We start from the raw sequence: 72,089 nt of genomic DNA, 5'->3' as shown, positions 1-72,089 counted from the left end.
TGCCCATCCCTGGCGACATGGTAAAAAGATGAAAATGACTTGATTTTACTTTAAAGCAACACCACAGAGTTTTTCTTAAAATATTGTTTCCAAAATCGTTTCAGTGGTTCATCAACTCGTAATAGGGTGAACGGCACTTCTGCATTCTCTTCGTGACCCTCTATCGGCTATAACCGCACTATGCAAGTTTGCCAGATCGGGTAGCGGATCTGTAGTTCGATGGAATGAGACATAAGATACTACAAATTTGACTTGCTTCTGATGTCGCAATACATCATACTTTAGGTATTAGGTATTAACATTAAAATTTTTCATAACTCCATGTAGGATGTTTCTGTACATAAATGTAAGCACTGTGGCAGTCGTAATGCAATATTTAGAAAATGTAGGCTACTCTTGTACTCTTGATACTCAAGTACTTTTAAAAACAAGTACTTCAGTACTTTTACTTAAGTAGACATCTGACTGTTGTACTTTTACTTGTACTTGAGTAAAAGTTAGCAAAGGGTATCTGTACTTTTACTCAAGTAATGAAGCTGTGTACTCTGTCCGCCTCTGCTCATCAGGCAGAGCATTGGAATTCAGGGGTCAGTGGGAAGTGATTATTTTCAGCGACCTCTCTACTGAAATGAAACATTCAAATGAAACAAACTCAATTACGGATAATTGAGGATAATAGGTGTGTGTAGAACTGTATAGAGCCGCAGATTGGACAGTCTGCTATTGTAACAGACACATAACAAGCATGGGCAACAAAATCCCTGTAAGGCATCCTGCATATTAAACTAATAAACTTGATGCATTTAAATGTCAAAGCCTCAAAAACCATGACGTTTTCATCGGCGTATTTCAAAGCCTCAATCCCTTTACAGTTTAATGAGCTGCCTGAAGTGTGGTGCATCATAAAAACCACAAAAGTGCACGAGTCGCCTGCACACACAATGCATTAACTTCACATTTGAATGCGTCCCAAATTTCTGCCCGCAGAGCCTTGCCTTGCCTGCTATGTTAAGTGAATTAGGGAATGATGTCATTGTCCACAAGCTCTACAAAGACCATCCGGCGAGATTAGCCACATTGTATAACTCTGTTGGCTGGAGTGTATAAAAAGCCATTCACCAGGGCTCACAAAGAGCCCAAATGCAGCTTTAACAAGTGTCCTCCTCCTGGGTTTTGACGGGTTGTAGTAAAGCGTACGTCTGGTGAAACGGGGCCAGTGAAGGTATTCACACACACTCTGCATGGAGCCTCTCTCTCTCTCTCTTTCTCTCTCTCTCTCTTTCTCTCTCTCTTTGTCTATCTCTGTCTCTCTCTGGCTTTGAAGGAGCCAAAGCAGAATGATGTGTGGAATTCATCTAATCAAAGCAGAATGATAATGTGTGGAATATATATATATAATGTGTGGAATGTGTGAAATTCAGCTAGTCTGTCTGTTGGCAGTGCATTCTTTGAGGGAGAGAATATCACCTTTGACACCAAAACATCCAGTTAACGTGTGCAGTGCACACCCTCTCTCTCACACACACAATGTTTTTGCAAAATCCAAAACCGCTGAAGCAAATGTAGTCCTCTCCTATGTGCCTCCTAGTGATGACGCTGCACCACATCCCAAGACTGCTGTCCTGTGCTTTGCACTGAAACTTAGAAAAAGACCAGACACAAGTAGCTAATATTTTTTTTTATTATAAAAGTTGAACAAATATTCTGTACATTGACAGTCACACTGATGAAAGTGCTTTGCTTTCATGAACAAAATGTTTTCGTTACTGAAACAATGCCTTATGGAGCACATTGTACTTTTGGTAAGATAGCCGAACAATTAAGGGAACAAAATTAACAGTGTATCGAATGATCATCATGTTGCATATTCTGCCACAAAAGTAAGCATATTGATCTGGGTCATTTATTAGGGACTGTACGATATTTAGCAGGGTCAGAGACGATCGGGTTAAACATTTTCTGCCTGGCCCTCCCCCCTGGTCAAATTTTTTTTTCCAGGGGCCTCCCCCCTTCGTGAATCAAATAAAACTGGTCGTTTACAAGGTAAAAACGGCCAGCAAATGTCATAAGCACACATACACACACGGGTACACACGCAACGCTGATCTCTACAATACTACGCCTCTCGTAGGCTATATAGATGCTTCGGAATCATACAGAACAACAAGGGGAAAACATGCCGTTTTATGTGTGGTTAAGAATAATATCAGAGTGGGCCTTTTTCTACCAGTTTTTGCTACATAAAAATAATAAAGATTGCTTGAACTCACATACCGTATGCCTGGTCTGGTGACTTGTGTGATCTTCATCTTGCAAAAGTTCTGCCTAGGCTAAGTACAAATGAGCAGACAGTCTCATATTAAGATATAAATGCTAATTTTTCATCACCGAATATCCACAAAGATGCTGCCAATTTGTTTACTACGTTCCCAAACTTTATTGCAGCTCATGTGTCTTCATCAAGGGCTACGATTCGCCAGTAAAGTGAAACAAGCAACGAAACAAGCAATGACAAGACCTTTAAGGGGGGTTGTGGGAGATTCAGGTAGGGTTGCGACTTTTTGGACTCGCCCTCTCTGTCAAAGAGACGTGAATCATGTTTTGACCTACAAACCTTTTAAAATATCGAAAACGTTTCATTTATCAGGGAAAAAAAATATCATGGATCAGGAAAAGACAATTTTCCTCGGCCCTCCCCCCAGGACAAAAATTTTCTCCTGGGCCTTCCCCTAAGGCTTAAAAAATTCTCTTAGGCACTCTCCCCCTGACGACACCGGGTAAATATCGTACAGTCCCTTAGATAGACTTACTTATGTTGACAAAATATGTTTATTTGTTCATCAAAGTGAAGATCATTCAGATTCTCTAAGCAGGGCTCTGAAGAAATACACTCAATACGAAGCATGTGTCTTCAACCTCTGAGTAAAGCCATTCGTTTGAATGAGCAGATGTCAAACTTTTTTCTGAGGAAAATTAGTCTCAGAAGTAAAGTCTCAAATGCTGTGCCACTGAAATGCTGCCATGGCACTTGACAAAGGTGGACAGACCAACACTTCCTTCCTTCCTTATACACAGGCAGATGCTGATCTGCAAAGGTATGCTAGAGAAAGAGAGAGAGAGAGAGAGAGAGGGAGAGAGAGAGATGAGAGAGAAAGAGAGAAAGAGAGAGAGAGAGAGACAGCCCTAGAGAAAGAGAGAGAGAGAGAGAGAGACAGCCCTAGAGAGAGAGAGACCTAGTGCCTTCTTTGTGGACTCATGTGTCAGCAAAGTGTAAGCCAAAGTGGGCTGGAATTCAAGATTCTGAGAAATTAGGCGAGCATGCAGTGTGCAATAAGCACATTTTCGAAGTGACTTTAGAATACATGAGGGAAAGTTCTAGAAGCTTAAACAATACAATGAGACCAACATCTAATTCCATGGAAACGTTCTGAGTGTGAGTTTGTTTTTGCATGAGACAAATCTGTTGAGAGCCAGACTTCAAACACCTTCATACTGTAGATGTCTTTCCTCCATAGCCATGAGTGGAATGTGGACATTGTGAGACACTAATGAAAGCATCATGGTAACACAGGACACTATTGTAAAAGCAGGGATCCCACAGGTTTGGTAGAAACAAACTCGAGCTCTTTTTTTTTAAAGCATGACGTGCTTCCATCACAGTTAAGTTACCGAGACCCCAGAGAACCCTTTCCAGCAGGTCAATGGACGCGAGTGGCGTTTATTTGACCCTTTCGGAGGCCTGAGCTTTGATTCTGACAGGTGGTTGTAAATTGTTCACTTTCTCTGCGCTCCTGTTAACCTTCTGTTCAACCAGATCTCTCATCCGTCTGTACGGGCCGACGGTTACACTTGGGCAGCCTGGCGTGTCACTATGCAGAGCATTTCAAAAAAGGATTTTGATTTCTGTGACACGGATTTCTGGGACTCTGACATAACTGATTATAGTCCAGTTATACTCATAGTCATCATCAAGTCTACTACTGCACTAGCCATCACTACACCAGACACTGTACAGGTTTGGCTAGAGACACAATTTGAACTTTTGTGCAAAAAAAAAATGTATTCACATCATTTTATATTTAAGAAATTGCCAGTCCTGTGTTTCACTTCATTAGACAAAATCATTAGGGAAAGAGCAAAGGTTTTCCATCACATTTTGAAAATGCATGTAATGTGCTTGGAGTGGCAGAGTAAGTTCTATGAGTGTAAGATGACGAAAGTAACAATGCGGTCCACTCTGCTGGCAAGACAATGCACTGCAAGATAATATGTCAAATGACAAAGAACATCCTGGAAGGACAACACTGGGAGAGAGCAATGTGTGTACAACAGTGTAGTAATTTCACCACTTTGAATGACATGTGGTGAAAGTGGATGAAAGTGGATCATAAAATGGTATGACCCACTTGATATATAAAAAAATGTATGAAACTAGTGACATTTAAATATAATGTAATGGTTCATTTGGAGAGACAGTTGTGTCAAATCAAATTCAAAGACAAGCCTGAGCGGTTTTCACAAATTTGCAATGCTTTATTGTTTTCTAGAGAGTTGTCCAAACAAAATCCTGAATTATGCATCTGTCTCATCATAAACCCTCATAATAGTATGACACATTTACAGTAAATGTGGAATCATGGGAGATAATTAGCAAAAAATTAAAATCTTAATTTGTCTACTCATATTACTGCTATCCTAATGTACGTTAATGCTCAGGTTTTCTTTTAAGATGCTTATGCATTTCTCAGATTGAACCAGATATTATGGCCAGATAGGCCTAGGGCCCGGACACACCAACCCAATTATCGGCCGTCGGACATCGATGGACAGTCGGGCGAGGTCGGTGACTCGGTGTGTCCCGTGGCGTTGTCAGTCAGAGTCGGCATCGGCGTTTATTCAGGCAGTCGCAACCCTGAGAAGCGAGGGTCTGTTTTCCATTCATTTATTTTCATTAGGGGCGTGCCCTGCCGTGATTCTATCTATTAATTTGCGGCACAATTCACCTTATTCACCCGGCGGCCAGAACGAGGCTACAGGGTACACTTGCCATTACACCTCAGTCCAGCAGATGGTGGAGGTAATGCACTGCCAAACTGGTTTGCAAACTGCCAAAAAAAAAATCACCGAAAAAAGAAGGGTTCGCTGGCCTGTTATTCTTCTTCTTCAGTGAGTTTTTTTTGGCAGTTTGCAAACGGAATGCATTACTTCCACCATCTGCTGGACTTATGGTGTAATGGCAAGTGTACCCTGTAGCCTTCTGGCCGCCGGGTGAATAAGGCAAATTGAATGGTAGGCTATATCGGACCGACAGAAAAAGAAATTATAAGTTTCGCCGATCAAGATACAGCCTACTTCTTAACTTCTCATGTCGTAACATGGGATCACATTTATAATATGCCTGACAATCAGTTACCCTTACCTCATGTTTTCTCTTCGACCAGTCATACATGAAATCACATCCTCCTTATGCATTATAGTGACAGTGAGAAGACATGGACCTTTATACCGGGCTAGGATATGATACTTTCACATCTACGGTGTCTTTTTCTTAATAAACTAATATGATTTTTTAATGGGCATATCCCGTAGCATATTGTTCAAAACACCATCAGAGTAGGTGTGGTATCCTGATTTATGTTGCACTTACCTGCAGTTTGCACAATTTTATGGATATGTACTATAAGTGAACATGAGATGAGTCCTGACAATAGACGCTAATTTGCACAATGTGATGATAGGCGCCAATTTGCAAAATTTTGCACAGACTGTTGTTTTGACATCTAGCCTATGTATACATACTGCTTGGTGATTTGGGATATGTTATTTGTGTATACTTGCTTATTCTATGGATAGTTACTTTAAGTGAACATGAGATTAACGCTGACAAATGCTAATTTGCACATTCTGACAATAGACGCCAATCTGCACATTTTGCACAATTTTGCAGATTTCTTTGACATCTAGCCGTATAAAGTGGTGGTACGCTTTCTGAACGTTCGCCTTTCTGAACATACTTTTTTCTTATGCACAGGGCAGAGTGTCTTGCATCAGCAACCAAATGACCCGCATCTCTACTGGATTCAGCTTGTGCACCACCATGATTTCTTGATAAACACAGGGGCCTAAGCGCTGGTGGCCAGCGCTGAAACCAAATGTCAGAAAACCACTGTGAAATGTGGGGTTCAAGCCCATTTCCCTCAGGCACAAGCCCACAAATACGTCATCGAGGGGAAACAGCTTCACTTTCTGGGCCATCACATCCAGGCCCAACACAGTCTGCCGTGACATTATATACCCACCTCCACTTGGAAAGGGTGGATAGGGCTTCCTGTCTGGGTACATCTCGACAGGGACAAAATACTTTGTGCCCTCATCTCGCCAAGGGACGGAGCCACCATGGATGTGACCAGTAAGCATGTGGTTTGTGGGTTTGTGGGCTCTCAGGAACTCCACCAGATTCTCTGTGTTCACAAACACATCATCATCGCCCTTGAACACAAACTGTGCACTGCTGCATGCACGGGAGAACCAGCTGAGAAATCCTACCTCCTTCCGTGTCAGATTCAAGAAGCTGTCCACAAAGTCCCACTGCAAGATGTCACTATAGCAGCGGTTCTCCCACTCAAGTAATGGCTGGAGGTCGTGACCCTGCACCTTGTCATGTGAGCGGCCCATTAGAAAGACTAGCTTAATCCGTCGACCCTGGATTCGTCCTGCACGACCCCAGGTGTCCCGCAGTGCTGAACGGCGCTCTACTTGTGCAGCTGTGGACTTGATGGCCAACAGGAGATAGAGGTCATCCTCGCAAGGTGAAGGGGCCTGTAGGATTGGGAATGCCCGGCAATGCCTGTGGCGCAGGAATTCCTGGTATGACTGGGGAAGGTGTGATGGAATGACCTCCGTGCTATCATTGGCAGAGCACTTAACGTTCTCTTGGACAATGTAGGGGGCCATTGGATGTGAGGGAATGGCACTATGCGGTAAGTTAGACCACATCCACGGGTAACGCTGGTGGTAGTACATCCTGAGCAATATACAGCAGAGGAGGGTCACAGAGCAGACCATGAGCCTTTTCCAGAGACATTGAACTCTTGCCATCTTCATTCTGGGGAGCAAAGCAGATGGAAGAGTAGGTCAAATGTGGGGTAATGACAATAAAACTACTAGAGATGCACCAACTGATTGGTTGATTGATTGGCCACAATTCCCAAAACTGAACCACAAGCGCTGTTGAATGGAGTTAACCGATTGCGACATTAAAAAGAATAAAAGTTTAGCAATCATACATGATAATAAGATGTCAACAAGCAGCGACATACAGAGTAGGCCTAGTAACTCTACTCCACTTAACTCTTTAAATCTCAATTCAAATTTCAAGTTTTTGCCTGAAATTGCACTATGCCTATTTACAAGGGCATTGTTCCCACCTCTTTTGGGGCCTACCATCAAATGTTGGACCTCTATAGAAAGCTGAAAACCTCTAGTTTTCGTAGGAAACAGTCAAAATAAATGTGTGATGTACTCACAAAGAGTTATAGTATCAGTAAGTATAAGTATAAGTATATATACTCTTTTGATCCCGTGAGGGAAATTTGGTCTCTGCATTTATCCCAATCCGTGAATTAGTGAAACACACACAGCACACAGTGTACACACAGTGAGGTAAAGCACACACTAATCCCGGGGCAGTGAGCTGCCTGCATCAACAGCGGCGCTCGGGGAGCAGTGAGGGGTTAGGTGCCTTGCTCAAGGGCACTTCAGCCATGCCTACTGGTTGGGGTTCAGAACCGGCAACCCTCCGGTTACAGGTCCGAAGTGCTAACCAGTAGGCCACGGCTGCCCCCAAGGCTAGAATATATTTTTTTCTTTCTGCCGGATTACAAGCATCTCTGAACTGACCACATTTCAGCCCTCTCGGTCACTTGATATCACTTAGAAACACAACTGAGCCCTAGAACAAGGTCTTGTGAAGTTGTGTGCAAAAGTAGATCAATATAGAATGAAAATATGAGTGCTTTAGACTATTATTTGCCAAGGTATGCTTATGCGTTAAAATGCCTATGGAAACTCCCCATAGGACTTTTTGTTATCCAAAGTGCATACTGACAATCAAATGCTTACTGCAAATGAACCCCTTTGTGTAGAAGCATAATCCTGGTCTCAAATGAAAGGTAACACTTTGAGGTTTCTTGTGAACTATTTAGATTGTATGTCAGGTGTTCTGATAGACTGACTACACAAAATATGGAATAATTACAAAAAAGTCTCTATATTTTTGCATTTACGTTGTTGGTTCAATCAGTGTGTATAGAAGATAGACTATACATCTGTACTAACTAATATTGGATAACACAACATGAAGATTCAATTTCTATGGATTCTTGTAAATATTTCAGTACCCAATATGTTGCATCTACTTATTGTGCTGCAGCTACACTGCAGCCAGAAGTCAGGGTAGCACCAAAAGCGGAGGGGGGCATTTTGGATCAAATTTAATTGAGACATAATAAGAATAATCTGAGAATGTAAAGCATTATACAGATTGTACATGATTTTTTTTTTCAAAGCTTTGAAATTGTGTATAACATTACTATGCTACATAGATTTAGAATGTTGGGGGGAGGTGGGTAACCGTCCCGCCGGCGGGACCCTGAAAATTATGTGCTAAAAGAACCATATGTAAGATTGTGGTAAGAGTGTTGGATTGGACTGGACTTGACTGGATTCGAAGGTCACCGAATTTATTGTGTGTCCTCAAGATGTGCTCTTAAGTCCACATACCAAGTTTGGTTTGAATAGGTGAAAGTGTTAATAAAAATAGCGCTCATAGTGGTCAAAAAACTCCTAATTTATTGTGCGTCCTCAGGATGGGGTCTCAAGTCCATGTACCAAGTTTGGTTTTAATATGTGTAAGCATTGCTGAGATATGAGCCTACTTCCTGTGATTATAGGGCCACACAGTGGTCAAAATGCACCAGAGACTTGAGCCTCCTCCTAATTGTGTACATGTAGTAAGTTTAGTCTTGATACGAGAAAATCTTGCTGAGATATAACTAGGGCTGCAGCTATCGATTCTTTTTGTAATCGATTAATCTAGCACTTTATTGATCGATTAATCTGATTTTTTTTGCATTTTTAAACAACCAATACAAATAATGCATAACGAAAATTCAGTTCAGTTGGTCCCCCCAGTACTGCGCAGACTCACACTTAACTTCGTGACGTTAGCCATCGAACTGAATCTTCTAACTCATATGATAGATACACAGAAATTCTTCTCACACTTCCTTAGCCTTCAAAGTCATCAAAGTTAAACATTTATTTATGTAGGCTATTATTATTAATATCATCCCTCACAAGTGATACCAAGTCGTATTAATGTTGAAGCTACCACACATGATCATCTTCAACAGTCATGCTAAAACAAAACAAAAAAGTTATAGCCTTGAAGCTAATCTTCTTTCCACTTTTCCGACCTACGGTCAATCCATCGAAAAACCTCTGAAATGATTATCGTTAGTGCCGTTTTTCATTAGGTTTACTTGCCTCTATGCAATGCTTTACTTTAACATACAATGCTATACACCAATCCGCCGCAAACTTTATGGGCGCCGCAATGTTGCCTGCCGCCATAACTGCGTGCCTGTGTGTGATAGTGTGACACTTGCCGGTGCCTTCTAATGGCTTTTCAATGAAAGCATCAGAGAATATCAAATAGGAGATCCTGCTCATGAAAAAATGTCAGGTGAAAGGGAACATTGGGTAGATGATGTCAGGCAGTGGCCAAAACTTACCGATGAAGGTAATTTATTGACAACATAATGTATTAAGACGTGTATTAATTAATGACAACAATAAACCGAACACTGTCATTAGTAGCTGTGTTACTAATATGTTCACAAGCTTCAGAAGTTGCAAATAACTATTAGCCACGACCATTTGTAGCAGTAAAATACATGTTCTTACAGTTATTCAGGATTATTTTATTAATCGTATGTATTTCATCCAATTTTAACGCACATCTTGGTCCTCCACTCGACAAGGAACTCTGTGTAATCTCTAAGCCTGTAAACACACTCAATCACTGTGCAACAAAGGTTTGTGGATTTCACAAACGGTTTAATTCTAAGTCTGTATATTCCTACTGCTGTTAAAACAGCCGACCACACAACTCGCTTGTCCCGGCATCACTGAACAGCATACGTACAAATAAAAAATTAAGAAAAAGAAGATTTCGCATCTACAGCTAACGTCTGCTACAGCCGCCTACGGGACCAACATGTTACTTCGCTACTTCCTTAGCAGCAAGGCAACGCAGTTATGCCGGCGCTGCTTTACTTCCGTGTTTCGCCGGATTTGTGTATAGGCTACATAGCTTTGTTCATGAGTTTCCATGCTGGCTGGACTGAGCTTCTTATCCAAACAATAGGGTTACCCCCCTATGGTGCGTTAGCTTCACTACAAACGGACATGCTAAACATTCTTCTTACGGGAACCTAACGTTACGTACGAGGTAGTCGAGTCTTGTTTTGCCTTTTATTGTTTATGTAGATTACACAGAAGCTACAATATTGGCACAGGATATATGTTATATGAAGTTATGGTATTTCAAAAAAATCCTAAAATTAATGGGCTTCTATGGGGGTTAGCAGAGAAGTGGTCCCTCCAGCTTACATTGATTCTTCTACTTCCGGGAATTCGCCTGCCCCCTTGGTAATACTATGTCCCGATTGTCATGCTACTGTACATTGTACATTGTACATACACTGTACATTAGTGTTGCGCGGGTTAAGGTTTTTTTAACATCCGCACCCACCCGACCCGTCAGGAGAGTCGATCCGCACCTAACCGGCCCTCAAAAATATACGCTGATTAACGACCCAAATCCGACCCGTCAAAAAAGTATTCCGTTACAGAATAGCCTACATAATACATGCCCAAAAATGTATTTTGTTACGTATTCTGTTACGTTACTCAATCTGAGTAACGTATTCTGAATATTTGGATTACTTCCACATTGAATTGCATTTTATAAGTGTAGGAATATGTGGCCATCAAATCCAGCTTACTAAACATGCCTATTCTGGCATGTTCTGTTCCAAATGGCTGAAAGTGTTAGGCCCACATAGGAGAATGTAAAGTCAACTAAGCTACCTGATACAACTATAAAATACATGTAGCTAGGTGACCACTGACCAGTACAACTACAGCAGGTGACTAGGCTAGGAGGAGGAATGTCTGTTTCTGTCCAGTGAAAGATATTGAAACTGACAGGGACAGCTTGCCCCCTCCAAGCAAGCCAGACCAGGGAGGTCTATGCCATAGCCCCTGATGTTATGGACTTGTCATGCATGCATGTCAGGCATGTTCAACACCTATTGTCCAATGCCCAAGTCCTGAGGTTAGACAAACTATTATATATAAATATCTAATACTTGGCTCTACACCGAAGGCAGTAATGGCAGATAAAACTATATTTACTTACTTGCTGAGAGAAATTGAAGCAAATCAGAACTTACCGGCCAAACTCTGTTTGAAGTTTGATACCCTGTCCGTTGATGCTCTCTCCCTTTGCCATGTCAAAACCAGGTACATATCATTAACTGCTGGCCAAAAGTATTGGCACCCATGCTAAAGTTGAAAAGAGGAATATAAAATCATCTTTTGGAAATTGATCTTAATGCCTTAAGTGAAAAATGAGGAAATATCTAACCTTTAAGGACACCAATTTTCTTAGTGAATAAATAATGTATCATAAATAAATAAATGTTCTTCCTTAAAATACAGGGGTCATAAGTATTGGCACCCCTATGTTAAATTCCCATAGAGACAGGCAGATTTGTATTTTTAAAGGCCAGTTATTTCATGGATCCAGAATACTGTGCATCCTGATAAAGTTACCTTGGCCTTTGGAATTAAAATAGCCCCACATCATCACATACCCTTCACCATACCTAGAGATTGGCATGGGTGTTATTTCAGTTAGCCTATTAGCTGGTTTGATGCTCATTGAGCTCAATGCAAATCAAACCAGCTAATAGGCTAACCATACCATCAACCACAATCTGAGCTATAACAGCACTGACTGCACTGTTAAGTTAAATGGGACTGTATTCCAAGATTCATGTATGGCTAAGAAGATGCAGTTGGGCCGAACCAAAGCTGAAATGATCACAATGAATGTGTTAGGGCCGAGCACAATGGGGAAGATTTTGTCTAGCCTTTCTCCAGCTGAGGGTGAGGCTGTCAATAGTTCTCTGGCCACCGATGTCTCGAATAAAGGAAACAGAAAAATGTTTCCAGTATGCGTGAGGTATTTCTCTGTGCCCGAAGGTGTGCAATCGAAGTTGCTTGACTTTTATGAGGACAGTGACGAAACAGCAAATGGCATACACCAAGCCCTTATGAATTGCCTGGAAAGTAATGAGCTGGATATAAAAAACATCACTGCATATGCAGCTGACAATGCAAACGTAAATTACGGAAAACATCACTCCGTATACAACTTACTCAGCACTTCAAATGATGGCATTTTAAAAGCCAATTTCCCTGCCCACATTGCACATAATGCATGCAAACATGCCAGCGATCAGCTGTCAGTGGACATCGAAACCATTGTTATGAAAGTTTACAGCCACTTCTCTGTGTCGGCTTCTCGGAGAAAGGAATTACGTTCCTTTTTCGCTTTTGTGGATATTGAGTGGCGTGAGATATTGCGTCATGTGTGCACCCAATGGCTCTCTCTTCATCCAGCTGTGACCCGACTATTAAAAACCTGGCCTGCTCTCACCTCATATTTCAGGTCTCTTGGGGAAAACTGTCCAGTTATGCTGAGAAGAATTTTTGAGGATGAAGCAAAAACTGACACTACTGAGATTTATCTGTGCTTTTTTCACAATGTGGGATGTGTTTTCGATCAGCTTGTTAAAAAGCTAGAGGTGACAGACCTGTGCATTACAGATGTGTACGAGGAACTTTGACAGTTTAAACTGAACAAGCTGGACAAGAAGTTACCAGAACAGAAGTCCAAGCTTTAAGAGGAATTTGTGATGTTTTATGATTCAACAGTAGCATAGATCAGCAAGTGGTTTGTTTTTTTCCCGAGAGAGCATAATGGTGCAGCTAAAGCCAATAGGCCTCTATGAGGAGCTTTCCTTTGCTCACCTGGAGCAAATGGTGGCTGCACTAAAAATGACAGACTAAGTCAATATGGATCAGCTCTATGAAGAGTTCTGTGCAAGCAAAGAGGAAATGCAGAAAGCTGCCAAGGACACCACAAAATCTACCAGTGAGAAGTGGGTGGCAATTTTCCAAAATGTAGGGAAAGACAACATGATCAAAATGTTCAGGATTGTCTCATTTATCCTCAGTGTGCCAGGGTCAAATGCCTTTGTTGAGAGAATCTTCTCACTAATGAATAATAAATGGTCAGAATGTAGAAACAGATGCAGCACAGAGTTGATGAACTTCTAGTCACTGTCAACTGTAATGGAATGCTGGAATCAGTCAGGAGCAGCAAAAAATATCCATGGAAAAAGTAGCCAGATGGTAAGTTTTCTTTTGATTTGTTTGCTAGATTGTATTGCAATTTCTTAATTGAGTAACCCCACACATAGCCTCTTCTCAAAGTAATGAGCAGTTGTTTCTGTCATTTATTGCAGAGCAGGAGGAGGTCCATGAGACTGACTGGGGATAACAACAGAGACAGAATGGACATCAGACTGTGCATTGACCCAAGGGATCTAAATAAAGCCCTGAAACGTCTGCATCATCCCATGCGTACCGTAGAGAAATGAGCTGCATAAATGCCCAATTCCACAGTCTTCTCTGTCCTCAACGCGAAAAGTTCATTCTGGCAGATCTCACTTGATCACAAGTCATCCATGCTGACGACTTTCAGCTCTCCATTTGGCAGGTTCCGCTTTCTAAGAATGCCATATGGAATCAACTCAGCCAGTGAGGTGTTCCAGCGCACAATGGAGCAAATCTTTGCTGGGTACCCCTGCGCTGTCATAGTGGACGACATAATCATAGGCAGGAAAGACAAAAAAGAGCATGAACAAAACCTCAAAAAAGTGCAAAAGGGAAGAGAACCTTAGGTTCAACCCCACAAAGTGCAAATTTCGACTTAAAGAAGTCTGTTATTCCGGACATGTGTTCACAAGTAAAGGATTAAAGCCAGACCCTGCAAAGACAAAAGCAATTAGTGAGATGCCCTTCAGCGTTTCTTAGGCATGATCAACTATCTAGGAAAGTTCATTCCTAATTTTAGCGAGATCTCAGCCCCTCTGCACGAGCTAACATGCAAAGACATTCAGAAACAACATCAGGAGGCGTTTGACGCTTTGAAACGGTGCCTGTCCAGTCCACCCACTCTGTGCTACTATGATCTCCAGAAATCGGTTACACTTACCTGTGACGCCTCACAGTATGGACTCGGGGCAGCATGCCTTCAGGAAGGTGCTCCGATCGCATACTCCTCCCGAACATTGACACAGACTGAAATGCGCTATGCGCAAATTGAAAAGGAGCTGTTAGCAGTCGTTTTTGCTCGAAATGTAATGATTACACCTATGGAAAGAGGATTGAGATTGAGACGGATCATCAGCCTTTAGTGACAATACTCAACCAGCCCATACACTCAGCTCCAGCCAGATTGCAACGTATGATGCTGAGGCTGCAAAAGTATGACTTCAAGATTGTCTACAAGAAAGGCTCACAGATGTACATCGCTGATACTCTGTCGCGTGCCCCTAGAACAACAACGGAGCAGCACAGTGATGAACCAGGTGACTATGAGATCATGTCCGTCCAACATATCTCATCCTCCAGACTGAATGAATTGAAGGAACACAGTGCTTCAGATCCAGCCCTGCAGAAACTGAGCAGCATCATATCAAAGGGCTGGCCTCTCAAACAAACTCAGATATCCCCAGAGATCCACCAGCGCTTCCCCTACAGAGATGAACTGGCTGTTGAAGATGGTGTTATCATGAAGGGCCCAAAGACAGTCATTCCCAAGTCATTGCAAAAGGACTACATCACCATTCTTCACAGAGGGCACCCAGGCACAGAATCCATTAAACGCAGAGCACGTGGAATCGTGTTCTGGCCCACAATCAGTGAGGACATTGAGAGGGACACAATTGCATGTCCTGTGTGCAACAGTACAAAACCTCACCAACAAAAGGAACCACTTAAGCTACACCAGGTCCCTGACCTACCCTGGTCAACAGTCGCAACTGACATATTTGAGTGGAACGGCCAACACTATTAAGTTTTAGTTAATTCCTACTCAGGTTGGTTTGAGATTGACCTACTTCGTGACTTAACTGCCAACACTGTGATCACAAAACTAAAAAGGCACTTCTCTGTCTATGGCAGCCCGCACAAACTCATTTCGGACAATGGCACTCAATTCACCAGCCAACGGTTCACAGACTTTGCCCTGGCTTGGGACTTCTGTCATATAACAAGCAGCCCAGAATACCCACAAGCCAACGGGCTAGCTGAGCGTGCCGTTCGTAGTGCAAAGCAACTAATGGAAAGATCGAAGAGAGATGGAACAGATGTTTTCCTCAACCTGCTCAATCTTCGCAATGTGCCACGTGACCACACACTTGGCTCCCCAGCCGAAAGGCTGATGTCCAGGCAGACACGAACGACCCTACCTGTGAGTAAGAGATTGTTAGTCCCAAAATCCAAGAACAACACAGTTGTCAAGGCAGGGCTCATTCGTAAATGACTTTCACAAAAGGAATGCTATGACAAATCCAGCAGACCTCTTCGTCCCTTGCATCAAGGCGAGGTAGTACGGATGCAAACCCCTCATGGGCATGACCGCTTAGGAACCATCAAGGAAGTCTGCAAGGAACCCAGGTCATACATCGTCCAATCTGAAGGAGGCGAGTACAGACGGAACCGCAGGCATATTCTCCCAGTCTCTGAACCCCCACCACAACAAAGAGACCCCATGACTCCACTCCTGCAGTTCAGTCACATACATCCCACTCCGACCAGCATACATACACATCTGTACAAAACACAGAAGAACAAACACTCAACCACACACAAAACATGAGCCAAGACCCAGTCCAATCCTTCAATGGGACAGCAAACAATACTTACATTACACGCTCTGGGAGGGCTTGCAAGCCAAATCCCAAGTATGTGCAGTAAGCACTGTAAGCTTAAGGGACTGTTAGAAAAAAAAAAAAAAAAAAATTGTTACATCGACATGTGATATGATTTTGTAGTATGTGACATGCCTACAGTATTATTGACCTTACCTGTGATTCAGTTAGAGTTTGGAATTAACCAATTCCGTTTCAAGTGAAAACGGCATTGTAATCCTTTGCTAATGCACATGTATTAGAACAGGCTTGTTTATTGTTATCCCACAGCCATAAGCTAAGGAAAGGAGATGTAGAACATTTGTCTATGTCATGTTATTCACCAAATGTTCATAAGTAATGAGATCAGTTTGAATACTCTGAATGGGCACTGCGCATGCCCGTAGTCAGTTTAGTGAATGACGAGTCTGACCCAAGTTGCCTGTAATGCTTTTATGCCTTTACAAGTTCCTGAGTAAAAGCTATAATACGGAATCCTGAATGATGTGTCACTCGTCTTTCAACACCAGGCTTCCAACTCAGCGGTTAGAGCTGTTCTTAAGGTTAGGGGTGTGAGGATTTACACGCGCAACTAGCATCACCAGCTAGCATCAGGGGCGGACCTGCCATTAGGCATGGTCAGGCAATTGCCTGGGGCCTCGGCCACCAGGGGGCCTCGTCATCCCCATATCGTTTTTTTTTTCACCGCATCCAAACAATATATTCTAATCCATAATAAAGATTGGAAAAAATATTTTGCCTCATGATTGCTCATAAACTCATCATAAAATCAAATGACTGCAGTGCAGGTCCGCTTCCTGTCACCATAGCAGCAACTAGCTAGTCTGAACGAGGTCTTGCGAAGTCCGCACTGATGCTGTTGGTGCTGCTATAGACACAGTAGCAGAAGCTTTGGGTGCAACGAAACCAGTAACATGAGTAGCCCTAACACGATACCTAGCACTACAGTTATCAGTGACGACCCTGCATTATGGCAAGACACCGTAAGAGATGCAGAGCGAGTTGAAATCGTTAAAAAAGGCCCCGTGCAAATGAATAACTTTGAATTCCCCAAAAATGCAGATAAACCACCCAGAAGATTTACGGTTGAACATTATTACATGACCATGAAAAATGGAGAAAAAATAAACAGAAAATGGCTAGTTTATTCGGTCAGTGCAGACGCTTAATTGTTTTGGATGTCGGCTTTTTGGAAGATCGAATTCCTCATTTAGTTTGCACGCACACACTCACTCACTCTCTCTCTCCCTCTCTTCTACACATAGCCTACACGGACAGACTCTCATACATAGCTACATAGAGTATATTCACACACAGAGACGCCAAACCCCTAGCCTACACTTTCTCTCTCTCTCTCTCTCTCTCTCACACACACACAAACACACAGACAGACACACACACCATTCATAGTAATACTTTCAAAGGTTTTTACTACTGTTTCTTGATTGTCATCTATGGCAAAAAATAAGCATTTGATTGCCAGTATGCATTTTGGATAACCCAAAGTCCTATGGGGAGTTTTCATAGGGCATTTTACAAAATGCATGAGCATACCTTGGCAAATAATGGTCTAAAGTACTCATGTTGTCATTCTATATTGATCTACTTTTGCACACAGCATGACAAGACCTAATGCTAGGACTCAAGTCATATCAAGTCAAGACCTAGAGTGCTGAAATGTGGTCAGTTCAAAGATGCTTGTTATCCGGTAGAAAAAGAAAAGAATAATCTAGCCTTTGTAACTTTGTGTCAGTACATCACACAGTTATTCTAATTGTTTTCCAACAGTGCCTCAGCTTTGCAAAAGAGAGTAGGCATTTGATTATTCGCTAAAGTATGTAGGAGCAATGCCCTCCTAAGTCAAAATGGGGCAAGAGTATAATTTATAATTGCTCAGATTTGCAAAAGAAAAGATTTGACACATGACACTGACAATTCAATAATGGGCCTTTTCACCACCTCTGAGCATCCACTAACCTGGACCATTTAGGGGGCTTTCCTCTCAGGGTGAATGAGAGGATGCTTAATTGCTTTTTACCCGACATTTTTGAATACAGATGCAATGATTAATGCATCCATGGCCAGGATATAATTATATAATATGACATGATTTTAAAAGTGACCTATAACAATATAACCTGACCCTAGCCAGGTGAATTTCGCTCCGCCTAGCTCCACTCATCCATCTGGAACCGATCCATTGAAGTGTTGCTTCAGAAGGCTGGGCCTAATCACAAAATGCTTATGCATATGATTGAATAAGCCACTTGTCCGTCAGCTATTGACGTGCTACTTCAACCACTCACATCGAAACCAACCCGTGACGCTAATAACAGTCCCACAGTCGCTTCTACGCTATGTCACATCTATGAAACTGCCGCCCTGCGTCCTGATTGGCTGAACCATAAAGTCGGTTGCCCAGATGGATGTGAGTGAAGCTAGGCGGAGCTAAGCGGAACTAAATTCATCTGGCTAGGGTCAGGTTAATAACAATAGGCTATGCAATAAACTTGAATTTGTTTAGTGTTTAATGACTTACTCTGTGCTGAAACCATGAACTGAAAGGTGAACGAAACTTGTCTGAAGTAAGTAACAGGTTCACGTTCAATAATTCACGTTCAACAATTCCAGGATACACGTTTTTCATTGGTTGTTGCGTTAAATCTTACCCAGATACAATAGAGCTATTTTATGACTGGCTATTGTGTAGCCCCTCTCGTTATTTTCGATTGGTTGATAAGTGGCAGGCTCAACTCCAGGAGAGACGCGCTTGATTCCTGCCGGTTCCATAGTGAGAGCGGCGCGGCCAGAGACATTTTGGCAGCATATTAAATATATAAATAGTTTTTCTGCGTGAGAAATACAATGTGTGGCGGGAGAGCGTGACAAAAGACTGAAATGAGTGACTGTCACGCTCAGTGCGCGACACTTGATTGCCCTGTTTAAACACACAGTATAGGCTACTTTACTTGTAATTACCTAGTTAGATGAAATAGTAATTCTCAGTAAGTAAGTAAGCATTTGTTTGCACAACTTGCAATTCCTATTCCAGATTAGTCTGTAATTTCAAGGCAATCGGTTTGCATGTTTTTTAAAACTAAGGTTAACTAACAGGTTAAGTAAGGATAACTAACTTTCCTTACAGTGTAGCAGAAACTTCAGCAATTCAAGTATAGTTTACTTGATTTAAATGTTTACTTTTCCATCTCAAAATTAAATGACACTCATTTTCGGCAAGTAATCTCAACAAAAGACAAAAATGGGAGTTACAGCCTACTTACTAAACATTTTAAGTAAGGATAACTCTTAGATTTTACAATGTTAAAAAGACATGCCTTAGCCTCACCATCCAGACCTCCAGACTGATTATAGTGTCCCTTCTCACTCCACAGACCCTCAAGGGAGAACTAAAGAGACCTGTCCTCATGAAGGACTAGGTTTGGCCGCTCTTTTCGGACAATTGTGGATGTTTGCACAAATTGTGACAAATTCTTACGGCAGCAGGATGGCCATCTGTTTACTTTCTCCTGACACTCCCTGATCCTGGGAGATACGATGCTTCTTCAGCAAACATGCACATGTACTCACATCAAGGACAATACATTCAGAATTTTTTTAAGTATAATTATAGATACTGTTTTGATCCCGGATGGTCCCGGATGTGGGTGAATGAAGCACAAGTATGCTTTGTGTTAAGCATGCACACTGTTTAAAGTTAGGCTACACGGTAAACTACAAGTAAACCAAAGGTAAATTTAGCTTTTTTTAGGGCTGGATAAAGTTGACCAAATAGGCCAGTCAACCTAGCCCAAAAAGACAAAAAAATTGCAACAGAAATGCCTTATAGTTTTTTGGTCCTTAATACTCTCCTGAATCATATACTAAAAGTCTTCCGCCGAAGATGGAGTGTAACATTTTTTTTGTTATTAGATTAAAGGCCAAGTGCTGTGCTCAACACTCTAAGTAATAGGGGAAAAAAAATAATTAATAGCTATCACTATGAAACTTCTCCAGTTGATTAATGACATCATACCAAAGAAAAAAGTTTTTGAGATTTTATGTTTATATATGCAAATTAGGCATTTATTCATAAAATGTACCATAAAACACACACAATCTGAAAATTGGATGAAAAATGAAATTGTTTCATTCTTGACACATTATATAAAAGACACAATTAAAGGAAGGATGTGGAAGGATCCACCTGTCAAGATTACAGCAAAAGACCTGGAAAAAGTTGGACGCATCAACATTGTGCCATATGTACTACTAAAGAGGAAATTGCTGCTGCAGGGGAAAAAGCAATGATACAGATCTACAAAGGCAAAGAAGCAGATTCTCTCAATGACCTCATACTGAAACGTTTTTTTATAGTAAGGTGACTGACAGCAAAACGGCTATCCACCCTCGCAACTTGCCAACAACAGCTTCATCTGCTATGTTTCATAGCTTCAGAGTGCACCATCAAGTTCAAGAAAGGATGGGAAGGTTTTCCGGAGGTCATGTGACCAAGGTGGCAGCTTAGAGGAGAAGCTCTGAAACTGTGAACTATATTTCTTTAAAAAATACCCTTACAAGCTTTCAACAACCCTTCATAAAGACGCAGTGAGGTATGTCAAAGTCGACGGCAGTTAAGCAGTGTGATATTTTCGGCCGTGGATGCAGACAAAGTAAAATTTCTTAACCGAGTTCATCCAGTGGGCCAGAAAAAGATGCTAGTATGGATGTGCTAAGTAAGCTAAAATCATTACGGTCGGACTTTGGGACAAAGTTGGATAATGTTGACACAAAACTGGCCGGAATGTCAAATGCTTTGACTGCTCTGGAGGGGAAAGTGACAGAGATGAAACAAGACGTTTTGACTAATACAGCACGTGTCGAAGAAGCCGAAACTCGCATTGACCGGACCGAGAGGGCGCTAGAAAAAGTCGAGACAGCTTTGAAAGCAGCTACCAAGCAAATCACTTTCCTTGAGGCAAAAACTGATGACCTAGAGAACCGGGAAGGAGAAAGAATCTGCGCATATTTGGTTTAAAAGAAGGAGCAGAGGGAGACCAAACACTCCTCAACTTTATGACGGACATGCTGCCAAAATGGTTGGAATTGCTACCTGAAAAGACATTCGTACTGGAGCGGGTTCATCGCACATTGGCCTCAAGGAAGCCAAACCAAAACAGAGCGGTGCTGGTTCGCTTCCAAAGTTTCCAAGACAAGGAACTTGTATACCGGATGACAAGAAAACAAGAAGTCAAGCACGATAGGGCCAAGATTACATTTGCTCAAGACCTCTCCGCGGAGACAATACACATCCGACGGGGGTTTCACCCGATTATACAGTTGTTTGTCGACATCAACGTCTTCCGTGGATTTTTGCACAATCCCTGCAGACTTAAGATCTTCTACAACGGGAAGGTGCGTGTGTTTTCGACACCACAGGAAGCCGAAGAATTCTACAAAACCATCCCAACACAAGCAGCAGCAGCAACAGGAGAGGATCCAATGAGTGAGTGACATTTCAGGTGAGTCTGGTGGAAACAGGTGGACATTTAGATGTAGCCAAATCAAAGCAGGTGATGCAGGTTTTTTTTTTTTTCCTTTTCTCTTATTAGCCTATATTGTAGGCTATTGTGTTGTTCAAAGGCTACAATTAATTTAATTTAATTTCAACTTTTTAGTATAAGACTACATGTTGAAAGCAAGTCTTTAAAATAAGTGACATTTTTGATAAGGGTTCATTATGCAAACGTAACACGGTTTTTGGATATATGGTTGGAGAGCTGTGTGTTCACGCTGATAGTTGATCTTCAAACTGTAAATCAGCGTTCTCCAAATCCACTTTGAATCTGTGGGAGGGGTAGATAGATAGATAGATAGATACTTTATTGATCCCCAAGAGGAAATTCAAGGGTCTCAGTAGCATATAGACATCACACACAACATGCACAGCAGAAATGGTAAACATAAGTATAAGTATAAACATATAATTAAACTCCACTGTACAATAAAGACAGTAGAAGATAAGAAAGATAAGAAAACTAACAAAACTAAATACTAAATACACTATATAAATTAAATTAAGAAAGTCCAATGTGCTTGAGGGTGATCAAGCATAAGACGCTTGTAGTGACAGGGCCGGGACTGGTAAGGTACTAAAGGGAGTGAGTGTCATGGTGAAGGTGCAAAAAGTAGTCCAACCATAGTCCTTTAGTTATGTGTGCATGGCAAGGTGCTCAAGAGAGTGAGTGTCATGGTGAAGGTGCAAAAAGTAGTCCAACATTAGTCCAACAGTGCAAGAGTGCAAGAGTAAGGTCTAGAGACCAGAATAAATAATATGGACAAATAGGAGAGTAAAGTATAATGTAGACAAGGTCAAATAAAAAAACTATTTCAGTGCAAGAACAGGTTGAGGTAATAGGGTTATAGCCATTCATTCATTCAGTATTGTAGCAGAAGCCTGACCGCAGTGTGGGATACATTTTATATGTCTCTCATTGAATGTTTAGTATACCTTACATACATGTAGTGAAATCTAATTGTCATCTCCTTACTCTGACCCTTGTGTTTTCTGAAACTCCTATGTTAGAATGTTTAGTTAAATTAACCCTTGTGTCAGCGAATTGTGGGTAACCCTCAGGATGGGGGGTCATAAACATTTCTTATCTTTGTCAAAACACCAGATGGTTAAGTGGGGTCGTAAACATTTCTTATCTCTGTTAAAATACCAGATGGTTAAGTGATTAATGGAGGGTGAAAACTTGTAATTTTCCATGGGTGTGGGGTAAGGTATAAGAGTTGGCTTCACCCACAGATGTGTGGGCTTGTTACTTTGACATTTCATGTGGGTAACATGCTCCCGGCGTCGTGAATAAAGCTGCAGTCTCACACCAGTTGTCTTGGATTAATTTTGACCACAGCAGCCATTGATCATGTGTGCTAATATAGCATGAAAAACAGTGTAGCAGTAAACAGTAGTAAAACATTAGGCTGTGGACATTAGGAAAACAGTAGTAAAACAGTAGTAAAGCAGTAGTGGGCAGTCAGTACTCAAACATGGAGAGGGTGGAGAGGGTGGAGAGGCAGACAGACTAAGCAGAGAAGTCTCTCTCTCCTCTTCCCTTTAGTTAGGCATTGAACAGTTCAATGGCCCTAGGAACAAATGACTTCCTCAGCCTTTCAGTTGTGCATGGCAGTGAGCGAAGTCTCCAGCTGATCAAGCTATTTTGCTTTTTGATAGTGCTGTAGAGTGGATGACATTCATTGTCCAAGATGTTGATCAGTTTGTTTAGGGTCCTTTTGTCAGATATTGAAGTGATGCACTCCAGTTCAGCTCCCACTACAGAGCCAGCCTTCCTTACCAGCCTGTCAAGTCGCCCAGCATCCTTCTTCTTTGTGCTTCCTCCCCAGCATACCACTGCATAGAAGAGGGCGCTGGCCACAACAGACTGGTAGAACAGGAAGTACAGCCTGCTCTGTCCTTTCTTGTAGAGTGCATCAGTGTTGGCTGACCAGTCCAGTTTATTGTCCAGGTGGAGACCCAGATACTTGTAGGTGCTTACCACCTCCACATTGACCCCATCAATGGAGACTGGTAGCAGAGCGGGCTTAGACCTGCGGAAATCCACCACCATCTCCTTGGTCTTTGAAGTGTTGAGTTGAAGGTGATTGAGTTTGCACCACTGCACAGTCCTCCCAACCCAGTCTCACTCCCTACTCGTCAAAGGTCTGACGCATGGTCAAGGGTCTTTGGCGTCAAATTCCAACGAGAAAGGTGTACCTTCTGTGTTGTTTTCCGACGTGGGGGTCCGTCAGATAGACATTCATGTTAATCCCTCATCATCAAATATAGACGAAAGGAAATAAATGTCCATCAAAGGTGATGCCGTCACGTTAGACTAATGATTTGTTTGAAATGATCTAAAAACAAAAATCGCAGACCATCAGTAGGACTGAGGAGTGTACTGTACTGTACTGTGTACTGAGGACTGTACAGTCCTACCTGATAGGCCTACTCGAAGCAGATAGCGTTGTCTGACAGTTGAGTGGGTTAATGCACGTATTTCCAGAACAGGTCTGCAACTTTCAGGCATTTCTGAGTTCGAATCTAGGCAGGAGCAGAGCCTATTATAATGAGCGCATACGGGGAGTAAAACGACTGTTACGCGCTGTTACAACTGTAGGCTACAATGGTCGCAATACAGAAATATGCGCATGTTAGTTTAGTTAGAGATTATTGTTATTATTATTATTATTAGCCTACTTTACCTTACGTTACCTACACCAAAGCTGAATAAAATTATGCAAGATCAAAGTAACCTAAGGTAGCCTATGGCTCTGATGGTCTGTGATTTTTGTTTTTAGATCATTTCAAACAAATCATTAGTCTAACGTGACGGCATCACCTTTGATGGACATTTATTTCCTTTCGTCTATATTTGACGATGAGGGATTAACATGAATGTCTATCTGACGGACCCCCATGTCGGAAAACAACGCAGAAGGTACACCTTTCTCATTGGAATTTGACGCCAAGGACCCTTGACCATGCGTCAGACCTTTGATGAGTAGGGAGTGAGACTGTGTACAGTCCTCCACCAGGCTTCTGTACTCCTCCTCTTGCTCGTCCCTGATACACCCCACAATTGCAGTATCATCAGAAAACTTCTGCATGTGGCATGACTCGTGTTGTAGCAGAAGTCAGATGTGTACAGGGTGAACATGACTGGAGAGAGCACAGTTCCCTGTGGCGCGCCAGTGCTGCTAATCACAGTGACAGAGAGGCAGTTCTTCAGTCTGACGAACTGTGGTCGCTCGGTCAGGTAATCTGTAATCCAGGTTACCAGGTGAGCGTCCACACCCATCTGCAAGAGCTTGTCTCCCAGTCTGAGGGGTTGGATGGTGTTAAAAGCACTTGAGAAATCAAAGAACATAATTCTCACAGCACTTTTCCCCTTGTCTAGGTGAGAATGTGTCCTGTGTAAAAGATAAGTGATGGCATCGTCCACGCCCACTTTCTCCTGGTATGCAAACTGTAACGGGTCTAGTGCATGGCGTACCTGGGGTCTGAGCATACCTAAGACCAGTCACTCCATTGTTTTCATCACATGTGATGTTAGAGCGACAGGCCTGAAGTCATTAAGCTCACTGGGGTGTGGTTTCATGGGGACGGGGGTGAGACATGAAGTCTTCCACAGTGTTTTTCCGAGACGTAGACTCCAGTTGAAGATGTGCTTCAGTGGCTCCCCCAGTTCAGCAGCACAGGCCTTGAGCAGCCTTGGACACAGTCTGTCAGGCCCTGCTGCCTTACGAGGATGAAGATTTTTTAAAAGATAACTTACTTGATCAGCTGTGATGATGGGGGGATGAGGGGAGTGGAGGGTGAGGAGGAGGAGAGGTGCTTCTGAGAGGGTTGTCGTGTGGCTAGAGACTGATGGCCGTTGGCTGAAGCCATTGTTGCCGCACTACTCGTGGTCACCATGTGGGGGAGAGGTGCGATAGCATGATCAGCAGTGATGGAGGGGGGGAGGGGAGGGGGGCAGCATCTGGGGTCTGTGTGTCTGATGGCTGTTGACTGAGGTCGTTGTCACCTCGTTGTTCGTGGTCGCCATGCGGGGGAGGGGTGCAATATCCAGTGATGGTGGGGGTGAGTGTTGCACTGGTAATGAGGTGGGGTGGGGGCTGGGGGATGGGCAATCGAACCTGTTGTAAAAGTGGTTCAGCTGGTTCGCCCTGTCCAGGTCTCCCTCCACAGAGCTGCTGCTCTTCTTAAGGCCAGTGATAGATTTCATACAGTCCCACACATCCTTCATGTTGTTCTCCTGCAACTTGTGTTCCATCTTCCTTCTGTAGTCCTCCTTAGCCTCTTTCAGCTTATTCTTGAGTTCCCCCTGTACTTGCCTCAGCTCTGCCATGTCCCCCTCCTTAAACGCCATCTTTTTCCTATTGAGAAGGGTCTTGACATTACTGGTTATCCAAGGCTTGTTATTTGGATATCAGCGTACAGTTCTTGTGGGAACAACAATGTCCATACAGAAGTTCAGATAGTCAGTAGTGCAATGTGTGACCTCCTCTAAGTCCTCTCCATTCAGTAGCACACTCCAGTCAGTGGACTCAAAGCAGTCTCATCCGCTTCCGGTGTCCACTTCCTGAAGGTGCGCGTGGCAACTGGTAGCCTCTGAACTTTTGGCTTGTACATTGGCTGAAGATGAATGAGGTTATGGTCCGACTTCCCCAGTGGGGGAAGGGGGGTGGCACTGTTCAGTGAGGGGTTGTTTATTTTGGGTTCAGTGTTTGGTGTGTGTGAGTGTTTGAGTGTGTGTAAACTTGCAAGGGGTTTCCCTTTTTTCTTATTTTATTTTATTTCTTTTTATTTCCATTACTAGTGCCCCAGTCGGAGACATATTTAAATGGAAAAGACTAAACAGGAAAATGGTTAAATAGCTAACATAACAAGTTGGAATGTTAGGGGATTGAGGAAAATAAATAAATTAAAACAGGATACAAGACCTAAAATCTAAGATTCTTGTATGAAAACAATCACATCTGACCGCAACAGATATGCAAAGGTTAACCAAAAGATGGCATGGTCAGGTATTTCATGCTTCACTCAGTAGTCAGGCTAGAGGGGTTATTACTCTTATACACAAATCGATACCATTCCAGACAACAAAACTCATCAGAGATCCAAATGGGAGATACATTATAGTACAAGTCAGTATCATGTCACAAAAACTAAACCTTATTAATATATATGGTCCCAATGATGATGACCCATCCTTTTTTGAAAATCTATTCTTAACTGTGTCTACTCTGGAGGGCCTATACATCATAGGAGGAGACTTTAACTGTATCCTAGACCCAGTTTTAGATAGATCTACTCAAACTGACAGCACCCATTCAAGAACCAGAAATATATTACATAATTATATACAAGACCTTAGATTATATGACATCTGGAGGGTTAGTAATCCTAACAACCGTGAATATTCATGTTACTCTAGCTCATATAAAACTCACTCACAAATTGATTATTTTTTAATATCTATAGAGTTACAACCTCAGGTTAAAAAATGCTGGTATAATAGCATTGTAATTAGTGATCATGCAGCAGTGTCTATGGAAGTCCTTTTGGGAAAGATTGGGTATTGTCCAAAAAGATGGAGACTACAATCATTTTTGTTGAAGGATCCAGACTTATGGAAAATTATTTATTATATGTATTTTGAATTAAATAGGGATGAAACTACAGCTAGTATTAGATGGGAAGCTTTCAAGGTCTACATAATGGGAGAAATTATAAGCAACTCCAGTAACAAAAATAAACAATACAGACAAGAAATACAGTCATTAGAAAAACTAATTAAAAAAATAGAGAGTGAATTCTATCATGACAAAGATCCTAAAAAATTACAATGGAAATGAGGAAGCTCAGAACACTTTTCCTGACCAATTACAATTGCAGACATTATCAGAGGAGGATAAAACAATGCTGGATAGTCCACTAACAATAGAGGAACTTTTAGAGGCTATAGGTGACATGAATAGTGGTAAAGCACCTGGGCCAGATGGGTTTCCAATAGAATTATATAAAGTATTTAAAAATATAAAATATTATAAAGGATTTAAAAGTAAATTGGTCCAGCCTCTTCTAGACATGTATAATGAATCATATGAATTGGGAATGTTGCCAGACTCATTGAGCATAGCTACTGTAACTCTTATATTAAAACCTAACAAACCCCCAACTGAATGTTCCTCCTACTGGGGAATAAGTCTCATGGAATGTGACACTAAGATATTATGTAAGGCTCTTGCCAGGAGACTAGACAAATATTTACCTAAACTAATAACTAATGATCAACAAGGTTTTGTTAGAAATGGACAGGGATATCACAATATCAGGCGGGTCCTGAATATATTATATGAAAAACATAACACTAAAGACACTGCAATGTTATCTCTAGATGCACGCCAAGCATTTGATAGAATAGAATGGAACTATCTCCTAGAATTACTTCCAAGATATGGGTTGGGTGAGTCATTCCTTCAATGGATTCGACTACTATATACAAATCCTACAGCACAAATTCTAACTAATGACAATGTTTCCAAACAATTTAACCTACAGCGATCAACCAGGCAGGAATGCCCTTTATCACCACTACTTTTTACATTAGCAATAGAACCTCTGGCTGTAGCGGCGAGAACACATGAAGGTATATCAGGCATAAGAATTGGAGGAAGAGAACACCTTATTTCTTTATTTGCAGATAAGACAGATTTAAACAAGAGCACCCAAAACCTGACAAGATTATTAGAAGGCTTTGGAAAATGTTCTGGTAATGAAATGAATAATTCTAAATCTGTATTAATGTTTCTTAATGAGGAATAGAGGAAGAACCCCACAGTAACAACACCTTTTACAACAACTAGTGAAGGTTTCAAATATCTGGGTGTTAAAATTACTCCAGATCTCAATAAAATAATCTCATCAAACTACGACCCCTTGATAGATCAGGTCACCCAATTATTAAACCGATGGTCTGGTTTGCCTATATCTATGATCGGGCGAATTAATGTTATAAAAATGTCAATTTTACCTAAATTTCTGTACCTTTTCCAAACACTTCCTCTACCATTACCAACATTGTTTTATGATAATTTAGCTAAGTTGTTTAATCAGTTTATCTGGAACAACAGGAAAGCGAGACTTCGCCTAAAACTGCTATATCAGCCATATGAGAGAGGGGGACTACAGTTTCCAAATCTCAGGTGGTACTATATGGCTGCCCAGTTAACATCAGCTACACATTATTTTTGTGCATCACCTCCATCTTGGGTAAGCATTGAAAGAGAATCCGTTCCATTGTCCTTACATAGCTATATATATTCCTCAGATGAAAAAAGACTGAAAAAACAAACAAAAAATCCCTTCCTGAAAAACACAATTTTAGTGTGGCCTGCTGCACACAAACACATGGGGGACTCTCCAGTAATCTCTCAATTCACCCCAATCTGGGGTAATAAACAGTTCACTCCTGGTAAAAAAGATGAGGGGTTTAAATTATGGCATGCAAAAGGTATACAGAGAGTGATAGATTTATATATGGATGGAGTGTTGCTAACCTTCAGACAATTGTGTGAAAAATATCAAATCCTTTCAAAACATTTCTATAAATATCTGCAGTTAAAACATTTCATCTCATCCAGATACAAACCGATTACACACGTTCCACCATTATCAAAAATAGAAGAAGTCTCCCTTGGGCGTATGGGAAGGAAACACCTACTTTCTATCTATTATAACTTGCTTATATCTACTTCTAAAGAATCTGCAGTGGACATGTTAAATGCCTGGAAAGATGACATGCAAGAAGACATAACTGAAGTGGATTGAAAGGCAGCCTGTTTAAAGGCACAAGTACAGACAATAAATACAAGGTCTAAACTCCTCTAATATAAATGGTTAATGAGAACATATATGACCCCTGTCAAACTTCATCATATGTCTGGCAACATTCCAGACACTTGTTGTAAATGTAAAGATAACAAGGGAACCCTTTTTCATTGTTTGTGGGAATGTCCATTGATTCAGTTTTGGAAGTTTTGGAAAGATGTTATAAATTCTCTGTCAGAGACCTTTCATCTCAACATATCACTGAATGCCTAGCTATGTGTACTTGGGATCTATCCATTGAACTTTATACAAATGCAAAGAAAGACTAGACTGGTGGACTTTGGACTTCTACAAGCCAGGAGGGTGACTGCACTTAAAGCAACACCAAAGAACTTTTCCTCTGTCGCACGCACTATTTGTTTATCCAGCACTGGCTTTGGAAATAACAATGTCCACAGACAAGGTAGAATATGTTGCATGATTTTATGAAAGTACGATGTATTGCGACATCAGATGCAAGTCACATTTGTAGTTTCTTATGTGTCATTTCATCAAACTACAGATCCGCTACCCGATCTGGCAAACTTACATAGTGCGGTTATAGCTGATAGAGGGCCGCGAAGTGAATGCAGAAGTGCCGTTCACCCTGTTACGAGTTGATGAACCACTGAAACGATTTTGGAAACATTATCTAAAGGTAGAAAAAACTCTTTGGTGTTGCTTTAATTGGAAAAGTGTAGAGGCTCCTTCAATGAAACATTGGGTAAAGCAGCTTTCCGAGTGCCTTGGTCTGGAAAGACGAATATATATTGCTAAGGGAAAACAGAAAGAGTTTCATCATCTCTAGGAACCGTATATGAGCATTATAGAGTCTGAGATGTAATGTTTATTTATCCTAAGTTGTTCTGGATCTTTTTTATGTTTTATTTAAACTATGTTTTTTAAAAAAAAAAAAAAACGGCAACGAAATTGTGAATTTCCAGAGCGTGTTACTCCACACTCGGCAATCGACTCCTACGGACTTTCCCCTAAAGACGCCAGCTGCAGCAGCAACATTTCCGGAAAGGTACTGGCATGATGAAATTCATTCTGGACTCTCTATCCGACTGCATAAAGACCTCGGGATACTTCGGTTTGGCTTTAGGAACCCTCTGCTCACTACCACGTAAGTGTAATGTTGTTTGGAACTGTAGAAGAGGTATAAAAATAGCGTTTTGTAGCGGCGAAGAGGACTTGCCCTGGTCACTTCCAGGCTAACGAGTTTTGACTAAAAACGGTAAAATCGAACTTTCTCAAAACACATCCGAATGACATGATTTTGATGTCAACTCAACGTATGTACTCCCAATCATCCGTAAATTGATCTAAAGTGCATTTTACTCCGGATAATTCCTTTAATCTAAAATAAAAATATGTTCCACTCCAAATTTTTTGTCTTTTTGGGCTAGATTGACTGGCCTAAAATGAATATAGGCTGTTAGGCATGAATAAAGTAGGCTACTTTGTTGCTCCAACCCTTCCAACGTTAATGGGGACGAATGTTGACATTTTCCGTATTTTGCGTGAGAAACCCTAGCCCGGTTAAAACCAGACCCTTCTCAGTTGTAACTGAGAGTGGGTCTGGGGAAGGTTCGTTCACAGCCCATTTCCAAAGGGCGTTCCCAAACGGACGCCAATCAAAATGCCTCGGACGCAATAGGAGAGGCCAAAAAACTAACCTTTGATTAGGGGTTTGTAAAAAGACCATCTAGCGTTTTCTCATATTTTTTTGCCTCTCCTGTGTTGCTGAGAACCCCGTATGCCTTGCAACAGGGCCTCTGCTCCAAAGACTTGACTTCGCTCCGGGTAAGTAGGCATCCGTTTGAGGGCTACTTTCTAAGACACTGTATATGGGCAAAAAACATACTGCGCACGCACTGACATACACAGGAGTAGTGAACTCAGCCAGGCATTTGGGAAGGAAAGTCCTATGCTCCAGGGCAGACAAAAAACCAAATAGGCTTTGTTGGCAAATGTATTTGTCGCGACAAATTGTTTGTGAAGCTAAAGTCTAGGACCCGTTGTGGTCTAAATGCACGTCACACACCCAAGCGAAGATAAGGAAATCTGTCTGATAAATACAAGTGTATTTAGGGATAGAATCTAAATTGTTATAGATCCGTTGTGGTCAATTAAAGTTCTTATATGTTCTTATATAATTTAAAGTTAAGTTTAAAGTTAATTAAAGTTCTTATATAATTTCAATTTGACAAAACTCCCAAAATAATAGGGTAGTTGATTTTCCCTCAGATCTAGACAGTGGTGAGTTTTTACCCTCCCTCAGATTTTGATGACAAACAACTCTGGCAAATACAACTCTGAATTTCTTCCTCTTTTAGTGAAGTTAACCACATTTTGAAGTACGAGTCAAAGGGAACAGGGAATAGCGACTAAGAGATAGAGAGAGACTCTAAAGTGGTCTATTTTCCAGCCCCTAAACCCCAAATTAGGGATTTTGATTCAGATAGGGAGAGCCTCTCAATCAAGTCAATCCTCTCGTACATCCTAAACCCGTCGAAAAGGGGCCCTCGCATCAGACACACACACTGAAAGATACTTCCTCTTTTACCCTGTGAAATCGTCACAGTCCGAAGACGAGCGACACCCACACCTACAGGAGTAGCGATCTCTACTGTGTTACGGGAGCCCCGTAGACACCAGAGTGGACACAAAACGCAACAATGGATTGTTTGTTTGGTTGTTCGCTTGCTTGATTTGGATTGTATTGTGAAATATTATTAAGTAGGCTAATGTTATTAAGACTGACTTCCCTACAAATTGCTCAAAGGCTGTCTGTAGGATAAACTCATAGGCCTACTTGGCTACTACTTATAAACGTTATATACCGGATAAACGTTAATTTTGTACGTTAAGATACCTTGTTGACATGTGTCTAATTGTGAGACACTTAAGTCTATTAAGTAAGTTCTTACTTAAGTATATTTTCTTAATTAATTAACACATTACATCACTTTACACACATTACACATCACTTTGACCATGATTTGGGGGAAAATATCCAAAGGTATTAATGCTTTTTATATAGGCACGCTACATCAGCTTCAGATTCTAATGCCTATGTTTGTGCAGATTGCTTTGAGTTTATCTCAGAGGAAGAACTGCATGGAGGCACTGAGAACTGCAGGTACTGCAGGCAAACTGTCTTGTGCACAGCAGAACATGTGCGACTTCAACACTTAAAATATGCCACACATTTTGAAAACAACAGTGTTCGTCAGTATATTTCAGAACCTATTCTTTAACAATGTAATATTCTTTTATTACTTTTTATTTTATTTAACTAGACTTACTAGTCATAGCTTGACTATGGAATCCATGTCAGTGAATGAGAAGGAACTCTCTCTCCTTACAGTTAAATTCACCATTCCCTGTTTTTGAGCCAATGGATGGCGGGAGAAGAACGCTGGCACTGTCCTTAACCCTTAAAGGAGTACGGAATGTTGGGAAATGAACGTTCTAAAGAATATCTGGGTTCATTGAATTCAACATAGAATTTTAGAACCTTCAATTGTTGCGGAACTTAGAATGTTCAAAAACCTACACCTTTAAGGGTTAAGTGTCAGGAGGTTTTTCCCCGTACTGATGTCTTGAAGAGACACCTTTCCCATCACGGTTTGTACAAATTGTCATCTCTTCTTCTGCCCTTAACGGTAAACTATGCAGTATTGGCAATTTCCTTACTGTTTTTTTTTTTTTTTTTTTTTTTTTGCTTATTTTTCGCTTGCTCTGTCATGACGAATGTCTGAGAAACTCCATCGCTACCTTTTTCTAGCCGGTGCCTGGCGTGTATGTGTATTTGAATGCAGTAAAGCAATTTGTTACACTCGTTATACCTGATACTGAGGCCATCGGCCCGCCGGCCCACAGTTGCAAGGGTGGTTTTTCCGCTCACAGGCGCTAGGGGGAAGCGAGACGGCCACCATTCAACCCGAAAAAAGTCATATAACCATTCCAATGACTCTGAAGCTGCTAAATTAAGGTAAATTAAGCTAAAAAAAACTTGCATATTAAGCTAAAAAACCTGCAGTGTTCCTTTAAAGTGTTCTCCTGTTTTGCTTTTATTTTCTCCTGTTCATGTTGCAGGTGTTAATGTCACTCAACAGACTCAACAACTAAACACCAACATGCCAAGTCAGGAATCTGCCCAGTCAGAGAAAGCAACGAAGACATCAGGGGATCCTGACCAGCCAAAATGCCCTGAGTGCTTCATCAAATTTCACAACCGATCAAATTTGAGGCGTCACCAGGCTATGCAGCACGGCCAATAACATCCAACGGTCATTTGTGTAGATTCCAAAAATTGAATTTTTGTTATACCAAAAGACGCAAGTGGCCCCAGGATTCCCATTCATGCACTCTAAAAAATACTGGGTTATTTTCTCAACCGAAACGTTGGGTTGAGGCTGTCAGGGGATTTTGTGGGGTTGTTTTGACTCATGTTGGGTTATTTTCTGAAACCCAGCTTGTTGGGTTGATAGTTTAGAACAGCGCCCCTCCTCTCTCCCACCCGACGTGGAGGACACTACCCAGCACCTGGGTGACTTTAACACAGCTGCATAGTTATTTGAGAATTCGAAAAAACATTGTTATTCTTCCAACCGTCCAGTCCACCAGCTGTCAGTATGCAATGGAAATCAGGCGATTTCGTATGGTATGTATCTTTAACTTTTTTGTTTTATCCAGGCGGATGTTTTATCCAGACGGATTTTAAAAGTCCACCCAGAGATGTAGAAGCTAGCTTCTACCCTTCATGATATGAATGGATATTCTGCCTGTCAATTTCGTTCAGCCCAAAGAGTATAGAAGTACTAACTTACAATTACTGTTCGTGTTAAATATACACAAAGACAGACTCATAAAAACATAGTTCTTTGTTCACTGGGTATGAACTGCTGACAGAAACAAAACGAACTTTTACAACAAACTAAAATTCAGGGTAGCTTCATATTATAGCCATGTAACTTAACTTTACTGGGTGTTTTTGGTTGTAGCAAAGAAGACGGGCTCTGGTTGTAGCATCAGACAGTCATTTAGCTAACGTTACCCGGTAACGTTAGCATCTAGAACTAGAAGCTATAATTATAACAACTCCATAGGTGGTCATGGTTTCCGAGTGTGTTGCGCTAATATTTTGTCGCATGGTGGATTTTTAATGTTTGTCAACATCATTCAATGATAATGGTTCATGGAAATCTTCAAATAAAGTTCTGTAAATAACAGTGATTAATGCACTCTTTTTTTTTCTTTGATTCACAGGTGTGATCCCCAAAACGGACGGTGGAATCTGCCTGCCTTCATGGAAGTATCACTAACTTTTCTAGCTATCTGTTCAAAAAATAAACTGCAAAATAAATAAATGTCGAACTGTTTTATTTCATTGCATGGCTATTGTTGCCCATTGGATGGGTTTTAAAACATTATATTGTAACATTAATGATTTGCAAACATTTATTTGAATTATTATCAATTAATATGATTGGATTAAGGAGAAAAATAAGATACTTAGAATAACCCATAAATTAGGTCAGCATAACCCAGAAATGACAGTGAAAATAATATAAATCCTGGGTTATATAAGATAGCCTACCCAACAATTATGTAGGTTTAACCTAACAGTGTTGTTACGATAACCCAATGTTTGGGTTAGACTATCAACCCAACTCATTGGGTTGACCGAACAACCCAATTTTCGGGGCTAATATAACTCAGTGCTGGGCTTGACCACTATTTACCCAGTGATTGGGTTGAAATTGGGTTGTTTTTAACCCAATGTTTTTTAGAGTGTGTTGTGAAATCAATTGTCGGCCAGCGAATTTCAGGCGAGTCATCCGTGTGCCGCGATTTCATGCAAATTCTTCTATCTTTCGACACCCGCAAGGGCCAGTGGCACTGCCAGTGCCAATGAGAAATCGGAAAAATGCACACACCGGTGTATGTGTATATGGTGGGTGTTTCAGGAGAGACCCCACCTGTTGAAACACACACACCACCAGTCATCTGGTGAGGAGGGGGAAGAGTGTCAGAAAGACTCCATCAAAGAGACTGCATCAGCAGTACTGCAGTCAAATGACTGAATATTTATGGCAACACAAAAAAGTACCAGCAGTTACCTCATGAATTGAAAAGGAAGTACCTGCCAGCTTTGAAGCAACAGAGGAAGTATGCCCTTATTGCCCTGGTCCATGTCCTCCAGCTTTGGGTGAGAGAAAGTTGGAGAACCGCCATGGGACTGTTTACGGCATGTCAGCAGTTACCAGAGGTACATTTCCATTTTTAATGTCAGGTGCTGTTTAGTTTCAGGTTAAATCTGGCATATTTCTGTACATGTGTTCTACATGTGTTTCCAATGTTTGTGCAATGTCAATAATCTGCAATAATCCGTTTGTGCAAGTCCAAACGGATCCATCTCAACACGACTCAACACGTTACTTCATATCCCAGGCCTAGAGGTGGCACTGTTTCTGTTACAGAAATTGACCAAAGCTTGCATGCTGTAGGCTATACAAACAGACAGAATAGGCTACGACGAAAATGGCTAGTGCAAGGAAACCCGGTTTGTGAAGGGTGCAGTCCCGTCCTTTATTTGGCTAACGCAGGTACAAATAATCTGCTTTACTTTCTTTGGTTGTAGGATAGTCTGCGATTCACATTAGTTTTGGCTATCACCGCAAGTGCATAGGCTACTGAACGCTAGGCCTACCCAAGTTCTAGGCTATTCCTTCTGAAGCTGAAGGCGTTTTAGTGGGTTGGCGCGATAAGCATGTTGCTTAATGGATCTACTATCCCCAACGTCAATATCATGAGCGATGGCTAGGGTACGACCTGGAACATCAGAGAACAGATTCAAGTTAGAAGAAAAGAGAACAATTAAATCTTCACGCTCTGAATTAGACAAATGTGAAAAAAAAGAATTTAAATCCAAGAGAATTTCAGAATTTCTCAATCTGCCCTCAACCACCTCTGTGGCAGGGCCACGAACACCCTCCTCATGAAGCAGCAACGCAGAAGGTCCATGCTGTGTTGGTGCTGAAGTAGAGTCAGCAGATTGACAGGTCACGGGCAGAGCGGTGACAATTACAGCACCAGATGCACTGGTGCATCACTCTATTAACAGACACGGACGAGCGTTTAGTACAGAGAGATTTAACGTCGGCAGCGTCATCTCGTTCACAATAGCCCTTAAGCATGTTAACATGACACAATCGAGATCTTTTCCTCCTGTCAGGTGTAGCTATAACATAGTTAACATCACCGACTCGTTTTTCAACAAGATAGGGACCTGTGTAGAGTGGTTGAAGAGCAGAGCCCAGAATAGGAAGAAACACTATCACATTATCACCAGGTTTAAACTCACGCAGTACAGCTTTCTGATCATAACGCTGTTTCATTCGTTTCTGACTACTGCCAAGATTTTCCTTAGCCAGTTCGCAAGCACGATTAAGCCTTACACGAATTTTGGAAACATAGTCAGACAAACTGCGAAGAGAAGATGTATCCTCGGTCAACATCGATTCCCTGAGTACTTTCGACGGGCCACGAATAGTATGCCCGAACACAAGCTCAGATGGGCTAAAACCCAATGACTCCTGAACCACTTCCCGCACGGCAAACAAGGCAAAAGGAATGCCTTCATCCCAATCGCATTTAAATTCGAGACAAAACACACAGAGCATGGATTTTAACGTCAAATGAAAACGTTCAAGTGCACCTTGTGTCTGCGGGTGATAACAGCTAAAAGTGATATGTTGAATGCCTAGTTGATGCATGGCTTGTTTAAACATGTTAGACATGAAATTAGTGCCCTGGTCAGTCTGCACTATTTTCGGGAGGCCAAAGATAGAAAAAAACACCACGAGTACCTTAATGATGGCATCGATCGTTCTTAGTGGGATAGCCTCGGGAAAACGAGTGCACATAATTGTGAGCAGATATTCTTTTCCAGACTTAATCCGCGGCAACTGACCAGTCAAGAATTACATGTTCAAACGGTTCAGTCATAACAGGTATCGGCTGTAATGGAGCTGGAGGGATAAGATGGTTGGGCTTTCCCGTTACTTGGCATATATGACACGACTTGCAATATTTCGCAACATCACTTTTTAGACCTGGCCAAAAGAACTGACGTAAAATGCGATCCGATGTCTTATTAATGCCTAAGTGTCCGGCAAAATGATGGTCATGAGCAAGGCGTAGGATTTCATTACGATAGGGCCTCGGAACGACAACCTGATTCAACACACGCCATTCATCAGCAGCAGAAGCCTCAAGCGGCCTCCATTTGCGCAACAAAATCCCCTCACGAAGAAAGTAGCCATGAGGCATAGACTTAACGTCTTCCTCAGACACGGCCTCCGCAATTAGAGGAGAGAGAGAGGGATCATTATTTTTGATCGAAGCGACTGAGAGACAATTTAGGAACGCAAGGGACATTAGCTACTGGAGCAGACTTGGCAGCAATTTCACTACTAATAGAAGTCAGAGGATGAGCAATAAAAGTATCAAAAAGATCAAAAGGCTCACCACTGCGCTTAGTGACAGAAGTCTCTTTGGCTTTTTGCGCCATGGCTCGCGTAACAACATTAGTGTGAAACACTTCTGGAAACTTCAGTCATATCGTCAGGACATAAAGTTTGAGTAGTCGAAATCACAACAGGATTATCAGTTACCAAGGGTTTAGGAAATACTTTCCCACCGGCCAAATTATTTCCAAGCAAAAGTGATATATTGGCGACGGGAAGAGAGGGGCGCACACCCACTTTAACAGTGCCACTGACTAAATCAGAAGAGAGTGAAATCTCATGTAAAGGCACATTAACAAATCCCATATCGAAACCCTGTACTAAGACACTCGCACCAGTATGAGACTTTTCACTAAAAGGCAAGACATTCTCCAAAATGAAGCTCTGCGAAGCAGCTGTGTCACAAATAATTTTAATAGGAATGTGCACATTAGGATCTTCGAGCAAACTGCAAAAACCGTCCATAATGAATGGTACAAAAGCCTGACTAAAATTATCATCTTTCCGAGACGTCAAAGGAAGTGTCGAAACACATAGACCCACATTAGATTTAGCCTTAGGAAAAGCAGTTGAATTAAGGGACTTGTTTTTACGTTTCAACGAATAATGTAACGGGGCTGAGACTACATTTACACGAAGCAGGGTATTTTCCTAAACGAATATCTGGCCATCTACGTTTGCAAATAAAACTGCATTTACACGAGACCGTTTATTTTTAAATTGTGTTTACACGAACCCGTGTACATACAGTCATGAGCACGCCAAACCACAGTGGCAGTCTAACGATAAGCTCAAGCTCACATTAACCAATCAGAACCCTGAAAAGTCGCACGTGAGAACATGTAAATGTAAACATTGGTCGCACATTTGGTGTACTTCTGTCGCATACTGTGACGTCGGCTGCCCGAAACTCCATTTACCACAGTTTACAACCAAATGCATAAACAAAGTTTTCCAAAAAAATCACTTTGGCCGGAGTTTTTTTGGATAACCGTTTTACGGGGCGAATTCTCCGTTTGCGTCTAAATGAAAGGCTCAAACGTAGGGAAATGTCTTCGTTTATAAAAATACACATGCTCGTGTAAACGGGGTCCAAGAGAAGCACAAAACTTCAACCACGTACTGTAACACACCTTCACAACCAAAAAATAAACCAGGCATGCACAACAGACCGTACAGAAACAGACCCCAATGCCATTGTACATCGGTTGCAATGGGAAGTTAAGGTTTGGCCAACAAGGTAATGTTTCTTGTGTTTACAATTTATTTATAGTAAAATATTCATTGTGTACATTATGTTCACAGTTGTATGTAATTGCTATTTGAAATTGCAAAATTTTGTAGCCTCTCGTGATGTCCCTGTTAAAAGCCAGTGCATCGGTCACAGAGACACAGATCACAGTGTGTCTGTGGAGGAGCATACATGTGGACCTGCATGTGCAGAGCTGACCTCCATTGGCAATCTCATGCCCTGCAGGGTTTCATGGACCCCCAAGGGTCATCATCCGCTTCAGGGTTTAGTGGTATGTCTTTACAAGTGTATATGGGTGTGTATACATATAGATGGATAGATGTACTGCATAAGCTTTTGAATGGCATTACATTGTTTTCCCTCGCATTACAGATAGATCACATATTGGATGAGCATGGCCAACTTGCAGAGTTAAACGTGAAGGCAGGCACCATCTGCCTCACCAGGAACAAAATGCTAAACACTTAAACACTTCTTGAAAATCTAAAAACTATCACAAGAACATAGAACAGAACCCATTCCAGCCCTTGTCATTCCCCTTGGGTGACATCTACTCTGTATATGACAGTCTAGACACAACTGTTGAGACAACTGCAAGTTATCTGAACAAAGTCAAACTACATCAACTAAAACTCCTACTTTTGTTAATGAGTTTTCATCTTCAGAAATCCGATTATTAATTAGTTAATCAATGATATGCAGATTCATACTCTGAAATAAATTATTTAAATCAAAAAAATACTTATCTTAATGTTTTTCACACATTAAAAATAAATTATTTAAATCAAAGAAATACTTATCTTAATGTTTTTACACATTAAAAAGAAAGAAAACCACCACAGCTTCCTTCGGACACACACACACACACATACTGTACACACACACAAACTCATGGGTGTTCTCTGGTAAAATATTAAAAGATCATAACTCAGCCATGTGATCGTGTCTTTATTCAATGATCCCTCCCTCTAAAGGTCTGTAGTTTAAATCTTCTTAATTGTAAGCTAAATGTGTTATTACTTATTTTAATATTTTTAATTTGTCTATACCAGTTTGTTTTGTATGATGGCAAGAAGTATTTATTTGGAAAGTAGCCAAACACGCACAATGACAAGAACACAGAATCATATGACAATTAGTTAGTTACCACATCTGCGGTGTACACCGCTCTACAGTATTTTGAAAGTGATTGTAGTACCAGTTTTGGCCAAAATCCTACATACGGTTCCTTTAACGATGCATGCCTTCCCTTTGCAATTTCAAAAGGTTTCTATGGTTACATTAGAGCAGTGGTCTCCAACACGGTGCCCGCGGGACGGCTATGAGGCGCCCCCAGCGCACCTTCTAAAAATAGCCAACAGGTCGCCTGCAGATCACGCTCTAAAAACATGCTCCATTGTGAAGTTTTCAATAGATATTTAAGTCTAGACCAGAAACATTTTAAGAATGTATGTAGCCATACATCTGAAACATTAAAATTATATTGGTGATACTCTACAAATTGTAGCTGCGTTAAATTTTAGCCTTTGGCTCCAAATCCGTTTCCCATTCAATCTTTAAACAACAACGGAAGCGGAGTGTATACACGCTGCTCGCACGCATAGACAGTAAAGGGGGAAAAAACTTGTTCGTCTGGTGTAGCCAATGGAAGCATATCTTTGCAAAAGTTCTGTGGCCATTCCATGTTCTTCAAATACGGTTCTTGCATGATAGCCTGGCGCGTCTAGATTTCTAGGCTACTTGCATGATTGTTCAAGGACTGAAAAACGATTGCTTTAGCTCACAGGCCTTTTCTCCTCCGTAGGCTACTGCCGTATAATAGCGCTGAAAATTTTGTGGCATGCATGACTGAGCAGGACTGTGCATTACCCTTTTTGTGAGATCATGGAGAAATTTCAGGTATGCAATACCTTTAAAAGGCGTCTTCATATGTTAGGGTGGTGTGGGCGATTACTATTGAAATGTTAAAACCAAATTGTCCACTGAAATCAGAACTTAAACAACCCCTGAATCCATAATGGTGTGTATAAATTGGGTAAAAATTGTAACCCAAATTATTAATTGCACAAAAAGATTGTTTTTTTGTTCAAAAAAATTTGATTACATTCCCCATGCAAACTTTAAAAGGAACAAACTGAACAAAAATGTTGGTAGTGCTGCATATTGATATTAAAGTATTGAAGAATCAGATGAAAATACAATTGCTTAATATATAAAGACTTATAGGACTACACAATATTGATCATTTAAAAGTAAAAGTAAAAACTATCACATAGGCCTATTATTTAGGAGGACTACCTTCGCAAAAAAGGGGTGAGAGTCTGTTCGTTTCAAATGAGTAGCCCTCCATATGATTTTGGGTCTTCAGGTAGCCCTCATTCCCAAAAAGGTTGGAGACCCCTGCATTAGAGTATAGCCACTTTCACCGGTCAATTCAGTTTGAAATGATGCTTGTTGAAAAGCTTTTGCTGGCAAACATATACTTCAAAATGACACTACAAAACGAGATAAATGTTACAGTTTATTTTTCAACATCAGCTAAATGGTTTTGGAAACAGACTGTCTGTATTGCCCTGCTTTTCACCATCTCTTTAAACAACAACAATACCTGCAGCACAAAAATGCAAAACATTTTTTATCCTTGAATTATTGATTAAGTAATAGGGTTTGTTGTTATATCTCTCCAGAATGACATGCCTGCCCTGAGGCGATGGTGGTGCGCTGTCCTTATTGAAAATGTCGGCATAGAAGGGTACACTTAACGTTATTTGTTACCATGTTAGACTAGAATTTAATTATTTAATTAATTAATTAATAACCAAAGATTAGACAATCCCACAATTCAAATGTGTTTTCTCAAGTGTTTTCTCACTACACAATTACAAATATGGCAAAAAACTTGCCCATTTCACCAAGGAGGGCAGAGCAACCACAGAGGGTGCTCCACCAGTCTTCAGAGTTCCACTCAAAAGAAAGCAGGAGGACATCTGCCCTGTGAGTCCAGACATATGCCTCCACCAGGAGACATACTGAACTGTGTGTAAGCACCTGTAAAAGCTGACAATTTAATAACCTGTACTGTATTTACTCCATGTACCAGAATGCTTTGTAACTTACTTACTACTGTGATTTACTACATTCTGTGTGTGAACCAATCAAATGTCTTTGTTTGTTTTGCTTTTATTTGAATTGTTTAAGCAGCCAATGATTATTTGTTATTTGTTTATGCCCGCGAAATCGCGGGAATGTGAAGGTTCCATCTCCTCAGAGAGGAGAAGGCTCATGAGTCACGGTCCGGGTTTGCACTGGAGAGAGAGAGGATACTTTGCTGCCTGTAGTTTGTGGAGACCATTGGACAAGTTCATAGGCCCACTTACTCCGTAACATCAGCGCATCGTACTTGCTTACCCCTTCTCTTTTAAGTTACCGGTCTGCTATTATTTGTCTAGCTAGCTATTTGTTCAGTGCTATTCATATATCTAGGAGTGCTATTTGTAGCTGAAGCTATCCTGACCTGGGTAGCTGACCTGCTAGCTAGCTCCTGTTGCATTCTCCTTCGGAGACGGACTCGATTTGTACTTCGGTGCTGGGCCCACCGGAGCCAGACCTCCTAAGGACGACTGCGTTTTGCCTCTGGTGCTGAGCCCACCAGAGTGCCAACCGCCAACTACCCGCTGCTGCTGTTGAGGTGTGCACTGCAGGCTGACTGCAGCAATATCCTCCACCGGAGTCGCATTCTCGGCTAGCTGGGACATGGCTGCCTCCGATTCCTCTGTGTCAGGACTGAGCGGAATCTCCCGGTTCTGAGTGATCGGTCGTGAGTAACGTCAACTGCACTTACACTGACACACGTTCTCGTCTCTGCTTGGATCACCGGCGAGTTGGAGAGCCGTTCAGCGGTTGCTGTCCTGCCTGCAGCTCAGAGAGCTGCCGTCCTGTGCACCACCGAGCTCCAACGGCCAGCGCTTGGGGGGGTTGGGGTTTTATTTGATTATATATGATTAATAATACTGTTGTGATTGGTATATTCCTGTGATTTAACTTGACTTGTGTATATTGTATTGTCTTCCACACTGGTCTCTGTTTAGCTTAACCTTTAACATTACCATTCGTTAACGTTCGGTTCCCCTTGAGTGAATTGTTCGCTCGCTGACATTTCTCAGCTATTGGGTTGTCACGTCCACGACGTGGCTATTATCAAATAAATATTTAATTATTATATTTCTTTATATCCAGGGTGTATTGGCAATTCATTTAACTACCTTCACCACTAGTCTTATTATTTTCACATTGATTATTTAAATTCTGTAGGAATACACTATACACGAGCTATACGGTAAGTGTAGTATTTTTACAGTGGAGGCACCGCGCTATTCAATTGAATTTATTGTCTGTAATTGTTAGCCTACTGGTATTCAGGAATCTCAGCCAGCTCACCATTCCACCGCTGAGACCTTCAGGATCCTGTTTGCGTCATTTAATTAATTGTTTATGTATTGTAATAGTGCCTGTGCACACACCCGTTAAGAAGGGGTTACATGTGTATCCACGCCCATCCCCAGTCAATGTTGAACTCAGTCCGGGCCATATTGTGCATATAGCAATCAATGATTTGCATAAAGCACATTCTCATTTTGTTCTGTTTGCAACCACTGAATGGATAAATGGCTGTTTTGTCATGTAATTCTGTGGATCTCTGTGGATTGTTGTTCTTTGACAGATTTCGGAGAAGAGGTTTGCAGAGGACCACACCAAAGACCTCACTTCAGACCACACATATTGTAGGCTGAAATAGAAGGGGAGTGATTCTTAATAAAAAAAAAAATAATCCTGCAAGCATTAAAATATTTTGTCCTGTGGGTTCTTGGATCGAGTTGCACTCAACAACTCCACACTTAGTGAACTGCAGTTCTGAAGGAATTATTTGCAGTTCATATGCTGGAAATACAATATTTAGCCTACACAACAATGCAAAGTTTGGACAAGATAGTAGGCTAGTCTACTTTCAGAAGCCTACAAGGCTTCTATATTCATGCATAAAGCTCTGTACAACTCTGAATTAGGTCACTATTAGAAATGGATATTACTAATTATTTACACAATTATTTAATAGGCTACAATTGGACATGGAGAATTCGTCAACTTCCTAACGCAAATACAATAGGCTATTGGCTAAAGGACGACGAATGTCTAAAGACGTTTCGGTTTTTATTTATTGTGGTTTTTATTTATGCATTGAATCAAGTTATACAATACCAATACAATCCAAGACAACATGAAAATATTTATACAATCTAAGACACAAACTATTTAGTTTACCCAAGCCGCCGCAGTAGCCAGTATGCTGTCGCGCATAGCTGTCGGGTATGTTCTGGTTCTTACCATGCGTGTCCCTTTGTTATGACGCAACTTCCTGCGACGGTCACTCGTCGGAAAATGACTTAACCAGATGGTGCATTCATGGCACTTCGGAATGACAAGGACCGCCCCTGTGGCTACTTTGTTTCTCCCACAGCAAGTGTACATGTGCTTTGCCGTCGGAATGTGTGACAAACACGGATGCCATAACAAAGGTGAAAACATACACTCACTAATCCTAAATAAACAAGGATTATTATATTATATGCTTAAAATATAGTGTAAGACACTTGTGAAAGAAAGATATACAGCTTTCAAGTGACTAAAAACGGCAAATTCCCAAGTTCACATTAAAACTGTTGGACATGAAAGGCCACAAGGACTACAAACGAACTACAACGTGACGACAAAAGTGATGACGAGCCCCTGTTAGCAAAATCTAGCCCCAGTTTCCGACCTCTGACTCACACATTACGTGACGTGAATGATGCGTAATGATGATGTTTTCACTGGGAAAAAGTTTTTTTCTGAAGCCCATGAACGCTAGGTTTGTATAGACCTTTCTATCTTCCCAGAGAGTTTACATCAACTGTAGTAACAGCAGCCTATAGACCATATAAGGGGGTTGTATAGTTTTTATAGGCACTATATGTATGTAATAGCTGCCATGTTGAATGTGCAGTGTATGGAGTGTGCTAAAGTTCTTTCCTTGCCTCTGTAAGATTAACTAATTAGTTAAATACATGTTTAATTCATCCCTAGTGGTGTCTCCACATAGTCCTTTACCATAAAACAACAGTTTGTTGACCTATTGGTACATTCGATGCAGATGATGAGCAAGACTGCTGTATAACAGCCATTATACCCTTAAATTGGTCTAGTGACGCAAACTATAATTTGTTCCATTTATTAGGTGCAAAACAATAATAATAATAATAATAAGCTTTATTTGTATAGCACCTTTCATACACAGAATGCAGCTCAAAGTGTTTTACATTTGAAGCATGTAACACAATAATAGTCAGTCAGTCATTATCAATCACTTTTCTTCATTGCTGGGGCCGTTTATGATCCACTCAGCAACATATCAAAAATATAGAAAATGACGTCATAAGACTGGCAGCCTTAACCCTCTTACCCCCCACAAGCACGCCATATGGCAACTGTGGCAAGGAACAACTCCCATATTCCAGGAAGAAACCTTGAGCAGAACCGGACTTAATAGGGGGAGCCCATCTGCTTCTGGCTGGCTGCGCCCTCCAATAGCAGCAGATGTAGAATAATCTGAAAAAGTAGTCTACAGGATAAGATGAGTTAACTAAAAGCTTTCCTGTACAGGTATGTTTTCAGATCTTTTTTAAAAATATTTACTGAACTCGCCTGCTTGATGTACAGAGGCAGGGTGTTCCATAGTTTGGGGGCATAATGGATAAAAGCAGCTTCTCCACTTTGTTTGTGGAGCACTTTGGGTACGATTAAAAGATTAGAATTGATGATCTAAGTTTCCTTTTGTGGTTGATAAGATATTAAAAGCTCAGAGATATATGAAGGTGCTATGCCATTCAGAGCTTTGTAAGTAATTAACATAACCTTAAAACCAATTCTATAGGAAATAGGGAGCCAGTGCAGTTCAGCCAACACAGGGGTGATGTGTTCTCTCTTCTTAGTCTTAGTTAAAAGTCTAGCCGCAGAGTTCTGTATGAGTGCCAATTTCTTTAGATGTTTTTTGGGAAGACCAGTGAAAAGTGCATTGCAGTAGTCTAACCTGCTAGTGATAAAGGCGTGAATTAGTTTTTCTGCATCTTGTTGAGTTAAAAAGGGCCTCACTTTGGCAATGTTTCTCAAGTGGAAATAGGCTGTCTGAGTAACTTTACTGATATGGGGCTTAAAACTTAACTCTAAAAACTTAAAACTAACTGGTCTCTGCATTGATCCCAATCCGTGAATTAGTGAAACACACTCAGCACACAGTGAGGTGAAGCACACAATCCCGGCGCAGTGAGCTGCCTGCTACAACAGCGGCGCTCGGGGAGCAGTGAGGGGTTAGGTGCCTTGCTCAAGGGCACTTCAGCCGTGCCTACTGGTCGGGGTTCAAACCGGCAACCCTCCGGTTACAAGTCCGAAGCGCTAACCAGTAGGCCACGGCTGCCCCCATACAGCCCCCAATTTTGAATCACAGTCAGATGTAGGAGGTTGAATGGCAGTCAGATGTAGGAGGTTGATGCATGTTTTTTGTCTAATATAATTTGAACAAATGGCATGGATGCATTTGGACAGGTAGTAAAAGAACAGGTGCTGAGTAAGGGAAATATCGCTGACAGCATATCTCAAATCAAGGGCGCATTATCGGACTCACAAAGAGAGAACGTAGAAGAAATTCCCTTGGACAAGCACCTGCATCTTGCTGATGTAAGGGATGTATGATTGTTTTAGCCCCTGAGTAAACGTTGTTGGGTGAGATTGGGCGATAAGTGGTGATGGTCTGAGCGTATATAAGGCCACGGCTGCCCACTGATCATTGTACAGAGGCACCATGGGCAAGTTTCTCATTTGCGTTGGTAAGTCACTCCTTGAACTCCAGACTTCACTATAACAAAGAAAAACTGTACAAATTGTAAAATTTTAGAATTTTTACAAATCCACATTGACACATACCTTTATTCTGGATTAGCAATACTACAACTATATCATCTTTAAAGTAGACATTTGTGTAGGTGGGCAGAAAAACTCAAAGACAAAACAGAATGCCTTAATGAATAGATTGCAACAAAGCAAAAGATTTCTGTACCTCACAGGAAATGTTGTAAGCAACATGTCTTTACCCTCTAAGATGCAGAAATGAACATTTGAATTTATGAACTTATCCATGTATCCATTGGCACTTATTATAACAAGTTATAACTCATTATAACAGTTTGTCTACCAATCTCTTATCTATACCTGAAATAATTATGTGCCTGGACATAACTTCCTTTTTTAACGGTAACAGTCAATGTAATGCAAGTCACAGATGAATGGCCAGATGGACTACTTGTTTGTAATTAGTCCAAAAGCAGTGAATGTCATACATGTGTCATGATGAGGAATAAAAATGGCTGGTTGTCTTTCCTCTCTGTCTGCAACAGGACTGGCTCTCCTGCTGCATGCGCAGCTAGGTAAGACCACTCTCCCACACACACACACACACACACACACACACCATGTGAGTGTCTATCATTGTGTCAGGCCTTGTAGTGATGTTTCTCTTCCTCTCTGTGTGTATCCCAGGATCCTCCTATCTCCTGTCATGTTACTTCACCAACTGGGGTCAGTACAGGCCCGGAGCTGGGAAGTACTTCCCCACCAACATCGACCCGTGCCTTTGTGACCACCTGATCTATGCCTTCGCCACCATGGACAACAACCAGATCAAGAGCTTTGAGTGGGACGACGAGAAACTCTACGCTGAGTTCCAGGCCCTCAAGAACCAGTGAGTATCTGTAGCAATAAGCTACACATGAACCAAAACGTACGCAACCAACCCCGGTTGACCAGCTGTGTAAAGGTGGACCAAATCAGCACGGCTGTCTGTAGTGTAACTGGGTTCTGATAGGAAACCGGAGGTAGAAGAACACGTGTGGTGGATTTTGTTGATAAGCATTTTTTTAAAAACTATATTCTTATATATGATCTCCAAAGATAAAATAACCTTAATTTAACATTTACCAATGCTATATAAGGAAATAAATCCCTTCTGTTTAGACTACAGTCTGATTTTTATATATATATATATTTAAAAAGAAGAGAAAAAAATCTCCACACCACAGCTGACTGCCGTGTTCAGACCATAACTTCCCTAAAACATATCCAATGCCCTTGGAACAATGCCCAATGTTCTGATGTGTCCCACAGGAACAGCGAACTGAAGACCCTTCTGGCCATCGGTGGATGGAACATGGGAACCCCTAAGTGAGTACAGATTCCAGAACTCAGGAGATTTCTCTAAGGTCTGTGACTGCAGTGACTGTTCATAAGCTAAGGAAGTAAACAACCTTCCCCAAGTTGTTTTATCTCTTCTGATTTATATTGCCCATCCTCTCTCTGTCTCTCTCTCTCCTTTGCTCTGTCTTCTGATTTGTTTGTTCAAGTTCAAATTCAAGTTATTTTACTTATCACATAAACAGCCATAAACAGTAAACAGTAAACAGCTTGTAGTGAGACCAGTAGGGAATCTAGTGAATCATGGATATTGTCTCCCTGTCCAGGTTCTCTGCTATGGTGTCTACTAGTGCTAACCGTCAGACCTTCATCACCTCCGTGATCAAGTTCCTGAGGCAGTACGAGTTTGACGGTCTGGACATTGACTGGGAGTACCCTGGATCCAGAGGCAGCCCTGCCATTGACAAGACTCGCTACACCACCCTCGCCCAGGTCACAACTACAGCTCACAATATGTGTGTGTGTGTGTGTGTGTGTGTGTGCAGGGGGCGTTGAGCACTTTACATGACACACTACATTATTTATTCATGACCTACAGGTTGCATTCATATAAAACTGTCTGTCTGTGTGAGTGTGTTTTCTATTATATGAAGAAAAGGTTAGCCATTTAGTTGTAAGCCAGTCACTCATTTTTGTGTATAATACATCATTCACTTATTTTTTATTTATCTATTTTTTAAATATTTTGACTCATTAGCATGATTTTAATATTGGCCTGTATCATAATTAATTTGTGAAACCAAATGACCATTGCAATTCACTGCTTGAATTGACTGACTGGTCTTGTGTGCACAGGAGCTGCTGTCTGCTTTCGAGGCGGAGGCCACCAAGACCAACCGTCCTCGTCTGATGCTGACCGCCGCTGTCTCCGCCGGCAAGGGCACCATCGACACCGGATACCAGATCCCCGAGCTCGGCAAGTGAGTCTGGTTCAAATGTAAATAGAATACTGGGAGAACCCAAGAACCTGATAAAAGTTACCAAGATTCTTGGTCATTTGTTACTGTAGTGGAAATATACTGGCATGTGGTTTATTTAAGTGTGTCTGACAACATCCTTCACATGTAGCAACACATAGTCCCATCACACACACACACACACACACACACACACACTATGAATGGTGGAGTGGAGGCAGAGACATTTCCATCTGAGTTCCATTTCCATGTCCTTGTCAGGATCCTGGATTACTTCCACGTCATGACCTACGACTTCCATGGCTCCTGGGAGCACGTCACTGGTGAGAACAGCCCCCTGTACAAGGGACCCACTGACCAGGGAGACCTCATCTACTTCAACATGGTGAGACTCTCTCTCTCTCTCTCTCAACACACACACACCAGGGAGACCTCATCTACTTCTACACACACACACACACACACACACACCTCCAGAGAGCAAATACCTTCCAGGATTTCACTCATGAGCAATTGCATGAGAATAAATGATGATGAGTGTGTTGTGGATTCATACTCTCTACTGCAGGGGTCTCCAACCTTTTTTCCTACGAGAGCTACTTTTGCAAAATGGACATGGCCGAGAGCCTTTTTTCCTCTGAGAGCTACTTTGATAAAATGGACATGGCCGAGAGCTTTTATGTTAGTAGCAGCATGTTATGTATTCACATAGCTGATCTCCACCCAAAACCGCTGAATAAGATTTGGGTTCCTTTCAACTCATTTACCTTCTTTCTTTGTAGACTGTGAATTTGATTTCATAGGAATTTGAACATGTTTCCCAAGTGACTGGGTTATCACATTTATCAACATCTTCCTTTCTAAGAGCTACTTAGAAACAGGTGGGGAGCTACTGGTAGCTTGCGAGCTACCTGTTGAAGACCCCTGCTCTACTGCATCCCTGGATTCCTCACCTTTAGACAGCGGCCTCTGTATTGTATGTGAACGAACCTGTATGCTGCCCTAACCTGCTCTCCTGTGCTGTGATCAGGACTACGCCATGAACTACTGGAGGAGCCAGGGTGCTCCTGCTGAGAAGCTGCTTGTTGGTTTCGGTACCTATGGACACACCTTCAGACTGGCTAGCGCCTCCAACACCGGTGTTGGTGCCACCGCTAACGGACCTGGACCCGCTGGACCCTTCACCAGGCAGGCCGGATTCTGGGCCTACTACGAGGTGGGTTTCTGGCAGCCAGTAACATTTTTGGCTGCCAGAATTTTGTCTGGGTCATTCATTTGCACGTCAGAGCATAAATTAATCTTTGTGAGTGTACACCTACTTGGTGAACCCTCGTAATGGGGCTATATTGTTGAGCTGACTTAAAGGTACACTTCAGCAGGCATGCTAACAAAAGATGCTAGCACATCAGGTTTTAGCCTCCCTGCTAGCTTGCCTGTCTCCCATGCCTGAGGTTGTGTGTACGAATCCCACATGGGGCTATGTTTTCCAACACAACGCAGGTTACACAGTCATTCATTAGTACATGACTGCTATGCTTCAGTTTACTGAAATCTCAAATATGGTAAATTCCTGTGTTTAGAGTATTGGTTTTGAATTGGTTTCTCTGTGCATACAGGAGTTTATTAATTGTCACACAAGCTTGTGTTTGACTCCTGCCACTTTAACGGTCACTGTTGTTTTCCTATGCAGATCTGCACCTTCCTGAAGGGAGGAGCCACTCAGGCTTGGGACTCCGTCCAGATGGTTCCCTATGCCTACTCACCCACCCAGCTCACCTGGGTCGGCTACGACAACGTCAAGAGCTTCCAGATTAAGGTAAGAGCTAGCCAGAAGAAGTTTAGGAAAAAAAAAACAGCCAGCTCACCTGGGCCGGCAACAACAATGTCAAGAGCTTCCAGGCCAAGGTAGGGGCTAGCCAGAGGAAGTCTTTTTTTTTTGATGTGACAGAGAAACTCCACGGTTAAATGTGCATGTGTTATGGCTTAGTGTTTATGGGAGAATGGCAAAGGCAACACCTTAGAAAATGGAGCTCGAGGCAATGACATAAGGGCATGATTTACTACCCTGTAAGGCAGATGCTGTTTGCACTCAGGTGCCAATTGGCAACAGTGCTATTTATACCTGGAGTGGAATATTAGGGTAATGACAAAGCCAGTTACATCCTATATCAAACACTAAGTTAACTTGTTTCAGATCGAGTGGCTTACAAAGAGGAAAGGAAAACATTTTTGTGCAGACAGTGGCACAGCATGATAAGAAATAGGCAGTTCATATAGTGTAATATGTCCTGACCTGCAGTGTTAGAGCGTCAACTGACTTACTAACTGACTGAAACTGGCCCGGTTCAGATTGAAATAAAAGGCATGAGTTTGACCGCTTCAGCAGTTTGTGATGTTCATGAGAAAGTGTGAAGTCTGACTGAAGGCGTACATGGGTTCCAGATTGATTGGCTTAAGAAGAACCAGTTTGGTGGAGCCATGGTGTGGAGCTTGGACCTGGACGACTTCAGCGGCACCTTCTGCGGCCAGGGCAGATACCCCCTGATCAACACCATCAAGAGCGGCCTGGGAACCGGAGCCAGTGAGTGACACCAGCCTGATTTAACTCATTTGACTTTTACCGGTGTAAGTCTAAAGGCTTCACCCTTATGAGGGGTTTGCCCTGAATGATCCAGCAACAGTCAGCACTTACAAAAGCTGAACTGATGTGACAGTGCACGTATAGGGCCGCATCCATGACCTTCATGGAAGCAACATCCACCAGATATTCATATATCCACCAAAGATATTTATATATATATATATATATATATATATATATATATATATATATATATATATATATCCACTAAAGAAATTTATATTTATATCCACCAAAGATAAGAACTGTCCCTGTACAGTACTGAAAGGGCTCAACCTCAAAAGCAGTCCACATGCTACAGACGTGCTTATCATTAACAGGAGCCACAGCAGTTGTAATTATTCTAAACCACTAAACACTGAGGTACTCACCTTACCTGCTGTCTCTCCTCTCCTCCCCCAGACTGTGCCTCCCGCACCAAGCCTATTGCCCCCGTGACCCCCACCGCCCACGCTCCCCCTCAGCCCCAGGGTGGTGGCGGTAGCAGCAGCGGTGGCGGTAGCAGCAGTGGCGGCGGCAGCAGCAGTGGTGGAAGCGGTTTCTGCGCCGGCAAGGCTAACGGCATGTACCCCGACCCCACCAACAAGAGCACCTTCTACGAAAAGGCCGGGCAGGGACCTACACCCAGAACTGCGCCAGCGGTCTGGTGTTCACACCTCCTGCCCTGCTGCAACTGGGCATAGAGCAAGTCCTTCTAGAACATTCCATCATTCTACATTGTTTGCAGAACATTAAAAAATTAAAAAACTAACCTTGGAGCATGTTTGTTGTTATTTTTTATTTTCCTTCAGTGGGTCATGTATGAGTCTTAATACATAAAGGAGGTTACAAACTAATACAAAGGAATACTGAAGTGTTCTGACCATGCTGTTTAAATAGGTAAAATGAGATAATTCATTATAAATTATTTAAAAATATCAAAAATCGGACATTTGTGCAAAAAGGACCACAACCACAACATTACTATTGTTCTTTAAACCAATTTATTTATTTGTTTAATAACTCTCCCTTATCCTTCACAATCTCTTAATGACATTGCTCCAAGTACACACATACTGTACACACTAACACACACAGAGCCGTGAGCTATTCACACTGGAGCACATGCTTTTAATTAAATTAGCAATAACCACCAAAATCCATTCATTTAAATTCAAAATTTGAAATAGATTTTCTCTAAAACATTAGGGAAGCTTTTCTCATAGTGCCCTCCTTCATCTCCTCATCTCCCCGAAGTGCAGACGTCTTTCTACATGACATGCTAGAAACATGTTCACTTACAACAAACTAAACTTCTTAAGGCTTTTATAAACTAGTTTTGTTTTGTCATTAGGTTGCTTCTCTCCTTGTGTGATATCATACAGGATCTACTTACTGAGATCTACTACAGTACTGTATATCTTAAAGGCACATTATCAGTCTCACAGAAACAATGCAGATCTGAAGTACCCTTGGACAAACACCTCCATCTTACTTATTAAAGAGCTCTCAATAAAGGATTATTGTTTCAGTGCCAGTGTAAATGTCATTGGGAGAGATTGGACGATAAGTTGTGCTGGTCTGAGAGTATATAAGAGCACTAAGTGTCCACTTATCATTGTACAGCGGCACCATGGGAAAACTTCTCATTTGCGTTGGTAAGTCACTCTTTACACTGAGACCTCTTAATACAGTGGGGAAAATTGTAACCATTTTTTTACATATGTAATACTTACTCAATGTGATGTAATACTTACTATTTCATTTTCAATTCATATATGTTCATTATGGGTTGTCAGTATTTTAAGAGAAAACCAGAGCTTGTTTTGCTCAAAATGAATTATACTCTTTAAGGTATAGAAATGTTGCATTTTTTAAGACCTACTCAGCTATATGTTCGCCCACACTATGAGGTCATCCATGTAATAGTACCTGGCAGATTCATAAACTGGTTTCTTGAGAGCTGATATGCTACGCAATAAACACGTCTGGTCGTTCCTCTGTGCAACAGGACTGGCTCTCCTGCTGCATGCGCAGCTAGGTAAGACCACTATCCCGATCCATGTCATAATATAACAATTATTGGACTAATTGATTAGCTGTCAACCAGAACCATCATAATTTAATCACCATATTAAAAAAAAATCTTTAGGTTACTACTCTATGACAGTAAACTGATTGTCAGGGTGTGGGCCAAATAAGATATTTCATGGCATCATCTTGGACTTTGGGAAAGATTGATCCACATTTCTCACCACTGACATTTTATAAACCAAACAATTAATTAATCGGACAAATAAATGACAGAGTAATCAACGGTGATAATAATAATCATTAGTTGCAGCACTAATTGAATACTGGGAGTGATGTTTCTCTTCCTCTCTGTGTGTATCCCAGGATCCGCCTATCTCCTGTCATGTTACTTCACCAACTGGGGTCAGTACAGACCTGGATCTGGGAAGTTCTTACCCTCCAACATCGACCCGTGCCTATGTGACCACCTGATCTATGCCTTCGCCACCATGGACAACAACCAGATCACGACCACGGCGTGGGATGATGAGAAATTCTATGCCGAGTTCCAGGCTCTCAAGAACCAGTGAGTTTCTGTAGTAAATAGCCTACATTTATGAACACAATATGCACAATATGTGATAGTTACTGGCTACTATATTATACTCTCAAAAGAAAAGATTAGATAACAAATATAAACTTTGTATCTTAATTGATAAACTGATTAAATAGAAGTGACATCCACCACATTTAGCCTCAATTTATCCTAATCCATGCCAAAGCGGAACTATAACTGCCCCAAATGGTCGGTTGTATTATATTTGCCCCCTACCCCAAGGTCAGGAGCTCCCTAGTCAGCATGTTCTCCACTGGTTATCGGCTCTTCACTTCAACACAGTGTTCTTGTGTTCTTGACTCATCCCACAGGAATATTAACCTGAGGACCCTCCTGGCCATTGGTGGAGCCAACAAAGAAATTATTCCAAAGTTTGTAATTCCAAACCTCTTTAAAGCTCTGTAACTGTAGATGCTGTGCATCAATCAAACAAATGAGAGGTGGCCTCCACTAAGTTTCTTCTTTGTTAGCCACCATCATTTTTTCTCTCTCTCTGCTGGTTTGTCTTTTCTAACATAAGGGAAGGGATTAAGCAGGCAAGGGATTTTTAGTGCTCTTCAGCCAAGTCCAGTGTTTCTTAGGAGCAGGACACTCACTAACCACAAAATATGAAGTCACTGCAGCACATGCCACCTTCTTGAAGAAAGACTAACATACCATACCATTGAGTCCATAGTCCCCATTTAATAAACATATCACATATAACTTCCTGTTCTGATTTATTTTTCATCGACCCTCTCTCTCTCTCCCCTCTGATTTGTTTGTTGTCCTTCTGTGTCCCTCCCTGTCCAGGTTCTCTAATATGGTGGCTACTTCTGCTAACCGTCAGACCTTCATCACCTCTGTGATCAAGTTCCTGCGGCAGTACGGGTTTGACGGTCTGGACATCGACTGGGAGTTCCCTGGGTCCAAGGGCAGCCCTGCCATCGACAAGGAACTCTTCACCACCCTCACTCAGGTGAGACTGCTGGTTATTATGACTGTCACAAAGGGGGTCAGACAAACAGGCTCAGTATGTAGAGGAGTCGGTCAGTTACCTCTTGATCCAGGCTCCTTCTGACCTTGTAGAGGAGTTGTTTAGTCACCATAAGATCACTCGTTTGAGCCCGGCTCCTTCTGATCTTGTAGAGGAGTTGTTTAGTCACCATAAGATCACTCGTTTGAGCCCGGCTCCTTCTGACCTTGTAAAGGTGTCGTTTAATCACCATAAGGTCACTCCTTTGAATCAGGCTCCTTATGACCTTGTCAAAGTGTCCTTGGGCATGGCATTCTGACTCCCCAACTGATCCTGATAAGCCGGTTGACGCTTTGCATGGTAGCCTTCACCACTGTTATGTGTGAATGTGTGTGTGAATGGACAAACGAAAGCATTAATGTGTAAAGCTTTTTGAGTGCTCAGAGAAGTACAAAAGCTGTGCTTGAATGCAGTTTGTCACCTTTTACTTGTCATGTTGTGCACACAGGAGATGCTGTACGCCTTCGAGGCTGAGGGCGTGAGCACCAGCCGCCCTCGCCTGATGCTGACCGCTGCTGTGTCTGCCAGCAAGAGCACCATTGATGCCGCATACCAGATCCCTCAGCTCGGCCAGTGAGTACTAGCCTGGTATAGACCGTTTCAAGAGAGTTCCATTATCAGCATCATAGTTGGCCCCACAAGGCTTCCGTTTTAACATTCCATATGTTAGCTTAATGCAGAGGAAGTAGATTGGGAATCAAATAGAACGTTCAAGCATTGTTTTTGTTGTTATTGTTGAAAGGGTCTATAACCAGACCCATTTGGAGACTATTTCTAGCCTTTGGGTTAGTTATGAAACCACTTGTCAGATTTCCAGACCCTGTAATCTAGGTGAATTATTTTCACTCATTTTTGGTCAATGACAGCTAAAACCCATACAAGTTGTCGTGCTTGCACCCCTACATGGATGATAAGAAATATAAGAGTTCAGTTCCTCTTCGCAATGGCCTGAAGTTGGAGACGCTCAAAGTTTGTGTGTTTCATCTCCTTGTCAGGATCCTGGATTACTTCCACATCATGACCTATGCGTTCCATGGTTCATGGCAGCACTTCACAGGGGAGAACAGCCCCTTGTACAAGGGACCTGCCGACACGGGGACACACATCTACTACAGCATAGTGAGACCTACACACACACACACACACACACAATTCCAGGTACAGAGAGCACAAATCCCTGCCAGGATTGTAACCATACTCTGATTCAGAACTTTGGTTTTTGTTTAAAGATGAAGTTAGTGAGTAAATGGCCTTTGTGGTTTAGCAGGTGTCTTGGGTTTCTTCTAGGTCAATTCTGCCTGGAATTTCCACACACTTTACCATAACAAAAGCATTATTACAAATGAGTAATTGAAGCTTCTCCTTCTTGACAAGTTGATTTTATAGGGACACCTGGCAACATTTTCGTGTTAATTAATAATCTTCGTAAGTCGGTATATGGTTAAATGACTCATTACAGGCGAATGAAGACTCTCTCGCCCGCCCCTACTGCCTGTAGGAAGAATATCCCGCTTGCAAGTTCGGTGTATCCTACCCGCGACCTTCAGTCTCACAAAGTCTCAGACATCGCGAGAAGCAGGATCCGTTTACATCCTGCATCCCCAGCACAGAGGCAGGCTAACGAAATCCGGCTAGCGATTGTTGCAAACGTGTGAATAATGGCAGACCCGGCAAAAACCCTTTACGGAAGATGCAAAGAAAAGGAAAAGAGCTTCAGACCGAGCGAGGGCTCGCACACGTATCGACACATACAGACGCTAGGGGGAGCTTTGAAGAGAAAAAACACTCAGGCTTGTCTGGTGTCCCTTTAAAAGGTCACAAAGTTTATATGAATAATATATGCCTGTGTATAGTCACTCTAACTGTCCTGTGCTGTGATCAGGACTACGCCATGAACTACTGGAAGAGCCAGGGTGCTCCTGCTGAGAAGCTGCTTGTTGGTTTCCCCACTTATGGACGCACCTTCACACTGGCCAGCGCTTCCAACACCGGTGTTGGTGCCCCTTCTGTTGGACCCGGGCCCGCTGGTACCTACACCAGGGAAGCTGGATTCTGGTCCTATTATGAGGTAGGTTCCTGCTTACTTTTAGATCAACAACACCATGACATTTATTTTGCATTTGCCCCAAGTACAAAGGTCCTGTGTATTCACTAAACAGATGCTTTTAATCCAAAGTGATTTACATGTAAATTATATTACAAGGGCCAGTGTCCTCAGAGCAATTTGGGATTAAGTGCCCTGCTAAAGAGCACAACGGTGGAAGCCAGGAAATGAACCCACATTTTTTTCTGGCTACTGCATGCTAGCCCAGCTCCTTAATCACTATGCTACCACTATATGCAAGCCCAGCTGGTTAGCATGCAGAGGTAGCGTTGTGGTTAAGGAGCTGGGCTAGCATGCAGTTGTAGCGTAGTGGTTAAGGAGCTGGGTTAGCATGCAGTGAGAGCGTTGTGGTTAAGGAGCTGGGCTAGCATGCAGTGGTTGTGTAGTGGTTAAGGAGCTAGGTTAGGATGCAGTTGTAGTGCAGTGGTTAACCACTATGCTACCACTGCCTGCCAATTTTAGCATCCTTGTTAGCACTTCCACCTCCCCTCCATCCCCGAGGTGCAGGACTGAGCTGAACAGTCGACACACAATGCAGGTCTCTATATGTATCTGAAGTCCTTGTTGGGGCTCTTGTTTGGTTCCTGCCATTCTAACGGTCAATGTTGTCTCCCTGTGCAGATCTGCAACTTCCTGATGGAAGGAGCCACTCAGGTCTGGGACACAATCCAGATGGTGCCCTACGCCTATAACAGCCAGCTCACCTGGGTCGGCTACGACAATATCAAGAGCTTCCAGGCTAAGGTAAGGGCAAAAAGCCAGAAGTCAAATAAATAAATAAATTAAACATCAACAATTTGTGATAGACACAGTTAATGTCATGGAATACTCTGTTAATGTTAAGAATTAGAGTAAGATAAAAACCATTAATTCTCTGTGGATTAGCAATGGCAGTGTGGAGATTATGTCATGGTTTGCCGTGTTAATCAGAGAATGGCAAAGTCCTAACCTGACTCTCGCCAGATGAATTTCGTTCCGCCTAGCTCCACTCATCCATCTGGGACCAATCCATTGGGAGTGTTGCTTCAGAAGGCTGGGCCTAATCAAAAAAAGCTTGCATATGATTGAATAAGCCACTTGTCCGTCATCTATTGACGTGCTACTTCAACCACTCACATCGAAGCCAACCCGTGACGCTGATAACAGTCTCACAGTCGCTTCTACGCTATGTCACATCTAGGAAACTCCCGCCCTGCGTCCTGATTGGCTGTACCATAAAATCGGGTGCAGAAATCACTCTCAATGGAAGAGGTCCCAGATGGATGTGAGTGAAGCTAGGTGGAGCTAAGCGGAACGAAATTCATCTGGCGAGAGTCAGGTTAGCAAAGTCCTACAATGAGAAAGATTAATAGCACAATACAGTCTAAGGCACAAGTAGCATGGTTTACTGTAATAAGGGTTTGAAAGCCAAACCTTATAGAACCTTGTAAGCTAGTACTCAAATCAGATGGCGTGGCAAAAGAAAAATAAGTAAAAAATGTGTGTCTTAACATTTCAGTTTAGTTTCATTTCATTAACAGAGAGTGTATAATATGAGTGAAGTTTGACTGAATCTGGGTGCGGTTCAGATTGATTGGCTGAAGAAAAACCAGTTTGGTGGAGCCATGGTGTGGACCTTGGACCTGGACGACTTCAGCGGCACCTTCTGCAGCCAGGGCAAATACCCTCTGATCAACACCCTCAAGAGCGGCCTTGGCATTGGACAGGGTAAGAGTAACCAGCCTGATTAAACTCCATTAAACGAATCAGAGCTAACGTTACCCTAGCTAATCTTCGAACTCATACTGTATACTATACGTGCATAGGGAAATTATGCTTACAGTCTGTGCCATGTATCACATTATAGTATTGGAGGGTTTAGCCATATGTTGTCTTTATGTTCTTACATTGTTTGTGTTTATGTTCATACTCATATGTATTACAGTGCATGAAAATATGATGTTTTGTTCTGCATCATCTTCTTCTCCTAACCAAAATTTTACTCAAAACTTTAATCAACTATTTTGTAAACAGTGCAGTAAAAATACACATTTCAACATTTTACAGCAGATTTCACACCCTGATCATGCTGTCAAATAATTAAAATTAGAGACACAATCTTCTGCTCAACAGAGGTTTAGAGATATAAAACAGAAACACTCAAACTACGAATCATTTCATGGCAATCATGGAGGTGTCCTATATATGGCATAAGCCAGCATTTCGCCGTTGGCTTCCTCGATGATGATGTCATCTCTTCTGCATTTTTCAAGGAAAAAGAGAAATAACCTTAAACAGATGCTGAATATTGCTAAACATCAATGCTAAACATCAATGTACTATACTGCCTCCTAGTGGGACTTTTTGTTTTGCAATTATACAGGTATTCACCTTCACCCCCTTTCTATCTCCCTTGCCCCAGACTGCATCAGCAGAAGTGGCAGTTTTATCGGCAGCAGCGGAGATGGTTGTAAAGGTAAAGGTGGTAGCAGCAGTGGAGGAGGCAGCAGCAGTGGAGGTAGCAGCAGCAGTGGAGGAGGCAGCAGCAGTGGAGGAGGTAGCAGCAGTGGAGGTAGCAGCAGCAGTGGAGGAAGTAGCAGCAGTGGAGGAGGTAGCAATGTATTCTGCAAGGGAAAGGCCAGCGGCACGTACCCTGACCCCACCAACAAGAACACGTTCTACCAGTGCGCCGGTGGCATCACCTACATCCAGCACTGCGCTACTGGCCTGGTTTTCGACTCCTCCTGCTCCTGCTGCAACTGGGCATAGGAGCCTCCTCTGTCCAAATCTACAAGATTATTCCACCATTCTACTTCCGTTTGTAGAACATCAATAAATAAACAACCTTGGACCATATTTCTTATTATTTCTTATTTCATTTGTGTAGGATACATAATATTCTGATTTCAGAAAGGATGTTACAAATATCAAGGAATATTAAAGTGTTCACATTCTGGCCATGCTGTTAAAATTGGTCAAAATAATTATAAGACATAATTGTGTAAACAGGAGCACAACCACAGGAGACAAATACACACACACACATTTACACAGAGAGCATGTCCTACATTACATAATTGCTCTTTATTTCCCTTATCTTTCACAATTTCTTAATAACATTGCCACACACACACACACACACACACACACGTAGAGCAACAGTGAGTTGTTCACACCTGAGTACTTGATTATTTGAGCGATCAGCATTGAAATCCATTCATTTTAATTAAACATTTGGAAGAAGCTTTTCTCAGTCCAGTCTTGTTTCTAGTCCCGTTCGTCTCCTCACCTTGCTGAGGCAACCAGAAGCACACACGACTAACATAACATGTTCCATATCAATATAATCACTTACAATAAACATAACAAGCTAAACTTCTTGAGGCATTTATAAAATATGTCTTAAACTATGTTGTATACTATGTTTTGTTTTCATACTTGATTGCCTCTCTTATTATGAGATATTATACACTACAGTTTATCAGAGATCAAAGGCACATTATCAGTCTCAAAAAAGAACGCAGAGCTGAAATACCCTTGAACAAACACCTCCATCTTACTAATTAAAGAACAGTTTTCAGCGCCAGTGTAAATGTCCTTGGGAGAGATTGGACGATAAGTTGTGCTGGTCTGAGAGTATATAAGAGCACTAAGTGTCCACTTATCATTGTACAGCGGCACCATGGGAAAACTTCTCATTTGCGTTGGTAAGTAACTCTTCACACTGAGACCTCTTAATACAGTGGGGAAACTTTTCACCATTTATTTTTTAGATATACGTGATACTTGATTTTCAATTCATATGTATTCATAGTGGCTTATCTTATTTAAACTTCACTGTATTTCAGCTGAATGGACTTTTAAGATATGAAAACATACACAGAGACTAATCTTTTTTGAATAATTTAGTATACTGAATTGAATTGTATGAGGTACAGACACATTGCCATTTTTACACCTACAGTATTCATTTATATGTTGGCACATACTATGAGGTCATCTATATAAAAACACCTAATCATAAGGTGGTTTCTTGGGAGCCAATATGCTATGCAAATTTATATATTTGTGTATTGGCTGTATTTTGGCTTATAATAATAGCATACTATTCCTTTAAAGCAAGACCAAAGATTTTTTGTACCTTAAAATATTGTTTCCAAAATCGTTTCAGTGGTTCACCAACTCATATCAGGGTGAACGGCACTTCTGCATTCGCTTTGCGACCCTCTATCAGCTAACTGCACTATGCAAGTTTGCCAGATCGGGTGGCAGATCTGTAGTTACTGTAGATGGAATGAGACGTAAGAAACTACAAATTTCTCAATGACTTGCATTTGATGTCGGAATACATCTTACTTTCATAAAATCATGCAACATACTCTACCTTGTCTTTGGACATCGTTATTAGCAAAGCCGGTGCTGGAAAAACAAATAGCGTGCGTGCGACAGAGGAAAAGTGTTTTGGTGTTGCTTTAAATGTCTTCTATTTATGTTGGACTATTATAGATGACTATGAAGTCATCTATATAATAGCTCCTACAAAATCATAAGGTGGTTTCTTGAGAGCCAATATGCTATAAGAATACATACGAATATACAAAGACAAAACTATTTTGAATAATTCAGTATACTGAATTGAATTGATAACAATAACTGAATTGTACTCACTGAGGTATAAAAAATATTCAATTTTTTACACTTACTCAGCTATGTTGGCCCACACTATGAGGTCATCCATGTAATAGTACCTGGCAGATTCATAAAGTGGTTTCTTGAGAGCTGATATGCTATGCTATATAAATCTAAAGATTTGTGTACTGGCTAAGAATCGCTTACTGTTCCTTTAATGTCATGTGAATACATGTAAAAAAACACGTCTGATGTTTCTTCTCTGCAACAGGGATGGCTCTCCTGCTGCATGCACAGCTAGGTAAGACTGCTCTCCCAACTCATGCCATAAGCCCTTGTAAATCTCTATTAGTTCATGTGTTGAGTCCAGAGCTGCAATGACTATTTGATTACTTGATTAGCTGTCAACTAATGGATCATAACCACCATATTTTAATTACCATATTTGAACTTTAGAAATTTAGGAAACAAACTTTAAAGTTATAATTCCAGCTTCTGAAATTAGAATATTTTCTGGTTTATTTAGGCAACTCCTCAATTACAGCAAACTGAATATCTTCGTGTGCGGACAAAATAAGATATTTGATGGCATCATCTTGGGTTTTAGGAAACACTGCTCTGTATTTCTCATTATTGTCTGACATTTTGTAGACCAAACAATTACTTAATCAGAAAAATAATTGACAGAGTAATCAACGGTGATAATAATCATTAGTTGCAGCACTAATTGAATTCTGGGAGTGACGTTTCTCTTCCTCTCTGTGTGTATCCCAGGATCCTCCTATCTCCTGTCATGTTACTTCACCAACTGGGGTCAGTACAGACCTGGAGCTGGGAAGTTCTTACCCTCCAACATCGACCCGTGCCTTTGTGACCACCTGATCTATGCCTTCGCCACCATGGACAACAACCAGATCAAGAGCACCGAGTGGGACGATGAGAAGTTCTATGCCGAGATCCAGGCCCTCAAGAACCAGTGAGTATCTGTAGTAAAGAGCCCAAACTTATGAACACAATATTCACCTATATGTGATAGTTACTGGCTACTATATTCTCAAGTCTCAAAAGATAAGATTAGATCCAACCTCAAATACAACCTTTATTTAGAGAAAATATAGTAAACTGATGAAATGAAAGAACCCCCTGGTCAGCATGTTCTCCACTGGTTATCTGCTCTTCACTTCCACACTGTGTTCTTGGTTCATCCCACAGGAACAAGAACCTGAAGACACTCCTGGCCATTGGTGGAGCTAACAAAGAAACCGCTTCAAGGTCTATAATCACAATCCTGTATGACGTCTATAATCAACCAAAGAAATGAAAAAACCTTCACCAAGTTTCTTCTTTGCTAGATACCATCAGTTTTTCTCTCTTTCTCTAATCTTTCTGTGCTCCTCCCTGTGCAGGTTCTCTGCTATGGTAGCAACTTCTGCTAACCGTCAGACCTTCATCACCTCCGTGATCAAGTTCCTGAGGCAGTACGGGTTTGACGGTCTGGACATCGACTGGGAGTTCCCTGGCACCAAGGGCAGCCCCGCCATCGACAAGACTCTCTTCACCACCCTTACCCAGGTGAGAACGGCTGGTCATTATCACAGTCACCGAGGGAGACACACTGACTCAAGATGGAGAGGAGTCATTCAGCCACTGATTCACATTAAGGCCAGGCTCCTTCTGACGTTGTGTCCTTTAGCATGACACTGACCCTCCCACTACTCCCGCTGTGCAGGTTGATACCTTGCATGGCAGTCTTCACCATTGATAGGTGTGAATGTGTGTGTGTGTGTGATTGGGAAAAGCTGTGAGACAATAGTATGTCAAGCACTTTGAAGACTCACAGTTGTAGAAAGAGAAAAGCTGTACTTAGAAAAATAGAAAAATAAATAGAAATGCAGTGTGTCACCTTTTGTCTGTCATGTTGTGCACACAGGAGATGCTGTACGCCTTCGAGGCTGAGGGCGTGAGGACCAGCCGCCCTCGTCTGATGCTGACTGCTGCCGTGTCCGCCGGCAAGAGCACCATTGATGCCGCATACCAGATCCCTCAGCTCGGCAAGTGAGTTCTAGCCTGGTATAACCAGACCCATTCGGAGACTGTTTCCAGCCATTGCATCCTACTGGATGTAGAATCCACTTGACTTTTTAAACGATTGGTATGTTCCACCTACCTAGAATATTTGGTATGGGATTACTACTTCCTATTTGGCCACTAATAGAAGCTGATAATATTAACCTTTTCCCAAACCCTGCTGGCTACAATGGTGTTATCATTGATGAATACATTTGGGTTCATCTTTAAATGTATATGTCTGATTGGTCCACAGCTTAATGCAAAGCGGATTTCCAGACTGTAACCTCAGTGATTTTTTTTTCACCGCTTTTGGTCGATGACACCTGTCATCTGTCGAAAACCTACACACATAAAACTAACATGCCTGTAGCCCTACATGGATGATAAAACTTCAGCTCCTCTTCGCAATTGCCTTCTCTGAAGTTGGAAAGGCCCAAAGCTTTTGTGAAGTCACTTGTCAATCATTCAGCTAAAGCCAGAGTTTCATCTCCTTGTCAGGATCCTGGATTACTTCCACATCATGACCTATGCGTTCCATGGTTCCTGGCAGCACTTCACAGGGGAGAACAGCCCCTTGTACAAGGGACCTGCCGACACAGGGGAATACATCTACTACAGCATAGTGAGACACACACACACACACACACACACACATTCCAGGTCCAGAGAATACAAATCCCTGCCAGAATTTGAACCACAGATCCAAATCCACACGAGTGCATTGTTTTGTTTTTTAAAGTTAAAGTTAGTTTCTTCTTCGAGCGACAAGTAAGAATGAACAGGTATGATAAGGGATCAGATTCCAAAAATAATTCAGTGGAAATGCATGGATTCCAGTTTCTTCCAGTAGTAGCAACTGGAATCCATGCATTTCTACAGAATTATTTTTGGAATCTGATCCCTTATCATACCTGTTCATTCTTACTCGTTGCTCGACTTATCGTGACTAAATTCAAGATGGCTGCAAACGCTAAACTTCGAAGATACTGTCTGTATAAATCGCCTTGTAAGTAAACTACCAGTGCTTTTCAAAGTTCTCAATGTCTCGCTTTTAAATGTCAGGGCCCTCGAAGTCTACCAATGAAGTGTGGAGATACATTGAGCCTCGTAAATGGTGTAAAACAGTGATTTATTTGCATGGCTAGCCCGATGCCGAAGCACCACCATTGAACAATCTGTTGGCAGCATCGGCTAACTAGCGCCAGATTTTGGAGTGCAGGGGACAAGCCAAGATGGGCTATGAGACATACATTCACACTCTGTATCATGTTTCAACACACTTTAGGTCAATATCACACCGGAATTCTCCTTTAAGTTAGTAGGTAGTAAATGGCCTTTGTCCTGTAGCAGACATCAGCATAAAGAAGGCATCTTTAAGAACTAATAAATTGGAGCTTCTCCTTCTTAAAAGCTGTTTGAAAAAAAAATCGCAAAGTTTATATGAATAATATATGCCTGTGTATAGTCACTCTAACTGTCCTGTGCTGTGATCAGGACTACGCCTTGAACTACTGGAGGAGCCAGGGTGCTCCTGCTGAGAAGCTGCTTGTTGGTTTCCCCACTTATGGACGCACCTTCACACTGGCCAGCGCTTCCAACACCGGTGTTGGTGCCCCTTCTGTTGGACCCGGGCCCGCTGGTACCTACACCAGGGAAGCTGGATTCTGGTCCTACTATGAGGTGGGTACAAATGTCCTGTCTTTCTCTGTGCCAGTGCAACTGTACCCAACAAGAACAGTAGTTATGTAGTAAGCATGTTAACCTCCCTTGTAACGCAGGTTACACCTACAAATGTATTTGAAGTCCTTGTTGGCGTTCGTTTTAGCTTCTGCTACTCTGACAGTCCCTGTTGTTTTCCTGCGCAGATCTGCAGCTTCTTGAAGGGAGGAGCTATTCAAGCCTGGGACGCCATCCAGATGGTTCCCTATGCCTACAACAGCCAGCTCGCTTGGGTCGGCTATGACAATATCAAGAGCTTCCAGGCCAAGGTAATGGCTAACCAGAAGTAAAATCGTTACAAGCATGTCAATGTCAAGGAATATAATGTTAATGTTAAGAAGCAATGGGGCGGTGGTAGTGTAGTGGTTAAGGAACTGGGCTAGCGTGCAGTAGCCTGAAAGTTGTCGGTTCAATTCCCGGCTTCCACCATTGTGCCTTTGCACTTAACCCCAAGTTGCTCCGGGGACAATGTGATTCCTTGTAATATAGCTGACATATGTAAGTCACTTTGGTCAAGAAGTGTCTGCTAAATGTAATGTAATGTAATGTAAAAGAAGAGTAAAAAAAAAACATGAGTTCTCAGGGGGAGATTATGATATGGCATGATAAGAAATAGGCAGTGGCCATGGTTTATCGTCATGGTTTAATGTGTTAATCAGAGAATGGCAAAATCAACACTTAAGATGAGAAAATCAGCACGTAGCCTATAGCAAATACAGGGTAAGGCATAAGTAGCATGGTACTGATTGTTAAAAAGCCAAACCTTATACAGCCTAAATAAAAGGCCAAGTAGGCTAAATGACCTTGCACCTGCCCAGATAGCAAGCACACATTGGCCCAATTGGTATTGGTTGGCAGTGTCAGAGGTGGAATTTTCAATGGTGAAACAATGTCACACCACCATCCCTCAAGCAATTGTGTATCAAATGTTGGTTTATAGGCTAGTCATGTTCGCGACAAAGCCAACCCAGATAGCAAGCACACCTTGGCCGAACTTTGGTATTCGTTGGTAGTGTGGGATGTGGAATTTCAACGGTTATAACAATAGGTTCAGTAGGTTATGTATAAGCTATAGGTTATAGGTTGCCATGTTTCAATGATAAAGATAATCAGCAAGTGGTAACACTCCGCCATGGGTCTGATATGTAGGCTGATGTTTTTGCGGATTGTTGAATGATTTTCTATTGAAATGTCAACATCACAACAGTGTTACCTCACCAGCCAAAATGACGTTGGCCCAAAGTCAGTATACATCATGCCAACGGCTGCTATGCCATTGGGCCAACGTGGGGCAAACGTGTGCTTGCATGCTATCTGGGTGGACTCAGGTCAGATGACGTGGCAAAAGAAACATAAGTTTCAACAGTTTCAACATTTTCCATAGTTTACCGTATTAACAGAGAGTGCATAATATGACTGAAGTTTGACTGAAACTGTACGGTTCAGATTGAGTGGCTGAAGAAAAACCAGTTTGGTGGAGCCATGGTGTGGACCTTGGACCTGGACGACTTCAGCGGCACCTTCTGCAGCCAGGGCAAATACCCCCTGATCAGCACACTCAAGAGCGGCCTTGGCATTGGACAGGGTAAGAGTAACCAGCCTAATTAAACTCCATTACTATTGTTAGCCTAGCTCGTCTTCGAACGCATACTACATGCATAGGGAAATTATGCTAACAGTGAGTGCAGTGTATGCTAACAGTGTAGCATTGGAGGCTTCACCCATTTGGAAGGGGTTGCCCTCAGTCACTGACTGGGAGGGAGACATTACAAAAACAAAGCTAAACTGATATGACTCACATATTTAGGACTACATTTTATGATTTCCATGGAAGCAACATCCTCCACTAATATTTACATTTCATTTCTAAATAGCCTCGTTTATAAAAAATCCTCCTGCTCAGCAGGGGCACAACCACATAACAGTTCAGAGATATGAAACACAAACACTCAGACTGCTAATCATTTCATGGAAAATCATGGACGTGTCTTACAGTATGCGACATAATTGTTCTTAAAAAAACATTTGAATGGCTCCACAGCGCCCCCTTTCCCTCCATAACCTCTTAACAAGATTTCTCCACGAGCATGTCTCGCAATGTCACCATTGAAACAGAATGTGACCATTCCTAAACATTATTGCTAATCAATAATGCTACACGTTAATGCGCTATACTACCTACTACAAGAGGTATTCATTTCACCTTGCTTTCTCTCTCCCTGGACCACAGACTGCCCTCAGAAAGACCAACCTCATGGCGGCAGCAGCACAAATGGAGGCAGCGGTGGAGGTAGCAGCAGTGGAGGTAGCAGCAGCAGTGGAGGTAGCAGCAGTGGAGGTAGCAGCAGCAGTGGTGGAGGTAGCAGCAGCGGTGGAGGTAGCAGCAGTGGAGGTAGCAGCAGCAGTGGAGGTAGCAGCAGTGGTGGTAGCAGCAGCGGTGGAGGTAGCAGCAGCAGTGGTGGAGGTAGCAGCAGTGGAGGTAGCAGCAGCAGTGGTGGAGGCAGCAGCAGTGGAGGAGGTAGCAGCAGCAGTGGAGGTAGCAGCAGTGGAGGTAGCAGCAGCAGTGGAGGAGGTAGCAGCAGCAGTGGAGGTAGCAGCAGTGGAGGTAGCAGCAGCAGTGGAGGTAGCAGTAGTGGATTCTGCATTGGCAAGGCCAGCGGAATTTACCCCGACCCCACCAACAAGAACGCTTTCTATGAGTGCGCTAATAGCTTGACCTACATGCTGAACTGCCCCGCCAGCCTGGTGTTTGACCCAGCCTGCTCCTGCTGCAACTGGGCATAGACCAGACTACCTGACACCCTCTACAGCAAGGATGGCCATTTTGTTTTTCACCCCAACTGTGATAAAGTAAGCCGAGGGGCAAGGGCCACACATTGGACCAGTGGTCCCCAAACTTTTTCTTCCGAGGGCCAGTTCAATATGCCTGGCTCCAAGAGAGGGTGTAAAATTAAATAATAAAAAAACGGTTGCATTCCCAAAAGTATTAGCAGGGAGTCCCAAAAGTATATTTTATTAAAAATGTGTGAACTCTGAATTCTGTGTCTTTGCATACACAGCTCAAGTTGTGAATATCCTACAAATAATTTAAAGTTATCAAACTATGAGAATTTTATGAAGTGCTGAAGTGGTCTGAAATGACCACCATTCTAACTTTCAGTCACCTGATGAGAACTTTGTGAACTCTTTGTATGAACATTTGAACGAGTGAATAAAAATAGAAATAATTATCCCAGAAAATCCCAGAAATATTACTTGAATAGAAGTTAGTTAGTTATTAACAATTCATTGATAAACTTTTAAAATACTTTAAAAACTTTTTTTTTCTTTACAGTTTTATGCCAATCAAATGTCTACTTTCTTAAAACAATCAAGTCAGTGTCAACTTTAACTTCACCCTGCATCTTGTCATTTCATTATTATTGTTATTATGATTTCATTATCATTTGCATCACATATGTAGCCTCACAGCTGCTCTCTCATTGAACAGAGAAATGGTCAGAACATAGAAATGATACGCTGAGGAAAATGTTGAAGAAACACTTTGCATTGTTACTTATGTAATTTCTATTCTTTTTTTCCTCTTGTGCACAAAGATGAAATTCATAATGCATGCTTCATATCCAAATGTCTATTAATATGTAGGCCTATTATTTCAAGACAGCAATCTTTTGTGGCATATCAAACATATTACTTTTGAACAGACACTGGTCAAAAAATACTAGTCACCTGTATACACCTGTATAGCTACATGGATGAAGGCACACCACCTCCAGCTGAACCTCTTAAAGACTGAACTGCTGGTCCTCCCAGCTAAACCTACCATACACCACGACATCAACATCAAATTTGACTCCCTGTCTGTTTCACCTACCAGGACTGCAAGAAATCTAGGAGTTGTTCTCGACAACCAACTAAACTTAGACATTAGACTCATGATCAGATCAGATCAGACTCAGATCATGTTGCCTCGGTCGCCCGGTCATGCCGTTTCGCACTCTACAACATACGGAAAATCAGGACTTACTTGACTCAAGATGCTACCCAACTTCTGGTTCAGGCAATAGTCATCTCGGACTCGACTACTGCAACGCCTCCTGACAGGTCTCCCAGCCTGCGCAGTGAAACCACTTCAGATGATCCAGAACGCGGGCGGGCGCCTGGTCTACAACCAACCCAAAAGGGCACATGTTACCCGCTGCTCATCCAGCTACACTGGCTACCTATGGCTCTAACGCTTGCCTACCTAAAAGTAGTCTCTGGTTCTGCTCCCACCTACTTGAATGCCCTCATACAGACATACGCTACCTCCAGACCGCTCGCTCCTCAGACGAACGGCGTCTAGCTCTACCACCAATGCGCTCAGGCCAATCCAAACTTTTCTCATCTGCTGTTCCTCGTTGGTGGAACACACTGCCAGTTCCTACAAGGGCAGGGACATCCCTCTCCATTTTCAAAAAACTCCTGAAGACCCAGCTCTTTAGAGAACATCTCCTCTCATAGCAACACTTACAACAAGTCTTGCTGATCCTAGCACTCACCACCCGTCTTAAACTGACACGTAACTGTTAATAACAGCACTCACTGATGCACTTATTTTTAGTGTACTCTAATGTTTTTGAATTGTCCTAAAATTGTTGAGAATTGCTCTAAAACTTAAACTGTTTACCATGTGGTTAGTCGCTTTGGCTAAAAAAGTGTCAGCCAAATGTAATGTAATGTAATATTCCACACACAAAATGAGGTCTGCTTTTCTCTGCCGTGAAGAATAATGTGTATTCGTCTTCAATCCAACAGAGGGCGCCATCTATAAACCTTAATGTTGCCTACTGCCATTACAGTTTTTTTCAGTCGCTAACAAGCGTTTGTCTAACCAGTTGTTACATTTTCAAAACTCTAAACACAGTTAGCACAGCATCGGTCTTTTGTGGCCATACCATTCACACATTTCATGTCGTTTTCACACAATATGCAGTCAGTGAACACATTTCCACAATGCTTAAATTTTCTTAACATACAAGCTATATCTCCCAACAAAACTATGGATTGTTTTTGTAGTATTTACGAATGTTAACACACAACATCACACAATAGCAAACACAATATTCCAAACCGTAGATACAGTATAAAAACCTCTGCTTCTGCTCTGCTTCTGCTACCAAATGGTTTTATCCCAGGTGCATTGCCTTGGATAATATCAGATGCGATGTTGATGAAAACATGTGGCCTAACTCTGATGATCGCAAAGATTGTGTGCTTTTTTACAGTAGTCCCCCCCTTTTTATATGGGCTTTTGCTGTTGTTTTTTGTTCAGAATGCTGTTGTGTGTTTCATGGATAGTTTGTTTACTGTAAGCAATACTGTAAAACCTTTTCTGTTCTATCATACTGTAAACAGTATTTCTTCTGTACCTCCTGTAGTAAACAGTAAAGGGAAAAAAAATATTTGCTTTTTACTGGAATGCTTTTGAATGTGAACATTACATGTGGACATACAGTTCCCAACCAATACATTTAGTGCAAAAACGGTGGATAGCATGTTTTGCATGCAAATACCTGTAAAACTAAAACATAAAAGTCATACATATGCAGTTTTTGTAATGTCAACAATAACCAGTATTTTGAAACCTGGTGTACTTTGATTGACTGCATGTACCTTGTGAAGTGAAAACAAGTGTTATTCTTTGACAGAATAATTTCATTTTGGGTCAGATT

At 41.8% G+C, this 72,089-nt stretch overlaps 3 protein-coding genes, 1 long non-coding RNA gene and 1 pseudogene across 4 annotated transcripts; 4 read left to right on the top strand and 1 right to left on the bottom strand.

Moving 5' to 3' along the window:
- Nucleotides 1-5,277: 5,277 nt before the first annotated feature.
- LOC125302413 (N-acetyllactosaminide beta-1,3-N-acetylglucosaminyltransferase 4-like) lies at nt 5,278-11,554 on the bottom strand. The gene is made up of 2 exons (XM_048255566.1): nt 11,520-11,554; nt 5,278-7,105 (listed from the first exon to the last, which is right to left on the bottom strand). Exon 2 carries the CDS (start codon nt 7,102-7,104, stop codon nt 6,022-6,024), a length of 1,083 nt encoding a protein of 360 aa, XP_048111523.1. The 5' UTR covers nt 7,105; nt 11,520-11,554; the 3' UTR covers nt 5,278-6,021.
- A 31,242-nt stretch (nt 11,555-42,796) lies between these two features.
- On the top strand, nt 42,797-44,202 carry LOC125302323. The gene is made up of 2 exons (XR_007194895.1): nt 42,797-43,174; nt 44,078-44,202. It is a non-coding gene; the product is annotated as an uncharacterized LOC125302323 (long non-coding RNA).
- Nucleotides 44,203-47,799: 3,597 nt separating this feature from the next.
- On the top strand, nt 47,800-52,934 carry LOC125301919 (annotated as a pseudogene).
- Nucleotides 52,935-53,863: 929 nt separating this feature from the next.
- Nucleotides 53,864-60,743, top strand: LOC125301924 (acidic mammalian chitinase-like). Its single transcript, XM_048254788.1, has 12 exons — nt 53,864-53,888; nt 54,242-54,271; nt 54,628-54,829; nt 55,171-55,230; nt 55,652-55,817; nt 56,323-56,447; nt 56,870-56,993; nt 57,757-57,942; nt 58,600-58,722; nt 59,547-59,685; nt 60,173-60,206; nt 60,450-60,743. The coding sequence occupies exons 1-12, from the start codon at nt 53,864-53,866 to the stop codon at nt 60,724-60,726; spliced, it is 1,491 nt and encodes a 496-aa protein (XP_048110745.1). The 3' UTR covers nt 60,727-60,743.
- An 896-nt stretch (nt 60,744-61,639) lies between these two features.
- On the top strand, nt 61,640-69,159 carry LOC125301946 (acidic mammalian chitinase-like). Its single transcript, XM_048254832.1, has 13 exons — nt 61,640-61,664; nt 62,858-62,887; nt 63,361-63,562; nt 63,799-63,858; nt 63,993-64,158; nt 64,517-64,641; nt 65,155-65,278; nt 66,151-66,336; nt 66,522-66,644; nt 67,822-67,954; nt 68,261-68,299; nt 68,855-68,917; nt 68,999-69,159. The coding sequence occupies exons 1-13, from the start codon at nt 61,640-61,642 to the stop codon at nt 69,157-69,159; spliced, it is 1,437 nt and encodes a 478-aa protein (XP_048110789.1).
- The last annotated feature ends 2,930 nt before the right edge of the window (nt 69,160-72,089 follow it).

This window comes from Alosa alosa, chromosome 10, assembly GCF_017589495.1.
Source record: "Alosa alosa isolate M-15738 ecotype Scorff River chromosome 10, AALO_Geno_1.1, whole genome shotgun sequence".
Taxonomy (NCBI): Eukaryota; Metazoa; Chordata; class Actinopteri; order Clupeiformes; family Clupeidae; genus Alosa; species Alosa alosa.
This window is presented reverse-complemented; position numbering and strand designations above follow the sequence as displayed.

Bases quoted from the DNA above. Each gene is read 5' to 3' on its own strand.
- LOC125302413 (XM_048255566.1), bottom strand. From the start codon at position 7,104: ATGAAGATGGCAAGAGTTCAATGTCTCTGGAAAAGGCTCATGGTCTGC.
- LOC125301924 (XM_048254788.1), top strand. From the start codon at position 53,864: ATGGGAAAACTTCTCATTTGCGTTG. The intron at 54,272-54,627 runs GTAAGACCACTA...TGTGTATCCCAG, and splicing joins CCTGCTGCATGCGCAGCTAG to GATCCGCCTATCTCCTGTCA. The intron at 54,830-55,170 runs GTGAGTTTCTGT...CTCATCCCACAG, and splicing joins TTCCAGGCTCTCAAGAACCA to GAATATTAACCTGAGGACCC.
- LOC125301946 (XM_048254832.1), top strand. From the start codon at position 61,640: ATGGGAAAACTTCTCATTTGCGTTG. The intron at 61,665-62,857 runs GTAAGTAACTCT...TCTCTGCAACAG, and splicing joins AAAACTTCTCATTTGCGTTG to GGATGGCTCTCCTGCTGCAT. The intron at 66,337-66,521 runs GTGGGTACAAAT...TTTCCTGCGCAG, and splicing joins GATTCTGGTCCTACTATGAG to ATCTGCAGCTTCTTGAAGGG.